The sequence below is a fragment of the Sciurus vulgaris genome, assembly GCF_902686455.1.
Source record: "Sciurus vulgaris genome assembly, chromosome: 5".
Taxonomy (NCBI): Eukaryota; Metazoa; Chordata; class Mammalia; order Rodentia; family Sciuridae; genus Sciurus; species Sciurus vulgaris.
This window is the reverse complement of record NC_136465.1, coordinates 29,289,314-29,361,402: the sequence shown is the minus strand read 5'-3', so window position 1 is coordinate 29,361,402 and position 72,089 is coordinate 29,289,314.

Below are 72,089 nucleotides of genomic sequence, written 5' to 3'. Positions count from 1 at the left end.
TATGGCACAAACATTGCTGGTACAGATAGCAAGAGGAGGCAGGGTACTTAGTTCATGAGAAAAAAAAAATCTTCTCTTTATAATGAAAATTTAATGCTGGTGGTTAAAAAAAAAAAAAAAAGGGACCTAGCAGCTAGTGTTCCCTTTAACAGGGAACAGGGACCTTTAACAGGGTCTGACACTTCCTTCAGTCAAGTCCCAGGACACTCAATTTATGTTCATTTTAGTTATACATGACATAGTTATACATTTAGTTATACATGACAGTAGAATGTATTTTGGCAGAATATGCATACATGGAGTATAGCTTATTCTATTTAGGATCCCACTCTTGTGGTTGACATGATGTGGAGTTACCCTGTTCGTTCATACAAATACAAGACTAGGAAAATTATGAACAATTGATTCCGCTGTCTTTCCTATTCCCCTCCCCATCCCTTCCCTTCATTCCCCTTTGTCTATTCCAGTGGATTTCTATTATTCCCCTACCCCACCTCCATTGTTTGGGGTTAGCATCCACAAATCAGAGGGAACATTTGGTTGTTGTTTTTTGGGGACTGGCTTATCAGAATATCCTTTTGAAAGTTCTGGTTTATTTGTCCTCAGCCTACATCAGTCCTGGAGCCTGTTCCAGGCCCAGTGTCTCAGGCCCAAGATGGCCTTCACACTGGAATTGGTGGGGAAATGGTTTAACTTCCTTGATTACAGAAATAAAATAATGGTCTCAGACTGTTGGAGGCCACTGCCCTGTAGGGCCCGCAGTGGTGGCTGGCCTCGCCCTAAGATGGCGCCGAGAAGCCCAGCTGCAAGTGCTTTCTATTGGCTGACTGATCTCCTCCTCATCCGTGCTTAGCTCGTGATCAGTACATGTCCTCATTACCCACCATTAAGTCTCCACGAGCCAAACGCCTGACCCATTAAGGTGATTGGCTGTTATATCCCATAAAGCTACGTACTTTGCGCGGCGGGGAGAGCAAGCAAGGCAAGGAGGGCAGGCAGCAGCTGCAGGATGAGAGGAGAGGAGAGGCGGCCGCGGGGCGACAAGAGAGGAAGAAGAGAGAAGTGGCAGCTGCACGAGAGAAAAGAAGGAGAGAGAAAGCTGCGTGACAAGAGAAGAAGAAGAAGAAGACGGCGGCGGTGGAGGAGGAGGAAGAACCAGGCACTCGGCTCAGAAGCTCTCCCATAAAAATAAAGACCTTAAAACTTCATTTGAGAGCCGAGTCTTCATTGTACTCGCTGGATGAGATATCAGACCTTACCATCAGATGGAATCCCAAGAATATGTGTGTTAATGTCTTTTTTTTTTTTTTTTTTGGTACAGGGTATTGAACCTAGGGAATCTTTACCACTGAGCTTTAATTTTTTATTTAGCCACAGAGTCTCACTAAGTTGCTGAGGCTGGCCTCAAACTTGTGATAGTCCCTCTTCCATCTCCTGAGTCTAGGATTACAGATGTGTAAGCCTCTGTGTGTTAAGGTCTTTTCAGAGGAAGTGGGAACAACTTCAGTTTGTAGTAATAAATTTTCTTTTTTTTTTTTTAACAATACAACATAAGTATTTATTTATAAATAGCCAAAAGCTGAAAACAATCCTGTTGTTTATCAACAGTGTGTGCTTAAACTGTGCCACTCAGTAATAAAAAAGAAGAATCTATTCATCGACATACACAACGACCTGGATAAATCTCCAAACTATGATGCTGAGTGAAAGAAACCAAGCTCAAAAAGTTACATACTGCATTATTCCAGCTATATAGCATTCTTGAGAAGATAAAATTATCAAGATAAAATGAAAAACAGATTACTGGTGACCAGGAGTGGGGGAGGGGTAAGTGGGAGAGAAGTGGGCGTGGCTATAAAAGGGCAAATTGAGAATCCTCATGAATGATGGGATACTCTGACTTAATTATATCCTGGTTATAATGCTGTACTTCAGCTTTGCCAAGTATTAACCACCAGCAGAACAGGCCAAGATAATAAATAACAAATTTTCAATGGTCAATTTAGCTATATTTAGCTAGCCTGAATTGCAGTTCTGAATCACTCAAACAGGAATCTAGGTACTGCTGCAAATGAATATTTCAGTTTGGGTTAAAATCCTTAATCAGTTGACTTTAAATGAATCAAAAGTTTGATTATCCCAGGTGGACCTGCTCTAATCAGATGAGACTTTACAGGTAGATTTAGACTTCACCAGATCAGCCCACTTGCGTTTCAGCCTGCTGTGTTCTTGACCTGGTTGCCCTTCTATTTAAGACCTCAGTTGCTCATGACTTCTTTCTGAGCACCTACCTTAGTGATTTCGGACACAATCATGTAAGTTAATTACTTGTAACAAATCCCTTGACATATACTTATCTCCTGGATCTGCTTCTCTTGTTGAATCCTTACTAAATTATTGAAGTCTTTATCTTTTACACACTCTAAATAAATTGAAATAATACATCTAAACATATGCTTTAGCTATTTAATTTTTTGACTTTGGAGGACTTTCGAAGGACTAGATACTGTTTATTTTAATTTTAGTTCTTCATAATATAGAAATTTGTGAGTCTCACAGATTTATAAAACATTGTTTCCTATATAAAATGTGAGAATTAATGGTAACAGGCAACACACACAGTGGTTTATTGGGCAGGCACATAAGCTCAATTATGTAAAGAAACTTCCATCTTCCTTAGCTCAAGGAGAAGCAGGTTTCTAGAGACTCTGTAAGCTCAAGGATTGCAAGTGTAACGAGTTAACTTTTCTATATCCATCTTTTCATGGGCAGAAAGCTAATAATTGACTTTATGTCCCTGCCTCCAATTTGCAGTAAAATGACATTTAGTCAGAGGAGTTTACAGCATGGTTCTCATGCTATAAACAAAACACCATTTGCTCAAGTGCTTTATGGAAACTGTCTCATTGCTTTGAATTTATTCCAGCAATTGCCTCTGCCTGGCTGTCACCAGCTCGCTATTCTTAGTATCAGTGACAGTGAGGACACCTTCTTGTAGCAGCTAATGAGGGGACTGCTGTAGCCTCTGGCATTGAGACCCTGTGAGTGGCCTTTGTTGGCCAGAGGCCTGAGACAGTCAGGTGGAGGCTGGTCCCTACATCAAGCTAGGGTTGTCTTTCTTCTTACCATCAACGAGAACCCCAGCAATTCATATATTTTCATCACACACCTTCAGAGGAAGCTTTGACTAAGCTAGGAGTCAGCTCCATGAATCTAAATCAGTACACCGTGTGCTTCTAAAGATGGGGAGAGAGATTGAGTAGCCAGTGTTGTTGTGATCCGACACTCCTTGCAGTGTCTGTGTGCTTGAAGGGTGCTTGTCCCCTCTCTCCTTCAAGTCTTCCTTCCCCATCATGGAAGAACAGGCATTTTGAGATGCTGTATTTCTTGTCTCCTTAATAGAAACAATGAAATAAGAAAATAAATGGATCTAAGTTAAAATAACCCAAATTACTTTGCTGTTAGGAAACTTGGGATGCTGAATTCCAGAAATCTTCCAAAGGCAAGATAAAAACAAATGTTGGAATGAATTTAGGCTGACAATCTACTTTTCTCTTCCTCAGCTCCTAGGGTACATAACTGCTTCCTATTTTAAACATAAGGTGTATGCCTTGAAGGACTATAATATTTCAACTTACGTAACCAGGAGATGGAGAAGGTAATTAGGTTCAAAACTCTTTGGTTTTCTGGGACTTCAAATCACTCATATAAATTGAGACTTTGAGACATAAAATGAGCTACTGGGTGATGAATGAACTGATGAACAAAGCAATAAACCAAAAGTGAGTGTAGAAAACAAATGAATGATTCCAGGGCCAACACACTGAAATGATTTTGCTGTTTGTGGAGAAAGTTGAAGTTTGATCCCATGTGACACGGTTTTGTGCTGAGGAGCCTCCCTCCACATTCCTCTGCAACTGTGTGTGTATTATCCAAGTAGGTTAAAGAGAACTTGACAACATAATTCACAGTCTAACACGTGAGAAGAGCAGATACTTTTCCTGAATGAACACTGTGCCTGGAGTTTTCAAATAGGAAAAGAATACCTTTGGATGAAAGAGCAGACAGGGAGTAAGAAAATTTTTATACTTTGTATAAAAATTGAGAAATACTGTTTCGTTATGAAGCAAAAATTGTGACTGTTTACTTATGGAAGTGCATTGTTATTTAAAAGCACAATGATTAAAGTACATCATTTATTTACTTATTTTAATTATTTTTTGATTTTTTAATATTTTACAGATTGCATTTTGATTCATTGTACACAAATGGAGTACATCATTTCGTTTCTATGGTTGTGCACGATGTAGATTCATACCATTCATGTAATCATACATGTACATAGGGTAATGATGTCTGTCTCATTCCACCATTTTTCATACCTCCCTCCCTCTCATTTCCTTCTACATAAAGTTCCTCCATTCTTCTCTCACTCCCCATCCCCCCCACCCCATTATATATCATCATTCACTTATCAGGGAAAACATTTGGCCTTTGGTTACATCATTTATTTTTAAAGTTCGCTTGCTCTTAATGTCTGTGTTTCTGAGTTTCCCTAGGATTTATCTTCTTTGGGGTTTTTCTTGATCCTATTTTACTCTATTTTATTCTTTAGCATTTGGTGACCACTAGATTGTTATAGTCCATTTAAAATTTCCCTGGTGTTTTATCTTAGTATCAGTTGGCATAGAATGAATGATGAGGAGAAAGGACATGAGACATTCCCATTCGTTTATTAAAAAAATAAATTAAAATAAATCAAAAATTAAAAATAAACCAGTGATTGTAACCACGGCAGCACCGTTATTGTTGAGTGTGAAATTCACTAGAAAAACTAAAAAGGCATGGATGAAGTGAATAATTTGGATTTATAGTCTTAGTTTAAAACAAATGATGATCAGTAGAGAGTACTGTCTTCCCTACAGCCTAAGCAAGGAAACTTTTAAAGGGAGTCAGATTCACCAGAGTTCTAAAACACCTTATCACTAAATACATCAGCTTTGAAAAGGAGGAAAAGATGCTAATTCTAAAAGAATAACAAGATGTTAAATTCATCATTATGTAGAGAAGTTGCTAGACAAACAGCATAAAAAAGTGAAAACAGTTGCTATCCATTACAAACATACCTTCATAATTTGGAAGTTAGAGAAAAATATTAATGGGCTTTCTTAAAGTTCATAATTATTTCATGAACAGTAATCTGGGTGATACATTACGTAAGTTTTGATATAATCAGTTTTTTGTTAAAAGCTGGTCTCCTTATTCCATTAGAACTTAGCATACACAGCATCCCCCTACATATGTATGTGTGTGTGTGTATACACATATATAGGTATATATGTATATATCTTCTTCTTGCTGACAAACAAAATAAGCAATGAAACATACTTGTAAATTCAGAGGAGACACAATAATAAGCACACTTACAATCATCTAGTAGCAAGGATAAAATTATGCATGCTCCTGTTAGGTTAAAATATAATGAGGAGTGGAAGCTAAATTCATGGTCATGTTCCCACAATCACCATCCAGAAAATGGTATCTCTTGCCAAAATAATAATAAGAGAAAAGATTCTTCTCAGTGAGATATCTTTTTAAAAAATATTAATTTCTTTCATGTTCACATAAGAGAGAGAGAATGGCTTATTTTGCTTTGATTTTCTACTTCCAAGCAATACAAATACAAATACAATTTCCCTTTCTTGTACTCAAATCTTTTAGAGTGTCTGGAAAGAGTCCAGCTTGTATAAATGTTTTTTTCCTATCCTTTTCATTTTTTTTTTCTTTCATGTCTGCATATGCACAGTGGCTGACCAGACAAGCGAGTAAATTGAAAAACAAAATGAAGAAAAGAGAACTGGTTGAATTTAGATAAAGAGTCCATTATTCTGAAAGCAAGTAAGTATAAGGATAAAAAATTACATATTGACCCTTCAATCTTTGGGCAAATTTTTAGGCTTCTTTTGTATGAAGAATGATTTTGTGCATTAGTTCACCATTGAGGCATTAAAAAGATTCCAGAAAACTCTAAAAATACCCCAAATCAGTGATTTTTGTATACAGTAAGTTGAATTTACTTAAAATAGTACAGAAAGATAAAACAAGGAAATTCTATTGTCTCTAAAAGAAATGAAACTTTTTAGTGTATCTTGAAATATTTTTAATATTTTTTCTATTTTCAGTTGGAATATGTGTTAGCCTTTCATCACTGATAAAATGCCTGAGAAAATACTACAAGGGAGGAAAGATTTATTTTGGATAACAGTTTCAAGTTCCATATCTTGCTGGTTCCATTTCTCCTAGGCCTGTAACAAGCAAGACACATCACAGTTCAAGGGTGTGGTGAAGGAAAACTGTTCATCTCATAACTTCCAGAAATTAGAGAGAGAGAGAGAACAAGGGCTGGGGTCATCCTTCCAGGGCATGTCCCCAGGGACCTACTTTCTCTGATCTGATCCCACCTCCTAAAGATTCTGCCATCTCTCAATAAGGTCATCAACAATGAACCCTTCAAATGATTATCTATTGATGTGGTCAGAGCCCTCATAAGTCAATCACTTGCCAAGAGCTCCAACTCTGAACAATGCTGCATTCAGGATCAGGACCATGCCTTCAACACATGGACCTTTGGAGAACACTCCAGATGCAAACCATAAAAGACCATGAGGAAGAGTCAACTATGAAGCAGAGCCCTGGTAATAATAGTGACCTTTATGGTTATGTTTCTTCACACTCAGCTTCTTTTACACCTTACTAAATGCTTACATCCCTCAAAATGTGCATGTTGAATTCCTAACCCCAAATGTGTTTGTATTTGAAGTTAAGGTTTGTAAGGAGTTAAGGTGAAATGTAATCATTACAGTGGGGCCCTAATTCCATAGGGCTGGTGTCCTTACAAGAAGCAGAGAGACAGTTAAGAACTCTTTTTTATATGCACAAATGTAGAGACTATTCCTCAGGCTTATCTGACAGCAGTCACAGACACTATGGTCTAAGTAAGCCAAACAGTCTGAACAGAGAAACCGAGGTAATGGTAAAGACTCGCCATGGAATGAAGGTCTTTGCAGTTGCTGAGGCTGAGTTTGAGCTGAGGGGAGGCTTTGTTCTGTCATGCATCACAAAAAGCTGTGATGTGAGCTCGCCTGCGCTGCCCTGCCTCATGCTGAGCGCAGGAGCTTGCCATTCTCCCAGTCCTTTGTCTCAGACCTGTTGCTGGGCAGAATTGCTTAGGCATACTTGGTTTGTTTACACTACCTGGACCCTCGACCTATAGTTCATCTATAGGCTGACTCTGATATACTTTAACAAGCATGTTAACCTGATTGGATAATGTGCCTATATATGTCCTGTGCAACCCTAAATAAAATTAGATCCATGCCTTCAGAGCTCGATCTCCAATGCCTGAGTAATCGTGCTGGGTTAAGGCTAGGTAGGGTAGGCATCGTTAGTCCTGACCCTCAGCAAACTTGTCTCTGAACATCTACACACCTTGATCTCAGACTTATAGCCTCCAAAACTATGAGTAAAGAAGTTTCTGTTGGTTAAAATACCCAGTTTGTGGCATTTTGTTATGGAAGCCAGAGCAGACTAGTCCAATACCTTATGCTATAACACTAATGAAGATTTTGGTATAAGTTGCACATTCTTCCATATGACAGAGCTTATTTTATTCCAGTTAGATCAAGTCGTATTTCAAATCTATAATATCATGTAAACAGTGTAATGATAGGATATTTTAGAAGATCAGTAAAATGAATGGCGATAAAGTGCTAGTGATTATGATGTAGGCTAACTGCTATTAAAATCACTCACAATAGTTCACCTCTAAAGCAAACAAGATAGCAGGTTTTCTAAGAAGTGATTATATCACTATGACCAAAGTTTAGACTATTTTACATATGATTATGGAAATTCCAGAGAGTATTATCACACATGCAAATAATAAGGTATGGTCTTACTACATATAACAAAATGCTTTTACATGTCGTATTATAATCTGCATATATTTTCAGGTCAATAATTAGATATGATCCTCAAAGTTCTGAAGAATGCCTAGAATTCCACTATATATACTGACCAATCATTTATTTAACTTTTCCTTTTTTCATGCACATTTAGATTGTATCAAATTATTGACAATATCAGTTAAAAATCTTTAATAAATGTATATTCCCATCAACCAACATTAATATTATGAGTCATTTAACTATTACCAACCGTTTAACAATAATATTATTGTTCAAATTGGAAATTTAAAGCTAGACCTTAGTTGTTGAAATAAATATGCTGGAGTTAAGCCAAATCTTGCTTCTAAGGTTTTTTCACTCATTTGCTGTAAGAAATTAGTGCAGGTCTATAATTTTTTAAATCTCATTTATTTTATCTGCAAAATGGGGATAATGATTCCTATGATATAGTGATAATCAAATGAGTTCATCCTAGAACATGCTTAGTATTTTATGTGGCACAATTATATGGCAATCTAAATATTAGCATTAGCAGTTTTATACCACTATTTAATCATTGGACTAATCTTTATTTATTCATGTAGGCTACATTTTTGTTAAAGCGCCTCTTTATATCCTTCACCTCTCTGCTATAATTGAGCATAAGTCCTTTTTTTTATTGATTTGAGATTTGCCATGGAGAAGAGCAAGGATTTTCTTTGGGGTACACAAGTCTTTGCATTATTTATTGTCTTCATAGGAGTTTTGGTCTTTTTGACTCATTTCTCTTCACAAAGTCTGGCTCAGACATTTCTTACTGCTGAAACCCTATCCAAGAGAGTCTCTCTCCTGACTATCTTAAATAGGAAGCCAGTCATCTGCTGTGGGTGTGGGTGTGGCAGCGGGCAAGCAGAGTGTACCGATTTACGATTTACAATCTTATCTGTTAGCCCAGTTGGCTACCCTTGACTCACTGCCTTCTCAGCTTCCATTGCTTCTAATCTCCAGGAATTATTATAACTCCATTGTTGCTTTCCAGGTCTTCCAGTGGTGCATCAGATTTAAATTTAAATCTATTTTAATAAATAGACTTGCAATCAAAGGAACTTTTAAAGGAGGGACTGCTAAAAACAGAGTATGCAAAATTTAATTGAAAAGAATTTAAAGATAAAACAACAACAGTAATAAAAACAAAACAAAACCCTCATAATAATCCCTAATAACTTTTAGTTTAAGACCTAAGATATTGGTTAATAGATTGATAAATGTTCAAGGAGTAAGAAAAATGATTCAAATAAGGTAGTAGCATATTTATAAGGAATTGTAATTCAGAGTCTTCACAGCCAGACTCAATCTTTTCATGAGCTTGAGGTGATGATTTTGAGGTAAATAACAGATAATGGTCTATGGTTTGGATGCTTTGAGATGCCTGGAGAAATAAACCAGGTGTGGGACACTGGAAAAGCAGCAGCTCTGCCATTTACTCATCTCCTCCCGCTTCCCCACACCACACACTTTGGACTGGTTTGAACCCTCTAGGAATAAGGAGCAGGATATGGATCAGCTGATTGAGGAATAAAGATGCAGAGGGCAATGAGAACAAAGAGAAAAGGGTGAGTTCCTGTGGCTGCCTGCTTGTGTCAATCAGTTCCTAGTGAATCTGAAGATACTTAAGTAAAAATGAAAGCTAGTATTTAACACATAAATAATTACTGCTAGTGTATATTCTTCCACTCTGAGAAAGGTATTGATTATCAAATGACTAACATGCACTTATTGAGCTATAATGATTCAGTTCACAATTTCAGTCATTTGAACAACACATGTAGATTTCTATTTTCATGAATGATTTACACGGAAGTGTGTCCAGAACATAATATACATTACTGTTTTAGTCAGCGTTTTTGCTACTGTGACTGAAGGATCGGACCAGATCAATTTTAGGAGGAAATGTTTATTTGAGGGCTCACAGTGTCAGACGTCTTAGTCCATAGAAGGGCAGCTCCATTCCTCAGGGCTTCAGATGAGGCAAAACATCATGGTGGAAGAGTGTGGCAGAGGAAAGCAGCTCATATTATCAGCAAACAGAGAGAGTGAGTCTCCACTCTCCAGATACAAAATATATACCCAAAGTCACGTCCCAATTCCACCTCTTCCAGCCACACCTACCACTTGTAATTACCACTCAGGTAATTTCTATCAGTGGATTAATTCACAGATTAGGTTAAGACTTTTATAACACAACCATTTCTCCTCGGAACCTTCTTGTATTGTCTCACACGTGAGCATTTGAGGGACACCACATCTAAACCATAACAGTCACTTACAGTGTCTTGTAAGTTGGCAAATCCCTGTCCTTTAATGATATATCTTAATTTTGAAATATAAACAAGTATAGAGTTAGGTCAGAGAACAAGGTTTTGATCCAACTCGAGTTATTAGTCTCATTTCCTCATTAGCTGTCTATGAAAACCAGTGCAAAAGAGACCTTCAGCAACAGAAAATGTACATAAGGCAAGGTGCATGGACTTCTTTCCTGTGATCTGCCTGAAGATGAATGGATATTCTATAATTATTGAATGAATAAGACAAGTGAAAGAACAAAAGAGAGAAAAAGAATAAAAGAAAATAAAGGATGTGAAGAAGAGGGTTCAGAAATGCTTTTTGCATGCTCCTATTATTTTATAAAACTTTTTACATACGTAAGAACTCTGATATTAAAGGAGTTGCACTTATGCATTGTCATTTTGCATTCATGGACAGAACACCTGTTAGTATTTTAAAGGCTTAATACAGTGCTGTACCATTACTTCATCATAACGCCATCTTTATCTAAATATCACTGTCAATCCAGACTTTGGAGAGATGTTAAGAGGTGCAAAAAGTTTTTTGAGACAATTTCAACACTAATGAATTGAGTCCTATCTGAATTTTGGTGGGATGAATTACAGAAAATATTTGCTTAGGATCTTCCCTCTATTTTCTTGAATTTTTAAATACCCTCTTGCTGTCAATTTCTCCTCTCCTAAAGGAGAAGCTGCTATTTAATGATTTTTTTAATGTTCTTCCCATGCATCCTAACTCCAAAATCCCAACCAGCACCTATCAACAATTAGGCAATTAACAAATATTTTCTTTAATTTTTTTTCAACTCTTAGCACACTAATAATAATAAATGATAGTAGTCTGCTCTGCAGTTCTTTAATGATGATGCATTGAGAAGATCATTAGGTTTCAAATGGTGATACAGTAGAAAAAGTGTTAACTTGAAAATCCTAAGAGGCTCTTTAATTGTACTGGTCTCGACTTGTAATTACCTTGGTTGTGACTTTAGGTTTATCATTTAATTTCATTGGAACTTTTAATTTAAAAAAAAAAAAAAAAAAAAAAGAATATGGAGACTGATCTTAGCTTCTTTTCTGGCTCTCCCTGACGGTAAATTTGGTCCTTGTCAATTTTCAGTCAACATAAGTTGCGCTTTCTACATCTTATGGATTTTCCCACAGGTTCAAACAGGCTCTGATATAAACTGTTGGCTATTATTCATGAGGGAAATGAACTCTCAAGTCAGTTTTATTCTAGGGTCTCTTAGAAGACTGTTAAGGAGCAGCTGGTATCCACAGCACTTCCCAACTAAACTAAGTCACCAGATACTACTGTAAAGCTCCAAAAGAAAATCAATGTAGAAGAAACAAAAAGGGCCACTTCATCTCCACTATGGGGCTGGATTTTTCTATCCAGTTTTTCTTCAGAGGGAAGAAGTTACTATGGTTACTATGTTCTGGTTCTTTAGCCAGCCATAAGGAACTCAGATGTAATAATTATTTCCTTTATATTCTATATTTGTTTCCTCTTATGAACACCCTCGTTTCAGTCTTGAACACTGAAATGGGAGAAAAGAGTTTGAAGGACTGGAGATGGTAAATCCTAAGGAAAAATTCAGCCAAAGAAAAATGGGAAGGTTTCATTCCTTAGCTGGAGTTTATGGGGCACTAGCCCACACAGGAGATGCAAAGTTCACCAGGGAGGATGAGTCTTTGAGGAAACAATACAGGAAGTGGGGTGGCAGAACGAGAAAAGAATCATGAGGAGAACCCACTGGTTCCTGTGGCTCAACATTCCCCTTGTGCCCAGTAAGAGTCCATGAGTGGTCATAAGTGACCCCTTGTTAAAATGAGGTGGTTTTAGAGTGATTCATGTAACATAAAATGAGATCAGGGAAGTAAGCAGGAGTAAAATTCCATCTGAATGCAGATCAGCTATGCCAGAGAAGTTTGTAAGAACTGTTGTCATTCATCAAAATGGATGGAGGTCACTGCCTATGTGGAGGAGTCCTACCGTAAACACAGTAGGTACTTGCTGGCATTATGACTTGGTCTCAGTGATTAACCGAGGCTGGCTCAAATATGTGTGTTAGCTATTTGATTCATCTTCTCTACTGTCTTCAGTACTACTAATAAGCACATAGGTGTATTCTTGGAATGAAGAAATGGTGTAACAGGGTGATGAATATCTGTAGGTAGAATCGCTAAATCACACTGTATCTAAAACACAAATCTTAAATTTTTCAAGAAATCAAGAGTTGCATCAAAATGTTTAAAATGTGTTTTCTGACATCTGAAAAACTGAAGCTTAAATATGAAGATAACATATTTAAGTATCCAGGAAAATAATGTATGGCTCTATTTTCACTTTTTATAATTCATGACATTAACATTTATAGTAACGAATCCTAGTAACCATAATGTCTATATTAAATGAAATATTATTATAAACATAGTCTATAAACTATGTTTCGCATTTCCATAAATTCTGTTTTCAATGCTACATGTCAATTAGGATACAAATTACTTGGCAAGAGGAATTGGATGCAGGAGGAGATGTAACTGTATGCCACAATAGCTATAATACAGGAATGCACACATAATTAGCTGGTAGATCGTGCAATGAGGAATATAAAAAGATTGTGAATATTCAAAGGGTTGGGTAGATGCTGTTTTAAGAAAGAGATGGATTAAGACACAAAGTACTTGAATATTAATTCTACAGATTGACTTGTACCACTTTCCACAATGCTTCACTGGAAAACAAACCTCTGAGGACACAGTTTGGTCTCAAGTCATCTGGCACAGCAGGGCACTTCCAGGCTCTCTCTAGGCTTCCTTACAATCCCTTAGGCTCTTGCTTCCCTCCAGAGAGGGGAGCGGTGGTAGGTGTGATGATAAAGTAGTGAGCCCCTGAGTGTTCACAGGACTCTAAAGGACTTGGGAAGATGTGAGAGCATCGTTGCCAAGGGTCAAGAATCCTCTGGACTGACTGCTATTTTTCATTCCCCCAGAATCTATTTCCATCTAAAAAGGAATGCATGTCCTATAATGCAGATGAAAATATCCACTACTAGGAAAAAAAAAAAAAAAAAAAAGATACTAAACCTGTATCTTAAAAAAATATTTTGAGAACACTGTACCTTAAAAAAATTTTGAAGACTTCCTATCTTCCTCTCTCTCCTTTCCTTCTTCCATTCCTTCCTCTGTCCCTAACATTCCTTTCTCTTTTCTTTCCTTCCTCCTCCACTTCATCCATCTTCTCTCTGCTCACCCACCCCTCAGTCCCTCTTCCTTTTTCCTTCATTCTCCCCTGCTTCCCTCTTTCCCTCTTATTTCCAACGTTTCCTCCAATGGTTCCTTTAGGCTAATTATTTTTCCTTTGCTCCTTCCAACTTCACTTTTGTTTTATTGGTATTTTCATTTTTCCATAGTCATTTTTCCTCAAAAATGTGAGGTAGAACTTTGTTTTGGTTTGTGAATTTCTCCCTTATTCTTCATAGACTGCAAATAATAAGTTGAAAATGAAAAATTCTAAGATCCCAGTTGGTTGTGATCTTGGTGCCTTGATCAACATATTTATGTGCTCATTATCTTTTTAACCAAAATAAGGAAAACAGTCTAAAATAGTGTTTGCATGTCTATGTGTGTGTGCACTCTGAAAGATTAACCTTTTTTATCCTGGTTGAATGTAAAGAAATTCTTTTTTACTTTTCATGAAGAGGAGAATTTTGTTAGTAAATATTCATGATGCCTATCATTTATTAAGTGTAATATAAATGAAATGTATTAATTTCAATAAAATGTGCTTCTTCCTTTTGTAGTAGACATAATTGTAACATCTGAATTTTCAAGTTAGTCTTCCTTTTATTATTCATCTTTTATCATTTATAATAGCTTCCTCTTTAGCAGGAGACTATCTGGATGTTGGCTTCTAGAATGTATAAAATTAAATTCACATCATTTTCCATTTAGCTTATTTAGTTCTAATAGTTTTTAATATTGCTTTATTTTTAATTTATTTTTATTATGCTAGATTGCACATAGTCTTAAACTTATCTTTTTAATCATAAAAGATGATACGTACATTTGTAATGTTGTGCAAACATTATTACCATCTATCTCCATGATTCTGTCTTATAAAACTAAAATTTTGTGCCTGCTAAAATATAACTCCCCACTGACCCCATAATTAGTCCCCGCAATGAGATAGATGGTAATAATGGTTACCCAAAATTACAAATGTATTTTCCATGATTTTTGCTAACAGAATCATATTGTGTTTGTCTGGTTTTTGACTGGTTTATTTTATTTGGAGTAATGTACTAGAAATTTCATTCACGTGGCAGTATATGTCAGAATTTTCTTCCTTTTTAAGGCTGAATATTATTACATGTATATACCATATTTTTATCCATTCATTTTTGTTTTAGTTTTGAATTTACTGTTATTTCTATTAGCCACATCAATGTTTATAGCAACACAATTCATAACGTCCAAGCTATGGAACCAACGTAGGTGCCTGTCAACAGAAGAAAGTATAAATAACATGTGGTATGTATATACTCTGGAGTATTACTCAACCTTAAAGAAGAAGAATTAAATTATGGTATTTGATGGCATTTGCTAGTAAATGGATAAAAATGGAGACCATCATGCTAAGCGAAATAAACCAGACTCAGAAAATCAAAGGTTGAATGTTTTCTCTGATATGCAAAGGGTAGACTAAAATAATGGGGTGGGGAGGAAAAAGAAAAGAGGGGATTCTATGAAGATAGAGGAGAGATCTGTGGAATAGAGGAAGGGGTTAAGGGGAAGGGAAAAGGGGTGGGAAAAGAGAAGAACAGTGGAATTAATCTGACCTAACTGCCTTCATGTATATCCACAAAGCACTAAAAAAACAAACAAACAAGCAAAACTATAAATAAATATGACTGATCAGTAGAGTAGAAGGAAGGGAACAGAGGGAGGTAGGGAGGGAGGCAAAAGGGAAGTATTGGGGACTGAATTAGTGCAAATTATATTTGTACTAATTCATTCAAGCATGTATATTTGTACATGCTTGTACAATTATGTCAAAATGAACCCTAATATTATACAAAACTAAAATGAACTAATATGAAAAGAGAAAAAAATAGCAGAAACAAAAGTTCCAATGGTTTTTATGTAGAAACAAAAAAATTAATGAATATTAATTACAAGATCAGAATTGAGTCAACATTTCAAAAGATTCAAAGAACCCAATAATCTGGCCCTTGGCACGAACAGACTTGTACTCAAGTACTCAAGCTGAGGATGTAAACTGGCATGCGTCACCGTTAAGGAACTGACAAACTAATAAAAACATAATGCCCGCATGGAATGCTTCTCAGTCTCTGAGGTCAATATCGACTTGGTTTGTAATGTTCTGCACTTCAGATATATACACACTGAAAACACTTTAGAAAAAACTTTAATAGAGTTTCATTCATTGTGTCTTTTCCCATGGCAATGCATGTTATTTATTTATTTTTTTTTTAAGGAGGCTCTGAGCGATTCTGATAAAATTCCTAGTGTTGGTTCACATGGTTACACATACATATTGCCCAAAATGAGGATTTCTATGGCTGTCCTTTATAATTATTTCCTATTTCCCCTATACATACATGTAATATAAGAGGACTTCTCACCAGTGAGGCCCTGCTCTTCCTAACTGTGGCTCAGAAGGACTTGTTATCCTTTTCAGGCTAACTCTCATTTGTGGATGATTTCTACACTCCTGTGGTCTCTGCTTCCATCCACAGACATGCATCCGTCTTCTCTGTGAGACCTACTTATCTTCATTCACATATATTGAAGCTCACCAGGGTTTCCTTCCCAAGCACCTGGACATGACCAAACCCGGGTTTGTTAAGATAACCCTGACATTTCCCTAACTTTTCACCACTTCACAAATCCTACAACCACCAATCCTACAACCACCAATCCCTGACCACTTTTCTTCCTATTTTTCTTTCACTCTATATTCCTTCCATCCCTACCTACATCATCCTCCTACTGTTAATTACTATGGTTTCTTACCAAGACTACAACTATTAACTGGTATATTCAGTCTTCTTCACAAAAACCAGTCTCTATTCTGTAACGAAAATATGCATCTATTTATTTCATTTATGCCTATAGTCTTTTATGCTTTCTTATGATCCTAAAGAGAAAGTTCCAAATTGTTGTTATAGTTTATAAGACATCACATGACTTAGTCTCTACTTGTTCCTCCAGTCTAAATTTTTATCAATTCTTCCCATCCACTCTTAGTTTTCTTTTAAAAATAAATTCCACATAAAACTATAAGATGATCTTTTCTTATTTTTTTCAAGCTGAACCATGAAAAAATTCCCTCAGAAATATAAGAAATGTTTTAAAAATGCTTATTTTGGTGTTTTGTTCCTAAACTTCTAAATTAATCTTTGTGTGTGTGGAACTAGGATTATATTTTAGCAAATAGTGGTACCAGAGAAATTTTACACATAAAATAAATTGAGAACCTTTCTTATCATGTTAATTTCATTTATACTCCATAGTGGAGGTTCTCTCCTCAATCAATAATCTCAGTTTAGATGAAATCATCTATTCCCTAATTCTGAGCACTGTCTGTATGCCAGAGGAACACACACATCTCAAGCCTCTTTTGAACTTCATTCTTAGGCATTAATTTTCCTCCTTGATATCTCCACTAGATGGCTCACCGCCATCTGGAACTAAGCAGGCAGGACCTAAATCCTTCAGGGTACCCCTGAGAGTTGTTTCTTCCTGCAGTATGCTTCATCAAATATCCCTCCACCAAGTTGCTCTTGCCCCAAACTATTCTTTCACCTCCCAACAAATCCATAACCGAACACTCTCTTTGCTTCAAAAATTCTCACTTCTGTTAACCTTTTCTGCATAAAAAGATGGCCCTCTTGGCCCAGTTACCAACACTTTTTGTTGACTATGACAATAGACTCCTACCTAAATTCTCCCTTTTCATAATTACTTCCCATGCCTGCCCAGATAATGGCAGGCATTACAACCTGAAGAAACCTTCTGCTCCACCATTTTAAGATCCTTCAGTCTTCTTATAATATCAGGAAAAACTCTGAACTCTCAGATGCAGCCAGAAAAGCTCTGCATAATTTGACCCCATAGTCTGCTCTGATCTTAACTCCTGATGGCAGATAGCTGGGCTTGCTCACTGTTCTGCAATCACAATGGCTTCTGACATTCTTTCTGACTTCTGAATAATATGAATAGGAATTTTGTGTGTGTGTGGATGGGGAGGATGTGGGAAGCTTTCCCTGACTGATTAATATAAATTTTGCCTCTTTATTTTTTTGTAATTTATTTTTCTTCTTAGAATGTATTCATCATTTTAAATTGTATGTTTGGCTTAAAGAATTGTTGGTTTAATAATATCTTTCTGATAACATGAGAACTTCAACAAAGCAGGAACATATGTCAGTATCATATCTCCGATGTTTGAGCCCAGTGATTGGCATTTAATAAACATTTCCTAAATGAGTAAATGAATATGTAAATAAAATATCTCACTATTAGATTACTGAAATGGAAAAAAAAAAAAGAATCATTTCTCACCCTATTTCCTTTGTTATTTAATTTTTTAAAAGGAGCTTTAGGGTAAGGAAGGACAACTTTTTGAATAAAAATTTCATTGCAAATTTGATTTAATTAATATTTTTGGAAAATTTGAAATATCAAAGTAATTGCATGAGAAAATATAACCATAACAGTAATGATATGGATATCAGATCTTCCCAAGCAGAATACTTCTTATGGTTCTATACCACACACAAAAAAAATAATATTAATGACCCTCCTTAGTGATTCTAGAATCCCTCTGCTGAGTTGGTCAAATTCTTATAAATATATTTTATGTTTCAACTTCCTTCTCACATTTATTGAACAACTGGGAATAAATAGAAGATTTAGTTCCAGAATAAAAATTGTCAAAGGCCACCATTAATACATTTTAAATTGATAGAAAGGCTGACTGAGTATTTATTGTACTGAGCACCATCTCAGGAAAATTGGGTTAGGGAACTTACAGAATTAAAATATAAGAAGTGCAATATAATCTTTGCTGCTTTTCCAATACAAAAATTTATTCAACATGGCTCACCTTAAAAGTGACATCCTGGAACTATGTTCAAAGAGAAATAGCTTAGGGACAGTATTCAAATATTGTGTATCTGTTAAAATTAAAAAGTACCATAGAAACATTTTCTTATTAATTTTATAAACAATTTATGAAATGCTTTTCCTCAAGGCATTTTCATTTTTTAAGTTATATTACTCAGATTGAGATAAGATGTTCAGAAAGTAATGGAATAAATAGTGTGTGAAGAGAAACAGTTTACAGATGAACAAAATTGAAGTGCTTTAGCTCATCTCATTATTTCATCTGAAAAAAGAGTAGTGATTATCTGAAATGATTTTCTGTTTAATGTGATATTTTAATTTTTTTAACTCCATTTCCTAGACCATGAACAGATACAACTATCACATTTTAAAACAATTTGTGTTTGACACTTTTCTATTATAAAATGCAAATTTCTACAGATTTATGTAGTTTTCATGTGTCAAAATGAGCATTTATGTCTTTATTCTCTTCATTTCTTGTAGGAATATCCAATAAAACCAGGATGACATTATCCCTTTGCTTATATACATACAGTTTAAAAACATTTGTGCTGTGATCTTTCATTGCATTTTTTAAAAATCAAAGTTAATATCATCAAGATGAAAAATTCTTAGCATGAGTTACTTTGAAATAGTATGATATGCTATATTCAATGTTTATGGTTTGAAGTTCATTGAAGTACATAATTAACTTAATGAAATCAAAACTAGGAAGTCAAAGGAAGAACTACAACCTTATTCTTGAAGTAATTTTTACTATGCAAACTATTCTAAAATATCTTGAGATAAGTTTAAATCATTCAAAAATTGCCACATTAATTGAAAAATTAATCATAACCTGGAAAATGTTTTAAAATAATTTTTTACATTTGTCTGTATAGTTAAATCTTAGACACAAAAGAGACAAAGCTAACATGTTCGTTATAACTTATTTTCCTATATATAGCCTTATATTTGTATCTATGACTATTCATAAATCTTACTTAAATGTGCACCAGTCAATAGATAATTAAATATCAATAATTGATATTCAGAGCATAAATTTTAAATTTCTGGCACTTAATCTTTGACTTAACAAATAAATAATTCATGGATTTAAATGTAAAAATGAAATAATTCAAATATTTTCAAAAGTCAGTATGCATTTCTTTATAACCTGTGTATAAATAAAAGTTGTCCAACTGTGATTTAAAAACCAGATGTAACAAAAAAAGTGTAATAAAAATTTGCCTTCATATTCTGGTTAAAATGGAAAAACAATTTGTATGTGAAACAAAAAGTTTTAAGCAATACTAAGAGGTTACTGACCAGAGATAATATTGGGGCAATATGTGGGAGACAATACTTGCAATACCTATCACAGATAAAGAGGTAAGATCCCAAACAAATGACTCTAGTGCAGTGAGAACAAGATCAAGCCAGATAGAAAATGGGAAACAACCAAATGAAAAAACAAAGCTACTTGTGTTTTACATTGGAATAACACACACATGAGCATAAACCAGAGACCAATGAGATTATTTATTTATAAATAGAGAGTGGTATCAACATGACTATTGTATATAGAGAGATGAATTTGTAAGTAAAAGATTTATTTGGGAATAGTAGCATACAAGAATTGCAATTTGGAGCTGAGACACACATAACACAGATTAGAGTAGCCTCTGGGAATATCTGAAGAATATAGAAATAAAATAATCTAACAGCATTTCAAATGAACAACAAACACATTGAAGGGAAGAAACAAAATAGTGACTTTTTCCTTTATACTAAGGCCTTCAGAGATATGAAATCAAATATATATTTTGTTCCCTGGCTAAATTCTGAATGTAACTAAGAGGAAATGTTTGCTTTGAAATGAGAGCAATGTGATCATTTCATGGCATTTGTTTCTAGGATATTATTAACACAGCAACATCAAAGTGGGAAAATAAGAGAAATGCTAAAAGGCAATTAGAACACTCTTCATACTTGCTATTTCCTTAAAATGATGGCAGATGAGATATGGTTTCCCAAACTCTTGCAGCAAGGTATAGCCAGGTTACCCTTCCAGACCCCAGGCATAATGGAAAATCTTACTTTCCTGCTAAAGACAGATGCAGCTGGCACCACCACTTCCTACAAAGTGATACCAGAAGCACTCCCAACTTATTCCTCATTCTAGATGATAAAAAGCATAAGCCTATTTGTTTACACTACCCTTAGATATTCTGCTGGATGGAAATACAAAATCCCTCACTTATATACGGACTATCTGCATGTTCAAAGCATCCTCCTAAACAAGGATTACACAAACAAAATGCTTTGGGGTGTCAAAAATCAATTAGTTTTATCCCGGCAACTTGGGAGGCTGAGACAGGAGGTTCCCACATCAAAGCCAGCTTCAGCAAAAGCAAGGTGCTAAGCAACTCAGGGAGAACCTGTCTCTAAATAAAATACAAAATAGGACTGGGGATGTGGCTTAGTGGTTGAGTGCCCCCGAGTTCAATTCCTGGTAACAACAACAACAACAACAAAATCAATTAGTTTTTATTCATATGAAGATGTTATGTGCATAATAGTTTCACCTGAATTATCTTATTTAATCCTTAATATTCTTAAGAACAAGGATTGTGCCATCCATTTTACATAGACCAAATTGAAATTCAGAGACCTTGATTATAAAACTCAAGAAGAGCATGTAATCAAAAGAGAAATCAAGATTCAACATCAGGACCTTCTTAACTGATTTTCCCTGTGCTATGCAGCCTAATAGAACAGATAAAAGAACTTCAAACAAATCAAAATTATGATACCACTTGGAAGACAGAATCCAGATAATTATAATTAATAAAAACTTTGGTAGCTTCTATCTCTTCTGGCTTTTTACATTTACCACTAATTTCTCAATAACTTAGAGTTATACCTGTGATTATGGGCTTCAAAATTTTAATATCCAATACAAGATCAAATTATTCAATGTCTGTTGTGCTAATAAAACTCTTTTAGGGTATTGTGAATTTGCAATGTTTCTTTGCAGACTAATGATTTTCCAATTATTGAAAGAAAAATCTTTAACCAGTTTATTTATTCTACTTGATTATGAGAATATTATTTTTTTCTGAGTCATGAAAAAAACCTAAATATTATAGTTTCTCAAATTATACATGGGAACTGAGGCATTGGAATATGGCAAACACTCACATATGATTGTCACCATTAGGAACAAAAAACCGAATTCAGCAAAGAATAAAACCATGATTATGCTATGAAGCTATAATAACTAACACAAAAAAGAAAGGGTACAAGGACATGTGATGCAATGGAATAGAATAGAGAGCCCAGAAATAAATCCATATGCCAACATCCAACTTATCTTTGGCAAAAGTGACGAGAATGCACATTTGGGAAAGGACTTTCTTTTCAGTAAATGGTTCTGGGAAAATAAGGTCCACGTCTAGAAGAATGAGACTATTTCTCATCATCCACAAAAATCAATTCAAAATGGAGAAAGACTCAAATGTAAAGACTGAAACTAAAGAACTATTAGACGAAATCATCAAGGAAAGATTGTATGTCTCTATGACATTGGTCTGAGCAAGGATTTATTACCTCAAACTGGAAAACATTTTGCATAGCAAAGGAAAACAACAAAATATAGAGCTAACCATAGAAAGGGAGAAAATATTTACAAAGTACATATTTGAAAAGGAGTTAATGTCCAGAATATTACCAGGAATTTGAACAATTCAGTAATAAAGTGATAATAATGATAATAATAATAATAATAATAATAATAATAATTTGATTTTAAACATAGGCAAAAGAACTGAATAGAAACCTCTCAAAAGAAGACATACAAATAGTCAACATGTATATGAAAAAGCGCTAGACAACACTCATCATCAGGGAGGTGAAAATCCAAACTGCAGTAAGATAGCTTCTCATCCCAGTTACCATGGCTATTATCAAAAAGAAAAAGATAATAAATGTCATCAAGAATATAAAAAAAGGGGAATTCTTTATACTATTTGTAGGAATGTAAGTTGACACAACCACCAAGGAAAAGAGAAGAGTATAGAGGTGATTAAAGACAACTTAAAAAAAGAAACAATCCAGCAAATGTTGATCCAGCAATTCCACTAGGGAGTATACACACAGAGGAAATGAAATGATTATGTTGAAAAAATATCTGCACCATTTAGTGCAACAAAATCATCAATGGCCAAGATACAGAATCAACCTAGGCGTTCATTTACATGTAAATGAAATACCAAAAAATGTGGTGCAGACATACACAAGGGAGTTATATTCACTAACAAAAAGAGAATGAATTATAGCATGGATGGATCTGGAGGACATAATGTTAAATGAAATAAGAGGTATTATGTGATTCACTCACAAGCTCAGCTCATAGAAGTAAGAAGTAGAATAGATCCCACCAGAGGCTAGGGAAGGTAAGGAGGATGTATACAGAGATTGTTTAGTAGGTGCAAACTCACAGCTAAGTAAGAAGGAATAAATTCAGTGTCCTGTTACACAAAAGGGTGATTTAATCAGAAATATTGCAATACATATTTCAAAACAGGTACAAATGTGGATTTTTTTTCTCTGTATTGACTTTTTTTAAAATTTATTTTTATTGTAAACAAATGAGATACATGTTGTTTCTGTTTGTACATGGAGTAAGAGCATACCATTTGCATATTCATACATTTACATAGAGTAATGATGTTTGATTCATTCCGTTATTTTTTCCCTGCTCCCCACCCCTCCCGCCTCTCTTTTCCCTCTATAAAGTCCCTCCTTCCTCCATTCTTACCCCCCTCCCACCCCCTATTACGTGTCATCATCCACTTATCAGTGAGATCATTCGTCTTTTGGATTTTTGAGACTGGCTTATCTCACTTAACATGATATTCTCCAATTTCATCCATTTGTCTGCAAATGTCATAATTTTATTATTCTTTATAGCTGAGTAATATTCCATTGTATATATATATATATATATATATATATATACCACATTTTCTTTATCCATTCATCAATTGAAGGGCATCTAGGTTGGTTCCATAGTCTGGCTATTGTGAATTGAGCTGCTATGAACATTGATGTGGCTGTATCTCTGTAGTATGCTGATTTTAAGTCCTTTGGGTATAGGACAAAGGACTTAAAATGAGTGGGATAGCTGGGTCAAATGGTAGGTCCATTCCAAGTTTTCTGAGGAATCTGTACTGCTTTCCAGAGTGGCTGCACTAATTTGCAGTCCCACCAGCAATGTATGAGTGTATGTTTTTCCCCACATCCTCTCCAACATCTATTGTTGCTTGTATTCTTGATAATCGCCATTCTAATTGGGGCGAGATGGAATCTTAGTGTAGTTTTGATTTGCATTTCTCTTATTACTAAAATGGTGAACATTTTTTCATATGTTTGTTGATTGCTTGTAGATCTTCTTCTGTGAAGTGTCTGTTCACATCCTTAGCCCATTTATTGATTGGGTTATTTGTATTCTTGGTGTAGAGTTTTTTGTGTTCTTATATATTCTGGAAATTAGTGCTCTATCTGAAGTATGATTGGCAAAGATTTTCTCCCATTCTGTAGGCTCTCTCTTTGCATTGCTGATAGTTTCCTTTGCTGAAAGTTATTTAGTTTGAATCTATCCCAGTTATTGATTCTTGCTTTTATTTCTTTTGCTATGGGAGTCCTGTTAAGGAAGTCTGAGCCTAAGCCAACAAGGTGAAGATTTGGACCTACTTTTTCTTCTATAAGATGCAGGGTCTCTGGTCTGATGGTCCTTGATTCATTGTGAGTTGAGTTTTGTGCAGGGTGAGAGATAGGGGTTTAGTTTCATTCTGTTGCATATGGATTTCCAGTTTTCCCAGCACCATTTGTTGAAGAGGCTATCTTTTCTCCATTGAATATTTTTGGCCCCTTTGTCTAGTATGAGAAAATTGTATTTATTTGGGTTTGTGTCCATGTCCTCTACTCTATACCATTGATCTACCTGTCTATTTTGGTGCCAATACCATGCTCTTTTTGTTACTATTCCTTTGTAGTTTAGTTGAAGTTCTGGTAATGCGATACCCCCTGTTTCATTCTTCCTGCTAAGGATTGCTTTAGCTATTCTGGGTTTCTTATTCTTCCAGATGAATTTCATGATTGCTTGCTCTATTTCTGTAAGGTATGTCATTGGGATTTTAATTGGAATTGCATTGAATCTGTATAGCACTTTAGGTAGTATGGCCATTTTGACAATATTAATTCTGCCTATCCAAGAACATGGGAGATCTTTCCATCTTCTAAGGTCTTCCTCAACTTCTTTATTCAATGGTTTGTAGTTTTCATTGTAGAGATCTTTTACCTCTTTGGTTAGATTGATGCCCAAGTATTTTATTTTTTTGAGGGTATTGCAAATGGAGTTGTTTTCCTCATTTCCCTTTCAGCTGTTTCGTCGCTTGCGTATAAAAATGATTTAGATTTATGCGTGTTGATTTTATAGCCTGCTATTTTGCTGAATTCATTGATGAGGTCTAGAAGTTTTCGGGAGGAGGTTTTTGGATCCTCTAAATACAGAATCATGTCATCTGCAAATAGTGACAGCTTAAGTTCCTCTTTTCCTATTCGTATCCCTTTAATTTCTTTAGTCTGGCTAGAGCTTTGAGGACAATGTTGAATACAAGTGGTGAAAGAGGACATCCCTGTCTTGTTCCCGTTTTTAAAGGGAATGGTTTCAGTTTTTCTCCATTAAGAATGATGTTGGCCATGGGCTTAGCATAAATAGCCTTTACAATGTTCAGGTATGTTCCTACTATCCCTATATTTTCTAGTGTTTTGAGCATGAAGGTTTGTTGTATTTTGTCAAATGCTTTTTCTGTGTCAATTGAAATAACCATATGATTCTTATCCTTAAGTCTATTGACATGATGGATTACTTTTATTGATTTACGAATATTGAACCATCTTTGCATTCCAGGAATGAACCCCACTTGATCACGGTGCACAAGTTTCTTAGTATGTTTTTGGATACGGTTTGCCAATATTTTGTTAAGGATCTTTGCATCTATATTCATCAAGGATATTGGTCTAAAATTTTCTTTCCTTAATGTGTCTTTGCCTGGTTTGGGTATGAGGGTGATATTAGCTTCATAGAATGAGTTTGGTAGGGTACCCTCCTTTTCTATTTCCTGGAATACTTTGAGAAGTATTGGAATGAGTTCTTCTTTGAAGGTCTTGTAGAACTTGGCTGAGAATCCGTCTGGTCCTGGGCTTTTCTTGGATGGTAGATTTTTAATGGCTTCTTCTATTTCATTGCTTGATATTGATCTGTTTAAATCGTGTATGTCCTCCTGGTTCAGTTTGGGAGGAGCATGTGTCTCTAGAAATTTGTCAAATCTTCGGTAGTTTCTATTTTGTTGGAATACAGATTTTCAAAGTAGCTTCTCATTATGTTCTGTATCTCAGTGGTGTCTGTCGTGATATTTCCTTTTGCATCATGTATTTTAGTAATTTGAGTCTTCTCTCTCCTTCTCTTTGTTAGTGTGGCTAAGGGTTTGTCTATTTTGTTTACTTTCTCAAAGAATCAACTTTTTGTTTTGTCAATTTTTTGAATAGTTTCTTTTGTTTCAATTTCATTGATTTCAGCTCTGATTTTAATTATTTCCTGTCTTCTACTACTTTTGCTGTTATTCTGTTCTTCTTTTTCTAGGGCTTTGAGCTGTAATGTTAGGTCATTTAGTTGTTGACTTTTCATTCTTTTCTGGAATGCGCTCCATGCAATGAATTTTCCTCTTAGTACCACTTTCATAGTGTCCCAGAGATTTTGATATGTTGTATCATCGTTCTCATTGACCTCTAATAATTTTTTAATCTCCTCCCTGATGTTTTTTGTTATCCATGTTTCATTCAATAGCATATTATTTAGTCTCCAGGTGTTGGAGTAATTTCCCTTTTTTATTTTGACATTGATTTCTATTCTCAGTCCATTATGATCTGATGGAACACAAGGCAGTATCTCTATTTTTTTTTTTTTTTTCATTTCCTAAGGGCTGCTTTGTGGCATAGCACATGGTCTATTTTCGAGAAGGTTCCATGTGCTGCTGAGAAGAAAGTGTATCCACTCATTGATGGATGGAATATTCTATATATGTCTATTAAGTCTAGGTTATTGATTGTGTTATTGAGTTCTTTGGTTGGATTTTGTTTGGAAGATCTATCTACTGGTGACAGCAGTGCAAAGTTGCCCAGAATTATTGTGTTGTGGTCTATGTGATTCTTAAAATTGAGAAGGATTTGTTTGATGTACAGGGATGCACCATTGTTTGAGGCATAAATATTTAGAATCATTATGTCTTCCTGATTTATGGTTCCCTTAAGCAGTATGAAATGTCCTTCTTTATCCTTTCTGACTAACTTTGGCTTGAAGTCCACTTTACCTGATTGAAGGATGGAAACCCCCGCTTTTTTACTGAGTCCATGTGTGTGGTAGGTTTTTTCCCATCCTTTCACCTTTAGTCTGTGGATGTCTTTTTGTATGAGATGAGTCTCTTGCAGGCAGCATATTATTGGGTCTTTCTTTTTAATCCATTCTGCCAGTCTATGTCTTTTGATTGATGAGTTTAGGTCATTAACGTTCAGGGTTATTGTTGAGAAATGATTTGTATTCCCAGTCATTTGGCTTATTTTTGGTTTTTAAGTTGGCTTGGTTTCTCCTTTGAGTGGTTTTTCTCTAAGGTAGTTCCTCCCTTTGCTGACCTACATTGTTGTTTTTCATTTCCACCGCATGGAATATTTTGTTGAGAACATTCTGCAGTGCAGGCTCTCTATTTGTAAATTCTTTTAACTATTGTTTATCATGGAAAGATTTTATTTCATCTTCAAATAGGAAGGTTAGTTTTGCTGGGTATAGGATTGTGGGTTGGCAACCATGTTCTTTCAGAGCTTGAAATATGTTGGTCCAGGCCTTCTAGCTTTTAGAGTCTGGGTTGAGAATTCGGCTGCTATCAGTATGGGTCTCCCCCTATATGTAATTTGATGCTTTTCTCTCATGGCCTTCAAAATCCTATCTTTATTTTGAATGTTAGGCATTTTCATTATAATGTGCCTTGATGTGGATCTGTTGTGATTCTTTGCATTGGTGTTCTGTAAGCCTCTTGTATTTGATTTTCCATTTCATTCTTCAGGTTTGGGAAATTTTCTGATATTATTTCATTGAATAGGTAGTTCATTCCTTTGGTTTGTATCTCTGTGCCTTCCTCAATCCCAATAATTCTTAAATTTGGTCTTTTCATGATGTCCCATAATTCTTGGAGATTCTGTTCATGATTTCTTACCATCTTCTGTGTTTGGGCAACTTTATTTTCAAGATTAAATATTTTGTCTTCATTGTCTGAGGTTCTGTCTTCCAAGTGGTCTATTCTTTTGGTGATGCTTTCCATTGAGTTTTTTATTTGGTTTATTGTCTCCTTCATTTCAAGGATTTCCATTAGTTTTTTTTTTTTTTTTTTTTTTTTTTTTTGAGAATCTCTATCTCTTTGTTGAAATGATCTTTTGCTTCCTGCAGGTGCTCTTTCAGCTTATTGGTATTATCATTTATTGCCTGCATTTTCTCTCTTATCTCATCCTTTGCTTCACAAATCATCTTAATCATGTATAATCTGAAGTCCTTTTCTGACATTTCTTTAACATACTGTTGTTGGATTCTATTACTATAGAATCTAGATTTGTTTGGATCATTTTCTTCCCTTGTTTTTTCATGTTGTTCATGTATCTCCCTCTAGCAGTGCAGATCTGGGTATTGCAGATTTCCCCCTATGGGCTTATAGTGGCCCTATAGGTTTCCAAAACCCTTTTTTTAAGGGGATATCAATGTTAGCAGTGCCCAAATCAGACACTATGCAATCCTAGACCAAATAGCCCCTATGGGGACAATAACAAATTGTCATAATAAACAAATGAGTTCAAATATTATCTTTGGTAAAACAAACAGGTTTACAATAAGGTCTGCAGATTCTAATGGAGGACAAAGAGGATGCAGAGGGATGTAGAATGTGGCTGTTAATGGGATTACAAAAGAATATACATAAGTTCTAGAAAACAGAAAGGGTGAGAGTGTAATCAAAAGAAATCAGATGTTAGCATGCAAAAAAGGGAGAAAGAGACTCTGAGGATACAGGTAAACAAAAGGAAAAGAAAACAAGAAAAGTAAAGAAATAAAAACTTAAATTTTTTTGAAAAGGAGAAAAAAGAAAATCTACTGTATAACAGTCATATACTAATGAAACCTCTCAGTGTTCAGTAGCCTGATGTATGAGAGGTACCTGAAAATGAGCTTCAAGCCTCCAGCAGGCGTTGCAGGATGGGATTTGCCCCGCCCAAAGATCAGAGCTATGACTTCCAGGATTATCCGAGATGTCTGCTCTGGCTTTGAAATGTTTTGGCAAATGGGGAGCTGCAGCTCAGGGGTGGACGTGGTCAGCTGGAAGTCCTGGAGACCGGATGCAGTTGGTCGGGCAGGGGTCCTGAAGGTTCGGTGTGTTTGGTGTGGTTGTGGAATCCTGGAGGACGGGTGCAATCAGTCAGTCTGGGGTCCCGGTGGTAGGTCGAGTCAGTTGGTCTGGGGGTCCTGGTGGCAGGGAGCAGTCAGTCGATGTGAGGGCCCCAGAGGTAGGGAGTGATCAGTCAGGCTGAGGGATCCTGGAGACAGGGCTCAGTCAGTCCAGCCAGGGGTCCTACGGGGCCTGGCTGTTGTCTCAAAATGGTGGCAGCCATGTATAATCAAACCTGCAGGTACTGTAACAGTGAACTTCCAGGCAGCAACAGGCAGCTGGTGCTCCACCGGCGGTTGGCAATCAGTTTTCCAAATGTGGATTTTTGAATGTGTTATCAAAAAAGAAATGATAAATGTTTGACATTAGGGATAAGTTAAATATCCCAATTTGATCATTAAGTAAGAACTATGTTTTGAAAAACATTATGCTGCACCCATAAATATATAGAATTATTATGTGTTTAAACAAATATAAATAAATATAAACTGTATTTGGGATTCAGAGACTATGTATCCCAAATTTTCATTTTATCAGTTTGGTAAAATTATTATATGCTACTATGGACAAACTAGTTTGTTAATCACTGAAAATACAAAAATAATACATATAAACCCTGAATAAGTTCATCATTTGATAGGGCAGTTTTTGAAGCAATTATTGAAGAAATCCATTATAATGGAGGGGTAAATAAATGTGGACATTGTATTCAAAAAGTGGTGAGATTTAAAAAAAAAAAAAAGAAGCCTTTACCTCTGCAGTACCATGAAATGTCGTCTGAGATGATGTGCTATTTGCTGTGGAACTGACATTTTTTTTCTGGTGAGAGAGGTATAGGGATTTCTGGTGAGAGAAAGAACAGCTGATAAAACAAGAAAAAGTGACAAATGAATACAGTATATTTTGGGAAGACAAGAGAGGCATACTGAAGTCAGTTTGTGAAAAATTTGTGAGAGTTCTGTTAGAAGTGAAATCCTGTGAGACATTTCAAGGAGAAGAAACTTGTGACCTTTTGTGTGTCAGATGGGTTTTGACTTTTTGTTTGAATTTTATCCTGGAGTAAAATGGAATAGATCTTCTGGTTTTCTGTATTTCTGTTCTATTTCACTTTGTATTATGTTCCTTTAATTTAAGAATGAGAATCTTTTGGAGAATTTCAAACCTTGCTTAACTAAGTCAAGGGAAAATAGAATTTATATATGCCTAATCAAAAAGATAGCCCTCATGGCAATAAAAATGTACAGCCACTATAGAAAAGTGTCTGCATATTCTTCAAAAACTGAAAACAGGAATATCACATGATCCAGCTCTACCAATCCTTGGTATACACCCTGTTATGGTTTAGATGAGATGTCTCCGAAAAGCTTATTGTGAGACAACACAAGAAAGTTTAGAGGTGAAATGACTGGGTTATAAGAGCATTAATCTAATCAGTGCATTAATCCCCTGATAGAGATTAACTAGTAACTGTAGGCAGGTAGGGTCTGGCCTAGAACTTGTGATCCTCCTTCCTCAGCCTCTGGAGTTGCTGGGATTACAGGCATGTGCCACCATAGCCATCCAAAAATTCCTAAGAGCCAGCCTCTGGGTTGCTTATCCTAAATTTGTTTTTTTTCTTGTGTGGTATTTGATATCTAAGAGATATAACTGAATTAACCCTAACCTATTTGGATTTCTGAGCTCAATCAATTAACTTAGGCCAAATAATTTTGGAAAGAAGAATTGCCCAATGGATAGATGAAATTAATAAAATAAATTCTGACTGGGTAGTATTTTCTGTTTTGATTCTTAAGAAGGTTGAACTTATTTACTTTATCATTTGTGTATTTCCTGGTGCAATAGAATACTAAAATAAACATATCACTATCTTGTTTTATATACCAGCAATATATGATTAATGTAAATTATTTATGAATTAACCGTATCAATGAAAAAGAAAGCATGTATGATTAAATTAGATTGTGTGTTGAGGGACATAAAGAGCTGATGTCCTGTTGCATCCAAAATTACCAACGAAATGGGAAAGTCAAAAATATCCTTCTGTTAAAATTTTTAAAAAGTCATGTTAAGTTTTTTCTTCCAAAGACACAACATGCAGGCAACCTATGCCTCATAGGGGAATTGATAAATTGGTTCCAAGTTTTGCTATAAAGAAGGGGTCAAAGAAGATTAGTTAGATGATACTTAATGTCCAGAAGAGACGTAACAGGGGAGCTTGTTCTGTATACATTAGCCTACTCTGACTATGTTAACCATATCAGTCACACACAATGTTCCCTAAACACTCATAGAATAAACTCCCAAGATTGTCAGAAAGCAAAATGTATAAAATAACAAAGAGAAATTATCTAATTCCCCAAAGAAAAAGCATATGAAAAGGGGCAAATGGTTATAAACTGTTTCTTAACATTTCATGTTTTAGAAAGTAAGTTTGGCAGTATTTATGCATTAAACTGTGTTTCAGTAATGGACATAAATGAATTATACTGCCAGAAATGTACACATACAAGTTTAATATCCATTTATTAATTTACATTGAAGTAGATAGCTGCTAAAATGAGTTCATAATTTTCTATAAGAAAGTCACATTAATCGACTGACAATTTCCCTTGTCTTATTAGCTAACACTTATTTTTCAAGCTCAGTCTTTCATTGAACAAATATTTTTTGAACATTTTCTATATTCCAGTTTCCAGAATAGGCCCTTAAAGAGCGACAATGGGCAAAAAAGTCCATGGACCAAGAAGCTTGTGGTATAATGGAGAGACTGACAACTGTGGATGAATAATTTAATCAAAGATTCATTTCTGATCTCTGGTCACTCCTATAGAATGTTCAGAAAAAGAGCCAAATTATGAAAAATTATTCACTCAATTTCTTCTTATCACCATCCATCCTAACAATAAGAGCATAATGGAACTCAAATTTGAGTCAAGAAATTGTTTTTTTTCATTTGCCTGTAGTGGAGAACTAATGGAACTTTAAAATCACATGGGATAACTCATTAAGTTGATGACATTAGGTTGCTGATGATGGAATGGAGTTGGAATCAATTTATGTCTTTATGGCTCAGGAATCAACAAATATCTTCAAAGGCAAATTTGCATATCTCTCCTCCTTAGGATTTGTAGAAATGGTAGATCCAAAATAAAGATAGTACAATCTATAGTAAGCTATAAATTATAGATATATTATCTATAAATGATAGATAAGAAAGATATATATTTTATAATATAGATATATAATAGATCCCAGTAGTGGCATCAGCCTGCACCTCACTTCTGTTCAGATCCAAGACTGCTGGATGGTGTGTACCTGTGAAACAAGCAGGCATTCTGCACTGGGAAGTTGGGAAAGAGCCTTTGGTACTGTTTTGGTTGATGTGGATTCAAGCACACATTTAAATAGTGAGGATAGTGGGCATGAGATGATGAGTAACACAGTTCAGAAATGACCATTGTTATGGTTCGCATGTGAGGTGTTCCCCAAAATCTTGTGCGAGACAATGCAAGAATATTCAGAGGTAAAATGTTTGGATTATGAGAGTCTTAACCCAATCAGTGCATTAATCCCCTGATAGGGATTAACTGAGTAGAAACTGAGATGTGGCTGGAAGAGGTGGGTCATGGGGGGCATGCCTTTGGGTTATATATTGGTGGACTGAGCTTGGTCCCTGTCTCTCAGCTGTCTGATCATCATGTGAGCCGCTTTCCTCCACCACACTCTTCTCCATGATGTTTAACAACCATTTTTTAAACTAAAGATTAGAGGACAAATGGCTGTACTTTCTGAAAAAACAATTAAGTCACTTAGAATCATTTTACCACAGTAAGAATAGGAATGTACCTAACAAAAACATTTTAGGAAAAAAAATTTAACAACTCATCCTGTTGAGGGCCAAGTTAAGTCTTTAACATTTGGAAGAATAAAGAACAAAATGTCCTCTAATTATGTACTTGAACTAATTCAAATCCAGTACACAAGTGAACAGGAAATTACATCACAGTGAGAAGTGCTACAGTCCAGGAACCTATAAAATTACATAGGAGAGTCATCCAAGCTGTTCTCAAACAATGACTAATACTGCCAGACAACAGGATTAGAGAACAAATGTACTAGTCTTTGCTCAAACTGGAAAAAATAGTGCAAGTTCACAGTGAGTATTCATAAAGCTCAGTATACTGAACTTAAATGATTAATTCTGAGTTTATGTTCTCTATTGCTTTGGAACTAAAATATTTCTTATTTTATAGAATTTTGGTGACATTAATTTTGAGTCTTAAAAAAATAACATTCCAAAGCAAAATAAATAGAACTTAAAAATAAAATGCTATGCTTTTTCCACAATGCTTTCTGAAATATCTTGGTTTATGAAATTTCCAAACTGGCAGAAAAAAATGAAGCAATACAAACTTATCCAATATTATTGCATATGGATGTTCCAAAAATTCTTCTCACATCTTCTCTTCAAAAAGGAAGCCATAAGGGAAGCTTTACTTTCATGATAAAAAGCACAGAAGTGACATGGATTTATAACAAACAGAGTTAGTTACAGGATTTGAATATTTAATGTATTGGGCTAGGATAGACAGAAATATCCATTTTGATCAATGTTAACATTTTATAAATGTCACGGAAACTAAGCTTTTTCTGTCACCAAGTCAGCAAACCCTGCCCCATGGACAGCATTTATATGAGCATGGACAAATTTTCACCTTGTAATTCTCATATCTGTATGCTTTTGTGACTAACCAAACTTACCTTTTCTTCTGATTGACACATTTGTTCTTTAGAAATGTTAATGTATTGTACAAATTAAATCTTCCTAGCTCAGGAATCAATAAACATCTTTAACAGTAATTTTGCATATCTCTCCTCCAAAAATTAGGTTGGGATTTTTTTTTTTTAATTTTTTTTTTCTTCTTTTAAAAGAAAACTTCAATTCTTTACACTACTTCCCAAATACGAATGCACTGGCTGAGTAAAGAGCACAGAGCACGTGTGTCTCTGTTGCAAGCCTCCTGACCATCAACTGTGTTCTTCCACGGTGACTTCCTAATGAACTCTGCTACTTCTGAATGATACACTCTTGTGCCCAGCGGCTCGAGACCCCACAAAGACCACCAGAGACCACGATCAATGCAAGCAACAAAAAGTCATTTATTAGCAAGCTCGAGCCTGGTCCTCCGCACACTCGGTAACTGGTGACGCTAAGAGGCCCTGAGCCCTTGTTCAGCAGGGTTTTTATAATGAAAGGCAAGCAGTTTTACAGTGTTCTTTTTAATTGGTTAACGTATAAAATTGTATACAATGTTATTTTAAGTTCTGGGTCACCCTGACCTCCGAGAGGAGGGTTATCATTATCTTTAAGTTTGCTTTTGTGCCAGTAAGGTTTGCTTTTGGGTCAGTCACCTGGCCTTTACAGATAAGTTAAGAGACGAAAATTCTTTGCGGCTTTTATGAGGGGTTGAGGGCAGTTTGGGAAGAGCCTCGTATTTGTATTTACACAGGTGTGGGCTCTTTCTATCTTTACAACACCATTACTTGTGGAGACCTCAATGACTCTAGAGTTAATACTCCAAATGCATTCATTTATATATTTATGAAGTATGTATTGATAACCAAGTATTCACCAAAATGTTTTAGCTACTGAATTAAATGGGCAAAACATGTACCTTCATGAAACTTAGGTTTTAGAGTGATGATATACCATTAAAAGTTATCATGTAATATTTAATATGTTAGATGGTAATGTGTATTTCAAAGAAAATAAAGGAGGATACATAGGATTAAACTAAAGGCACAAGTCATGTTTATGCACCTCCCCAGATTTGCTGTCATAGTTTTCTGCTCAGGGCATCTGATGACCCACTAAAAAGATTGCCTGGTATCAATCATATTATTGTAAACAGTATAGATGAGATCTTGGTTTTTATTGAAACCACTGAACACCATCATTGTCTTCATGGTTGACCCTGGGGTATAAGGACTGCATATAGCCCTATCTGATGCCACACAGAAGGAATGTTCTATTGACTAGGTATTCAATTAAACTTTGCTTCAGACAGATGACCAATCTCATGGCAAGAAAAACAAAATGATATGTTTATAATCACAGGATTCATGGTCATACCATGTACCTTATGACCAGGAGCTAGTTCACTTAATAGAAGAGTGGGCAAACATGTCAAAAGCTTGTTTAAAATGCTACCTTAGGCTGAGGATTCTATCCTCCAAGATGCAATTTCTGCTTTGAACCAATGACCTGTATATGGTACTGTATTCTTAAAAAATGGCATATATGAACCCAGGAATAAAAAAGTGAAGATAGAATTGGTTCTTCTAATATCATTCTGGTGACCATTTATGGAATTGAAATTGCAGGTTTTGCAACTATAAGTTTTGTCAGAGGTCATATTTTTCTGTGTCTATCAGGAGACCTAATATGCACTGCACTAAACTAGAACAGCTAATACCACTTATTTAGATGTTTTAAACCAACAGAACAACAGAAAAAAAGAAAAGAAAAGGAATAGCCATACTTAAAATAATTTACTCTGACATATCCAAATTTTGTTTGGTCTGAACTTATAAAATGGGGACATGCTTTTTAAAAAAGAAAATAAAAATTGCTATTAAAAATCAGTTTCAGAGTTTTAGCAGGGGCCCATGAAGGCTAGCGGTATTGGATCTAAGATTAACTAGCTTCACAGTAAATGCACTTTTGGGAGCTGAAATTGCTATTACACAATGAAGCATCGAGGAATATATCTGAAGCCCACAGGATTTTCTGAGGCACCTTTTGAGACATGTATGTTCCATAATAACAAGATGGGAATTATAACAACCATGCTCTGTGAAGAACAAGGCCAAAAAAAATTCTGATCTCTCATGTTTGGGGACACTTTCCAGGCAAGCAAAATCAGTATGCCAAATTTCTGGCAGCAAATAAAGGAAATCTGGAATAAGAAGTTGAGGAAGGTTGAAAAAGATCGGCTATGGCTCCAGGACTAGTTGTAGTCCCAGGAGTTGCAGTTTTGGATCTCTGGGTAACTGGTTCATCTCTCTCAACTTGTACTCCCTCTCTAGATAGAAATGCTGAGACTAACTTTGAGTAGGTGTTGAATGTGTACAAGGGATGGGCTGTGCCAGATTCAGTGCAGACGCTGATCCAAATCATTCAGTTATGCTTTTTTTGCTTTTCAGTGTTACTGGAAGTATGTGGGAGTTGAATTTCTATAGGTTGAATATTAAGCAATGGGAGATAAAAAGAAGGTTGGAACTAAATTATTCTCCCTCATTCCTTTCAAATATCCCTCCTAAGAAAGAATATATCCATGCAACTCTCCAGAGTAACGAACTGCCCCAGGAGGAACCAGCTATATTTTTCAGTAAGTCAGTCACCAGCTCAGGCACACACAACCCTCTATTTGCCCTTATCCCTCCTTGACCTACTTCTCTCTTTCCCATGCTCTTGTTTTCCTGCTATTACAACAACCAACAAAAGATGAGCCCTAAAATGTTTACATAGGCTCTGTTACCTAGACAACTCATAAGAAGATTGCTCAAAGTAGTGAGAGCAGCAAGTGCAAAAGCCCTGAGTCAAGAGAATGTTCAACACACAGCAAGGAGTCTTGTGTGGCTGGACATTAATTAATAAGTGAATAACGTTTAGGGACTAATGGTGAGTTTAGCAAGAACTTGATTATATGTGACCTATTTTGTGTTTGTAAGGATAATGTTCTGTTGTTGTTTGCTTGTTTGTTTCTTGGTGCTGGGGATCAAACCCAGAGCCTTGCACAATGCAATCCACCACTTTATCACCCCTGAGTTATAATTCTAGTCTTTATTTATTTTTCTCTTAAGTAATCTGAAAACTACTAGAGAATTTTGGGATATTAAAGTTTCTTCTTACGTTGGAATAAGCTGTCTCTGGAAATTGTATGCAGCATGGACTGGGAGAAGACAAGGTAAAAATGAAAATGAAGAATTTTCAATTAAAAAGTACTATTTAACAAAATGAAATGATAGTGGTTAAGTAAAGGTGGTACCTGTTGAGGTATGGAGAATTGATCAAATTCTGAATATATTTTGAAGACAAAACTGACAGAATTTACTACAGATTGGATTTGAGGTGTGAGGGGAAGAAAGGTGGTCTAAGACATAATAATAGCATTTAAGTCAGTTTTTGCATTGCTGTGACCAAAATACCCAAAAAGAACAACTTAGTGAAGGGAAACCTTATTTGGATTCATGATTTCTTTCAGAGGTCTCAGTTCATATATGGGCAACTTCCTTGGTCTGAGCCCAAAGTGAGACAGCACATCAAGGGGTAAGGTCCCAGAGAAGGAAAGCTGCTCAGCTCAAGACAGGGACATGGATCAGAGGCAGAGAGACAGACAGGAAGGGATAAAGGGGCCACAGGGTAGATGCACCCTTCCAGGGTACACCCCCAAAGATGCACCTCCCCTAGCCACAGCCCATTTGCCTACAGTTACCACCCAGTCAGTCCATTCCAACTGGTATGGACACCTCAGATTCAAATCATAAAAAATATGAAGGTTGGAATTACCCATATTGAGATGGGAAGATGTTTTAGGAAAAGTGAGTCTGTTTTTGAATATATCATATTTAAGATGTCATACAGATGACATATGACATATTAATGCATTACATATTAGATATATGTATGAGAAAATGAGTAAATCCTCAAATCTCCTAATTAAAAGTAAAAAATTGGCAATAATTAGAGAGTTTAGATTATTCAAAGCCACAAGATTACAAAGGATTACTGTGGTTGATTACAAAAATGTTCTACAGATTGAGGTTAAGGTGTCCCAATTTTAAAAGATAAAGAAGTGAAGGACACTGAGAGGAAGCAACTGGGGAGGTAGTAGGAAAGTCGAGGTATGGTGTTCTCAAAACTAAGTAAAGAAAGTGAAGAAAGCAGCCATCAGCTGTGCAGAACTGCAGTGAGAGTCCACTGCGCAGAACAAAGATTGTCCGTTATGGATCAGCCACTGCCATGAGGAATGAAGGGGGACGTCTTAGTCCCCTCAGAGCAAATGCGACCCCCTCCTGACCTTGGTCTAACTTGACTGCTCCCCCCACTTATACTAGTATAGGAGTCCAGTTTAGCAGTTGAAATACTAAAAGATTATTTGATCCTTCCCAAAACCTCTCCTCTGATTCCCTATGCTCAGGACTTTCTCCACATCCTCTGCCATCCAAGCTATTTCTGTAGCACTGTCCTAAGAGGAAGGCAATATATGGAGATAAAGGAGTAGCATCTTTATATTCCAGAATAAGTCCTTTAAAGCTTCTGGCGAGACCTTGAAGAGAAAAGAGTCTTTGAAATCACTTTAAAGATAAAGAACAAAAGCTTGGTGGACTAAGAGCTTTAAGTTTAAGCTATAATCCACAGAATAGGGAAGACTTCATGGTGCTGAGGGAAGTTATTTCTGCTCTAAAAGACATAAATTCAACAGGTTTATGGCAAGAAAAAGAGAACTGGAGGGATCTGATAAGATCTTAAATGCTGGTTTCCTGAGTAGTGTGTTTCTGGCAAACACTCCTCCCTTCTTTCTGCCCCAGATACTGCTTTTCATGGAAACCATAAGAAAGTAATAGAAATCACAGTAATTCAGGGAGTTTCAAAGAAAACAAAAACAAAACAAAACAAACAAACAAACAAAAAACCACTGTGCTAAGTTCTGTAACTAAGGCAGTGCTTGATTAGTAGGTTAGCATATAGAAAGGATGTATCTCAACCACATCAAGCTAACTAAAAGAGTTTCAGACATTGGGAAAGGCAACATAGCTTTATATTACTTAGTTCCTATAGGAATGCTGAAGGAATCCACAAACTGGAGGAGGTCCATGGTCATAAGGAAAAGGATGCCAAAAGTATAGCCCTTGGGACAGGAGGTCATAGGGGACCATAGCAACTACCCTCAGTCTGCTCTCCTCCACTTATGGCAGATGTCAATAAATAACTATCACCAGAATCAGGTAGAAGCAGCATCTCTGGTTACATCACCTGCAGTACCCTGGGGGTCAGTGAAAATAATGAAGTAGCATGGAACAGGTACACTGCATTGCTCCCAGTTATAGTATAGTATAACTATGCAATATTAGTATAGTTCACAAAAGTTTAGAACACTTTAGAGGAAGGGAATGGGGAGGATGCAATTAACTGCATTTTAAATCCAAAACAGAGCAGTATTATTGTTGAATGCAAGTGTATATTGTGCAGTCAGGACACACATGAAGAGAGAGTGCTCTCAATTGTACAACTGACTTTTATAAATGAAAAGTTTAAACCTACATAATTAAAAAGATTCCAGTCCCTAAGGAAATACCCCCACTGTTCACTTAATGGGTTGAGACAACTTTTGTCAAAACTATTGGTTCACAATTTCAATATGTGACATATTAGGAAAAAAGTAGTTGACTCTACAGAGTAATTAAAACATGTTTGTGAACATATTTGAGATTTTGGGGTCACATATTCCCATTTCCTGAACAGTAGGGAGTGAAATAGCACCCTTTTTACTCTTAATTCTATACAATTTTTATTAAAAAGAATAATGCATAAACAGTGGATAATACATAAACAACAATTGCCAAAAAAAATGATAACTTATCAAACCACCAATCTATGGAATTCACCTTTTTTAATGGTTACCTATTTCTTCCACTCAATAATATTTTAACATATAATTTTTCAAAATTAAATTGGATTATGCAGACCTGTTTTTTTCTTTTTTTAATTATAGCTAAAAATTTTAAGGCTCAAGTACTTAATTTTCTCATTTTAAAAATGTGACCAAAGAAGACATATTTACTCTAAGAAGTATTTTCTGAAAAAGTGGCATGTTAGTATGAAACACATATACACACACAAAGCCTTGACATAATAACTTCTATGCAAACAAACTTGAGTTAAGCTGAGACTTAACTATCGACACAGAAAAAAATTGATGGGAACTAACATCAGCAAGAACTATATATGTTCAGAATGAGCTCTGTGACAATTACTTCATATCTTTGAGCTTTAATTTCTCCACCTCTAAAAAGGGATAAGAGAAATTGCACTACGTTATAAAATGTATTACATTCATGAAGCTTTTTATTGTACACAGTTAATATTGGTATTTCCTTACTCAGAGACAAAGGTTTTAACTTTTAAACTGTCTGGATTTTTCTAGTTGAAATAGGCATTGCCTGTGGCTGGTGAGAACCGGGGCCCAGGGTTACGCCACATGCATCCAAAGATAGCGACTGGCAGAGAGCCAAACAGCGTGCTGAATGTGCCTTGAGAAAAACAGGAAGCGTTTACAATTGGCTGTATGATAATTAGTTCAGCCGCCTAGCACGTGGACAGATAGATCTTACATGTATGCTTGAGCTCGTGATCAGTTGACCTTTAAAAGGATTGGATGGACATATCTGGTTACAATTGCATATGTATAAGACTGCTTATATATTGAGGGTGTTATCCGAATAAAGCGGAAGCTGCTTCATGAAATTCTGAAGTGCATGTGTCGGTTGTCACACTGGTCGGCGGCAAGCGGCAACTGCCACTCATGCAAGTATAAGTTTAAAATTTAGAGTGTTATCAAATATAAGTAAATGTAAAAAGTAAAGAAACAAAAATGATGATAGAAGACTTTGTTCCAGTTCTTCAGTTTTCCACTTAGCATCACAGTCTTTTATAAATTACAGAAAGTCTTTCATAAGATTTTGCACATAAATATCCTTATAAGAAAGTACAATGAGGCAAAAGAAGTTGTAACTCATGTTGTGAATAGAAAAAGCAAATAGTTTGTAGAGAGAATTTACAGACTAATTTCCAAAAATGAGACTAAACTAATTGGAAAGATGCCAAGGAGATGCATTTTAAATTTATAGTAAATCAAATTCACATAGGCAAAAAAAAAAAAATACAAGAAAGATTAAACATGTTATTTTTCTTATGCAGAAGGAGCAAAGTATAGACATTTGTTAATTGTCTTGTGAGAATTTGAGTACTTTTAAGATTAGCCACTGTGGAGTAAAAAATGCCATGCTGGTCCACAAGGTCCTCTTATTAGCCACTTTGGACTTAAGAACTGGTGCAACCATGTTGGAAAATTAATAGCCAGTATTAAGTAGAAGTTAATGTGCATGTCCTCATTAACCAGAGATTCAGTTAGAAATTCACCCCATGCTTATTCTCTCAAATCTTCCAAGATACATAACCAAGGATGCTTTGTTCAACTTAGAAATAGCATAAGAGTGGATATGAACTAAAAATTATGAATATAGGATTGGTTACACAAAATAATTTACGTGCCCAGAATGCAGTTATTAAATACAAGGAAGAGCATCTACATGTCCTGGTGTTGGAAGACCTCCAAGATGCATTATTAAGTGAATAAAACAATACACAAAAGAGCATATCTAGGATAATTATAATTATTTGCATAATTATTATTATTTATATACACTGGACTTAGGAAACTTTTTGACAGAAATATAAAAAATTAATTATAAAATTAGCTCCTTGAAAAGGGATAGTGACAAGGGTAAAACTTTAATTTTCCCCAGTCTTTTAGTCTTTTACTTTATTCTCAGGTTTATTTTAAAAATGCATTCATAAGCTTTGGGATAATTGAGGTAGTTCTTAATATAGGGCACTTTTTAAAACAAACATCACTATTTTAAAGTATTTAATTGTTTTATTTTATTTCTCAGTGTGCTTCAGTAAACTTTAAATAGTTCCAGTGAAATTTCCATTTGGAAACAGTACAGAATTTTTAAAGGCAATACAGTCACATAACAATGGGGATGCTTTCTGAGAAATGTGTCCTGTGTGATTTTGTCACTGTGTGGACATCATACAAACTCTTCAGGGGTTTTAATTGAGGAACACAAAAGGATTATCCACACTGAGTCAAGTTGTAATCACAATTAAAGTGTTATGATTGTTCTAAATATGGACTAACACTTATTACAAACATTTCTGATATTTTAATTTATCCTTTGGTTGCAAATGTTGGCTACACTCAGGCCTGATTTGGAGTAACAACAATTTTCTTTGACTACCCGAGTGACTACAGGTAACTGACTTCTCTGTAACTTGTTTGTGTGTTTGTGTATGTGTGTATTTAATAATGAAGAACCCTAAATATGCCAAAATGAACATACAGAATCGATGTACTGTGGGATGCCATCCTTATTTAGCAGGATCAGACTAAGTTGAGCCATGGGATGCAGAGGCCTGGCTTCTAGGAACTGCCAGGAAGTATGTGGTACTGCGGGGGAGTGGTTTCCTGTCTCCTTCTGGAATTTTTCCCTAAAAGAATGACTTCCCTAACTCCACCCTATCCTGTCCATCACAGAAGAAGCTCCTTCAGGACCTTGACCCCTTTACCTGTATATTATAATTAAAGGAGAGGTGGGTGACTCCATATTGTTGTAAGAGGCCAAAGTTGGTATGGCCAGACCTGTCACAACTCCTCTCATATAAAAAGAGCATTGGCTCTTGTGTGTTCATTGATCAGATACATATTAGAAAAACCGCCAACATCCTCCTCTGGCAGTTAACCCTTTTCTCCTCCATATGGGAGGTGGCAGAGAAGACCCCCACACCAGGGCATAGTGTAACATGATCTATGGTTTCATTGTCTTCAGGGAATGTCAGAGAATGGGCAGACCATCAGTTTCATGAGCATACATAAAAAAGTATTTATAACATAGTAACATATTCCTGTTATATTGAAGACTATGTGATTCTAGATCATATCCCTCCTAGCCTGGATGATTTTGTGTTGTACATTTTTATAATAGTAATAAAACCAATACATAGTTTTGTTTGTAAGTTTTTAAGTTTTGTGTTTGTGAGACTCTCACTGTGTGTCCTGGTGGAACTGTTACCCTTCCATAACAGTTTGTATCTCCTAAGTTGTCAGGATCTCTGGACCCTCAGGGCCTGGAGCTATGGGGCTGAACATCACAAATTCCTCAAGCAATGGTCAGTGGATCCATGCCTACTTTTAAATCTTTCCTATCAACCCATGTGTTGTATATATGGGGACACAACACCATGTGATTTTCATTGCTTGTGGATGTATATTGGTGCTTGGTAGAGTATCGTTCTGTTCATATTGTATTATTTTAAAGTCTATATTTCAGCTACACCTTTCAAAAGCTATAACTTTTTTTTCATAGACATAAGGTACTATCATCTCATAAGTCCAAACTAAAGATACCCATGAAAGAACGATAGATGACATTGGAGTCTAAGCCACCTGTTGCTGAACTAAAATTAACAGTTACAACCTAATAGAATTTAGGCTGTCCATTGTTTTGCAGCTTCTTTACCCTTATTTTTTTATTGGAGACAGACTCTTCATTTCTAAGCAGGTCTAACTTTTATTAATCCATTTATGTTGCATCTTGGCACTGCTATTATCCTGGTAGCAAGGGGTGAAAGTAAGGAAAATTCTGAGGGAGATGATATTTATTTCAAAAGTCAGAGTCCTCAGTGTCATTTTTAAGCAAGAAAAGGACATAAAATCTTATGTGGCAGAAGAGGGCCACTTGTGCAGACCCGAATGTTCCAAGGGCATTCCTCCAGATATCCCACCTCAGATCTAAGAGCCCCACTTCTTGGGTTCTTGGAATAGCAGACTTCCTGGATATGAAAAGTAAACCCTCTCTGGAGTGCGCTATTCTTCTAAGTAGGCCCTGGGCTTAATCTTCAACTGCAATAGCTGAAAATCTGTTATATGAGTCCATGGAGGCCCTCTGACTTTCACACCTCTCATTAAGTTGGTGACTTATCACTCTTAGTCTTTGACCATATTTCTACAATGCACCATTAGTGCTCAGATTGAGAGCAATTGAATTCTATGCTCTTTCTAGCTACTAGTGAATCCCCTGGATGTCACAAATGCCTAAGCAATTGCACCATCTGTGGCCCCATTCAAGTTTGCTCCTGGTGCAAGTTTAACAATTCTACCGGCACAGAATGTCCTGCCTGTCAGTGTACCACCTGACATCAGTAATTAGTTCTTCCTGTCATCCCATTGAGATCAGTGGGCTATTCAGCTCCACAATCACATACTAGAAAATGCTTCACAAGCTACTCTTAGAAACTAAGAGTGAATGTGGGTTTAAGGAAGAAACTCTGAAATAGAGTTTGATCTGCAGGGTGTTTATGTGAGAAGGATCTTAGAAACACTGCCTGTAAAAGAAGAGAAGTAGAAGTGGAAAGAGGAAAAGTTAACTTGTGATGTAGTTACAAAGAGGCCTTTGCTGACTGCATAGGGAGCACCGACATTTCAGTGGCCCTTCAGCAATGTCCCACATTGAGGCAAAGGACTGAGCCTCTCTACCAACACATTGACTGTATTTGATGTGGGTTTCCCAACTGAAAGCAGGCCTTAACCTTGAGCATAATGCTTCTCTGACTGAAGGCAATTCTCATGGAGAAAGTCAGTCTTCAACAGCTATATTCCCAGGATCTAAGAGCATGACTATATCTGTTCTTAAGGTCTGTGCTAAATTTTACAATATGAGTTCACATCATCTTTGTAAGGATCCTTGTGGGTAGGCATGATCATTGGTAAGGAATGTACAGAGGATTTAGATAATTTGTTCAGGTAGATATGACTAGAAGTGTGGAAACCAGGAATGAAACCATGCCATATGGCTCCACGTTCTTCTAGTTACTATGACCACATTTCTGCTAATCACTGTCTTAAATTATTATGCTACATTGTGAGGATTAATTGGGAAAATATACGTAGATTATGTTATCCTGTGTGTCAATATTCTGGAGGGCAAATAACTAGTAAATGTAACTATTTGTTTCAGTGTTCCAAATTAACTTATTTATCTTGGAATAATGTGAGCAGTGGGCAGAAACATTACTAAGGTGTGGTGGGTGTGAAAAAGCATTAGGGTGTGGGCAGAAATATCATTAAGAGACTTTGAAAGTCAAAGTCTACAAATTCAGTTTCATCTAGGTTTCTCCTTGCATACTTGATTGGAAAGATACAGAATTTCCCACTTATAGCAACCTGAAATGAAGACAGAAGCAAAAGAACTATTTAAAATTCAGTGTATGCTTTTATAAACTGCTAGTAATTCACATTCTTACCCTAGTCTACATAAAGAGAAAACATTCTAAGGAAAAGCAATTATACCTTCCTTTTTAATACTTTTCACAGTTTATGGTATTTCACATATGCCAGTACTTGACTGATAAAACTAATGCTGGCAGGGAAAAACAATTACTGTATGCATACCATTTAGAAGAGATGTAGAAAGCAGTAGTGATGAAAAATTGGAGCTATAGCATTCTGTTGTTATTTTAAGAGGGACTTATAGATTGTGTGTGAGTAAACAGATAAAAAGAATTCTAATTGGAAACTGTATTTTGGAATGGTCCACTGGAACTGGTACTGGCTATGAAATTTTAACAGTTCAATGTGTATCTAAGAATAACTCTTCCATGTTTCACTTATAACTCATATAAAATCAGTGGTAGAACTGGTAGCAGTGTGTGAAAATACAAGGCATACAAGGCATTTTGTGCCCACAAATATATGCCTTTAATATATAAAAAATAGAACTTCATTTGTCCTGCATATGTCCACCACTCTCACGTTGGCCGGATAGCATTATTTTTGACAAAGGTATATGCCCACTACAACTTTCTGCAGTGATGGAAATATTCTATAATATACACTTATTTTTATTATAACACCATGTCTAAGGACAATCTTTTATTTATAACCAAAAAACCATACCTAGGCATCTCTATGGAATAGGTGTGCATAGAGAAGCATAAACTATTGGAAATGGAAAAATTGTGAAGTACAAACATGATTTTGGTTATGCCAAATCATAACTAAGTTCTTAACACCTTAAAGTTTATTTATATGGGGATTTTGTTGTTGTTACTTAAGTTATCATGAAAAGCTTTGAAATTCAAGTTTCACTCTATTTTGGGGTCTGCTTGTCCAATCTGATAGACACTATCCATTGATGTCTATTTAAATTGAAGTCAAAAATTAAACAAAATTAAATAATATTGGATGATCAGTTCCTCAGTTTCACCAATTACATTTCAAATACTAAGTAGTTAGAAAATAGAGTTGTTTTTTGACTAGGATGATTAAATAGTGGAAAGAAGTAAATGTGTAGGGGAAGTGAGGCTATTTAGTTATCAGTTTCTTAGCAGGAGGGAGAAATTTGAGGCTATTTAAAGTTTAATGTGAATCAGAGCAGAATGTAAGAGGTTTGTCAATTCAGAAAACTGAGAAAAAAATCATATAATAAAGTCTTTGAGAAGGTATGAAATAATGAATGGAGTACATGTACAAGATAGTAGACTGCTCTCAACGAGAGAAGAAGAAAGGATGAGCTTGTTAGGATTGTTAAAAGGAAATTGATGACATTTTTGTTCTATCATTTCTATTTCATCTTATCAGATATGAATAAAAGAATCTCCTAGGACCCCCAGGGGAAACAAAGATGTCAGCAGTCAGATATGAAGGTACTGGGCAATTCAACAGACCAAACTACATTGCATATACAAATATATCACAATAAATCCCACTATTTTGTGTAATTATAATGCACCAATATTTTTTTCTTAAAAAGAAGCCAAATATGGTGGAAAATGTAAATCAGGTCATGAGCAGTTGGTGAACTACCAGGGCTCAGGAAGAAGCAGTAGAATGGCTACCAGTGTTGAGGGCCCAGATAAGATTGGTCACTATCAAATTACAGCTGTAAAGTTTTAGATGGTGGTGAGATTTTCCTGCAGCCTTGAGCTCAGGGAATGAAGAGAGGCAGGTTTCATCAGGATTCTTTTTATAAACAGTCCCCCCCACCCTACTTTTTCTCCCTGATGCTTCAAAATACAAAATAACATTAGGGAAGATTTGCAAAAGAGTGGGAACATGGAGCTATCATGAGCCCTGCTGAGCTGCAGAGAGAGCTGAGGAACCAGAATTGCACCTAAAAAAACAGTAAGCAGAAAATGAAAGTACCAGCCAAGCTTTCAATCATTCCTGCTATCATATAAGCGAGAGGCTAAACCAGAGTAAGTTCTGACACTGGACTCCCCATGGTTGAAGGTCAGGTACATCAGCACAAAAAATGTAGGTCATCTTTTTTGCTGAGGGAGCCCCCAAACCAAAAAAAAAGTCTACTGCAGTATTATAGCAGAGGGAAGAGAGAGGGAAAGGTGAAAGAATTTCTAGTGGAAAAATACTGTGTACTGAGCCAAAGCAGAAAAATGTGTATTCAGGTTTCCCCACCTTTTCCCATATGACTGTTTTCCCAGAAAAGAAGGCCTCTAAGGAAGACCCCAGATAAAGAGGTACTGGACTAGGAATTCAGATACATAGAAGGGCTAATGGTCAGGGTTCCTTGGTGCATTTGCTGTGTGCCAACCCTGGTGTGGGGAAGGCAAATTTTCCCCAGAGACCTCCGAGGCAATGCCCTGTAGTTGCCTATGATCAAGCATGAAATGAATATCATACAAAGGTATTTTGGCCTCAGAAGATAGGTAAATGGGCCAGGAGCTGTCTATGTACTCCTCAGAAGACAAATAAATGATCAGGGAGCTGTCTATGTACTAGAATTTCCAACAAAGGTGAAAAATTAATACATTGAGTTGTGTATCCTGGAGATTAATGCTCCATCTGAGGTGCAGTGGTAAAGATTTTTTTCCCATTTGGTGGGCTCTCTTCACGTTCTTGATTGTTTCCTTTGCTGTGGAGAAGCTTTTTAGTTTGATACCATACCAATTATAGATTGTTGCACTTTAAGAGTCTTATCGAGGAAGTTGGTTCCTAAGCTGATGCGATGGAGAGTCAGACCTACTGTTTTCTTCTGGGAAACACAGGGTCTCAAGATGGTCTAATGCTTAGAGGCTTGATCCACTTTGCGGAAAACTGCTGTTGTTTGCGGAAGGGCTGCTTCAAGTGGCTCCTGCCGCTCTTACGAAAGACCGCGGCTTCTTTGCCCGGCGGCTCTAAGCGGCTCCGCTTATGGAAAGCCGCTTCTCCTGCTTTCGGCCCGACCAGCGGGACCAAAAGACACATACTCTTTAGAAGTTCATGAAGCAGCTTCCCGTTTATTCCAACAACACCCTCACTATATAAGCAGTCTCATGCATAAGCTATTGTAACCAGATATGTCCATCCAATCCTGTTAAAGGTCAAGCAGTCACTCGCTGGAGCATACATACAAAGTATATCTGTCCACGTGCTAGGCAGCTGAACTGATTATCATACAGCCAACTGTAAACGCATTCTGGCTTTCTCCATGCATATTCAGAACGCCGTTTGCTCTCTGCCAGTCACCATCTTTGGATGCACGTGGCGTAACCCTGGGCCCCGGGTTCCGCCTGCCACACCACTTTGAGTTGAGTTTTGTGCAGGGTGACAGATAGAGGCTTAATTTCATTTTGCTATGTATGGATTTCCAGTTTTCCCAGCACCATTTGTTGAAGAGGCTATCTTTTCTCCAATGAATGTTTATGGCACTTTGTCTAGTATGAGATAACTGTATTTATGTGGTTTTGTCTCTGTGTCTTCTGTTAACATCAAAAAAACTCAAATAACCCAATCAATAAATGGTCAAAAAATACAGGAAAAAAATGTTCAACATCTCTAGCAATTAGAGAAATGCAAATTAAAGCTACATTGAGTTTCTATCTCACTCCAGTAAGAATGGCAATTAAAAAGACTACAAGTAACAATAAATGTTAGTGAGGATGTGGAGAAAAAGGTACACTTATATGTCTTGTCCAGCGAGTACAATGAAGACTCGGCTCTCAAATGAAGTTTTAAGGTATTTATTTTTATGGGAGAGCTTCTGAGCCGAGTGCCTGGTTCTTCCTCCTCCGCCACCACCACCGTCTTCTTCTTCTCTTGTCGCGCAGCTTTCTCTCTCCTTCTTTTCTCTCATGCAGCTGCCACTTCTCTCTTCTTACTCTCTCATCGTGCTGGGGCCGCCTCTCCTCTTCTCTTGTCCCTCAGCTGCTGCCTGCCCTCCTTGCCTTGCTTGCTCTGCCTTGCTTGCTCCCGCTGCCGCGCAAAGTACGCAGCTTTATGGGATATAACAGCCAATCACCTTGACGGGTCAGGCGTTTGGCCTGTGGAGACTTAATGGTGGGTAATGAGGACATGTACTGATCACGAGCTAAGCACGGACGCGGAGGAGATCAGTCAGCCAATAGAAAGCACTTGCAGCTGGGCTTCTCGGTGCCATAGGGCGAGGCCAGCCACCACTGCGGGCCCTACAGGGCAGCGGCCCCCAACACTTATACATTGCTGGTGGAACTACAAATTGGTGCAACCACTATAGAAAGCATTTATATACTCTGTGTATGAAGATTCCTTAGAAAACTTGAAGTGGAATCCCCATTATTCCACTCTTTCGTTTGTACCCAAAGGACTTAAAATCAGCATACTACGGTGATGTGGCCACAACCTAGGTATCCATCAACAGATAAATTGATAAAGAAAATGTGGAATATTACTGAGCTATAAAAAAGAATGAAATTATGACATTTGCTGCTAAGTGGATGGAACTGGAGAATATCATGCTAAATGAAATAAGCCAATCCCCCCAAACTGAAGCTGGAATGCTTTCTCTGATATGTGAATGCTAACCCACAAGAGAGGGTGAGAGGGAAAGAATAGAAGTCCATTGGATTAGAAAAAGGAGAATGAAGGGAAGGGAGTGGATAGGGGAATAGGAAAGAAAGAAGAATTGATCCAATATAACTTTCCTACCTTTGTGTATGAATACATGACCAGGGTAACTCCACATCATGTACAACCACAGGAATAGGATGCTAATTAGAATAAATTCTACTCTGAATATGTACAATATGCCAAAATGCACTCTACTGTCATATATATCTAAACAAAACAAATAATAAAAAATAAATAAAAACTGCATATGATTTTTTAAAAAATTAATACACTGCAAGTATCTATTTTGAAAGAAGAGGTAACTGCAGTCGGTCAGTTGTGGTTTCCAAAGTGCAGTTAAAAATCATCCAAGGATTTGTTGTGAAAATATTTTTCTAATTTTCACTCTCAGATATTTAGGTTCAGTCATTGCAGGGTGGGCACAAAAATGCCCACAAGAAGCAGGCATCCAGGAGATTCTGCTGCCAACAATTTAAGAAAAGCTGTCAGTTCTAAGCATAGGGGGTTAAAGAGGAGTGAAAAGAAGAATCGTTCCACATGAGATCACCACATGTTGGAGAGAGACAAACAGTTTTAGTCAATTATTTTGCTGTTGTGACTTAAGAATCTGATCAGAACAATTTGAGGAAGAAAGGTTTATTTAGAGGGTTTATGGTTTCAAAGGGCTTCGTCCATGGAAGACTGGCTCCTTTCTTCAGAGGATTGAGGTGAGGCAGAACATCATGGTGGAACAGTGTGGAAGAGGGAAGCAGCTCACATGGTGACCAGGGAGCAGAGAGAGAGTCTCTACTGGCCTGATACAAACATGTACCCCAAAGTGCCCCAATTTTACCTCCTCCAGCCACACCCTACCACTTCAATTGCCACTCATTAATCCCTATCAGGGGATTAATTCACTGATTGGGTTAAGATTCTTATAATCCAATCATTTCTCCTCTGAACCTTCTTGCATTTTTTCACACATGAGCTTTTGCGGGACGCCACATCTAAATCATAACACAAACCAAAGGAAATGAAAGAAGCTCCTCATCAACTAGGAGAAAAGCTTGGAGGACTGGGTAGTTTGCAGAGGAGGTTAATAAGAGTAAGTAGCATTTGCTAGCTGTTTTTCCTACTTTATAATTAGATCCTAATAACAATACTAATGGCATCCTCTGAATGACTATTCTTATAACCATTTTACAAAATAGACCATTAAGGCTGAAAGTTTTAGTAACTGGTCCAGGATTGCTGCAGCCATTACGTTATATCAGAAGCCCTGCACTTTGCCTGACGTGCTTCTTATTACATTCAACCTCCTGTCTGGATTGCCACTCAGTGTTTATAGCTTCCTTCACTGCGACTCCTGATACAAGGATTCCCATAGAAACTTAGAGGTTTATTTGAATCATTCGTACTGATTTCGCCTTCCTTTTTCTCCTTTAAGTTCTGTATGCTGAAATACCCCTATTTTAGCTTCCATTCGGTGTCTCACGTTTGCTTGTACTAACTTTCTTATTTGACTTCTCCTACCTGCCGGTTTCAATTGTCCACATAAAACAAGCAAGCAAGCAAACACTGTACTAAAATGCTAAAGTCAATCACTGAATACAATTTAGCATCTCATTTTGATTTCTCACTTTAAATAAGAATTGTTCATTGATAATGAAAAAAACGAAACAAAAATGAGAATTTTGTTAGCATCTAGTCACTTCTGGTTTCAGAATAACATAGTTATACATTTTTTGAACTTTTATAACTTCAATATTTGGTTTGAGTAAAGTTGCATTTTTAACAAATGTGTTAAATTTCACAAAAGATGAATCAAATGATAAATGAACATTTATCAATGATCAATGAACCTGTTTTAGTGCACAGACTTGTAAAGGTTTTAACAAGAAAAAGTAGGCCATTTATTTTCAGGCCAATGTAGTCAACTCACTCCCTGTATAAACACTAGAATTTGCGTCTGAGTTATTCTCACAATATCAGTCTTAAACTGAAATTTGTCAAGGGAAAGAAAGTGAATTAGCTGGATGCACAAGATGCACACTGAAATAAATCTTCATGCTAGCCTAAAGGTGTTTCCTATATGCTCCTAAAGTAGATCCATAGCCGACAAATTAAATTTTGGATTGCTTTAACTTCAGCAAATACACATTCAATTCTCTGCCCCAATAGAGAGGAAATGTTTTCAAAATATTATTCATTTGTAAGCCTTCTCAAATAAAAGTGGTATTACTGTCCCACTTCTGTTAATATTATTTGCCCTTAGCTATTTTTTGAAGTGTGGGAAGAATTTGTACCATTTCAGAAACTGGCTCTCACTAAATCCCTCTTTATCAACAGAAGTTAGTAATTGTGAAGATCAAGAAGTTTGGCAAGAAACCAAGTATAGCCAAATTGGTTTTTGGAAACTGAACGTTTGACTTTTATTTAACCAGACCATTAAGAAGCCCTGTTCAGCTTTCAGAAGGCAATCCATGCTTTGGAGGCCTTTTTTCTAAATGCATTCTATGATACTCTAAAGTTATTAAATTCATTATTCTCAAGCTGGAATTTTATTTCATATCTTGAAATTGGACAATAACAAAGTACAGAATACTTTAAGGCTTTGTTCGGATTATTTTTCAGAAGTTCATAGAAAGGTGTGGAAAATGAAATGACTTAATAATATAAGGAGGTCTGGGACTTTCAAGTGAGATCCTAAGACTGAAAATTTGTCACTAAATATTTAGCCCTTTTCCTATTTTATTGCATTAATTTGCCTTTTAAAAATTGCAATCATCTTCCACAACCCCACACCTTTAGAAATAGGAGTGCAAAGGAATCTTTAAAACATAAGATTCATGAATGCAAGTATGTGATGAAATGCACTCTGATGGGGAACTAAAAAGCACTGACTTAGGACTTTACAAATGATTAATGCTGTCAGTCACATTGAACTTTTAAAGAAATGCAAAAACTTTCTTCTTAGAGTTTAAGATTATGTGATTGCCTCTTACATTCCAAAGTCAGTCTATTCCATCAAAGACATCTTCCCTACACATTTTCCTCATTCCATCAGCTGCTTAGACAATGCAGACATAGAGAACACAGGGAGTCCAACCATATTGTCACCTCTTTGGGGGAATACTTGACCATATATAGATAGTAACCTCCAGAAGTGAAGCATTCTTCAGGCTGAAAATGATTCTATAGAATGGATTTAGTTATTTTATATGCAATAACTAAGAAGTTCAATGAAATTCACTTTCTATATTGATCTCTTATAGCATCTTTGATCATAGACAATTATTGGAAAAGTTTTAAAAACAATCATCAATTGCTTTCCTTGTGTAAAATAATCTCTTATTCTTGTCTACATATAGGTATGTTTCCTCATTTGAAAGAGGATGAAAACAGAGATCAGATCATGTCTAATGATGAATGTGGTTTATAATGTGATTGGCGGATTGAAATGATGTATCTTTTTGAAGACAGAAAAACAGAGAAGATCAATACTACAATTATTGTTCAGGTTATCCCATTTATATGTAATCTAAAATTAGAAAACTCTGGGATCAGGGTTTTTTTGTATTGTTTATTTGTGGGCTCTTTTTTTGTGTGTATTTTTTTTGTTTGTTTTAATAAAATTACTCATAATATAAGAAATGTCAAATTACATCCTTGGCTTACTTGATTAGTGACCTCAAGAGTTTAATAGAACTTCCACAGTTTAGAGTCTGAATAAATGATTTTGACAAAAAAAAACCATAGTCAGTTAAATAATTAAGATACAGTTAACCAAACACAATTTATATTGAGGTGGGTTTGAGATCATTGTTATGAAATGTGTGTAAAAATGTTTCTTTACTCTAAACCTGAAAGTAAACTCTAATTCTAGATTTGTTAACTTAATTAGTAATATGGACTTTGGTAACTTATTTCAACTTGCTGACTCTCAGCTTACTTATCTATTCTAGGGAGAATATAATATTATATTTCACATACTTATTTTTTAAAATATATCAAATTGTATAAAAACATATCAACTCTATTACACTATATCCATAAGATGGCAATTTTATCAATTACAGATAGATATATATTATTTTTAAAATATATATCATTATTATTTACCAGGTGAGAATAATTTTCCTATTGATAATATTGAAATAAATCTGACATAACTTTCCTATGTACAGTAAATCTCACCATCATGTACGTCCACATGAAATTAACTATAAAAAACCTATGTGAAAATGGCAGAAATATGAACCAAATTTTCTTTCATTCTGTTCCAGAATAGGTTGAAGAAAGGGAACAGGTCAGAACTTTCTCTCCTGAGCTGACTTCTTCACACAATCCTAGAGATAGCTGAGGAACAGGGAAAAGCAATACTTTGGAAGAATATCACATCAGGATATAAATATAATTTGTATGTATACCACTTTCATATATTAAGATGATTTTTAGAAATAATATTACTGTTCCAAATTTAATTGCCTCTAGTATCTTGATAAATTTTGCTCTATTGTCCTCTATAGAGGTTTTAATAATTTATATTCTTTCTAGTCATATATGAGGATGTCTTTTAAAAGCCAGTGTACTATTAAACTGGACAATCTTTCTGAATCTACTAAGTGGAAAATGGTTATAAATATAGTTTTAGCTTATCTTTTTATGAGTATTTTAATATATGAAAAAAAGACTATATGCATTCCCATTTTTTGTGAACCACGTTTTATAAATTGCTCCCTCTATCTTTATTTGCCATTTGTCTTTTGATTCTTTTAAAATTTTGTTTAAATAGAATATATATTTTGTACTTAGATTTATCAGTCTTTTCTAATATGACCTCTACTTTGTGTCACTTTTAGAAAATCTTTCCTAATTTTAGATAAAGTTAACTTTCTTTTAGTGTGTCTGTTTTCATATGTTATATTAAATCTGCAAGCAAACTGGGATTTATTCTGGTATAAGTTATAAGACATAAATATAAATTTGTTTTCCAGATATTTAGCCAGTTGTTTGCAATACTTTATTGGAAAACACAATTTCTTTTATCAATTTTAAATGATAACTTTATTATCTCCTATGTTCCTACACATTTGTACCTTTTCTGAAAATTACCCTTAAGATCAATTAATTTGACTCTTTATTCATATGACTGATATACTGTGTAAATCATTAAAAAATTATATTTTAACATATCTAATAAGACTGGACTATTGTAATGGCATAAGCTTCCGATATTAATTTACAGGTAATTACTCTCTTTCTGAACTATGATTTCATTTTAATGAGGACATGATACATCTGTCCATTTGTTATGTTTTCTTATACATTTAGAATTTCTTTTAAAATTACTTTCTGTAAAACTTGTATATTTCTGTTGAGTTAAAATTTCTGTCAGATGATCAGAATGCATGAACCTAAAGTGTATGATTTGATGATTTAATCAATGCATTCATCTGCATAGCCACCACCCAATCAACACAGATTTTTCTATTATTCCAGAAAATTCCTAATGTTCACTTCCAATCAAGACCCACCAGCCAGAGCCAACCACTATTTAATTTGCATCATAATAGATTAATTTACCTGTTACTTAAAATTTCTTTCAAGATTCACCCATCCTCTCATGTACCCCAGTCTTCTTTCTGCTGAATAATATTCCATTTTATGCATGCACTACAATTTTGTATTCATTCTCCAGTTTATGGACATTTTAACTAGTTTGAACCTTTAAAATTTGCCAGTATTTTCAAGGTCATAGTTTTTATATTTCTTCTAAAAATATATAAGAGTAAAATGGCCAAATCACAGGTTAGTTTTATACTAACATGATAAGAAAATTACTAAAAGTGTTTGTGAACTTATATAACCTTGGCATCATCTGAAAGCTTCAGTTGCTCTGCTCACCAGTACTTACTGTTGTCAGATGTAACCCATTTGTGTAGGTGTGTAGAGGTATCTTTAGGTTTAATTTGCCTTTACCATTTTCTCATGATTAATGAAATTGAGCAATTTTTTTTGTAATTATTCGCCACTTGAATACTTTCTTTACTGAAAAGTCTGTGTGTCTTATTAAAATATCATTTATATCAACACATGATTAATATAAAATGCCCCCTTTTAAAAGTGTACAATTTGAGCGAGTCATGAAAAATTCATATTTTAACCACAGCTAAAATTAAAACACACATTTCCTTCAAGTTGTCTCTTCCCTCTTTGTATCACCCACTTGCCCCCAACTTGACTAGCTTCAGATGATTATTGATGTACTTTCTGTAACCACTGATCAGTTTATTCCAGAATTTAATACAAATGAATCCTGCCACATGTGCTTTTGAATGTGCTTTCAGTCATAGTGTGAGAGATTATCAGTCATGTCTTATTTATTTTTGAGCAGTATTCCATTATGTGTTTGCATCATCACCATTTCTATTCTTTCACTTATTGATGGATTTTCTGTGACGTTGGTTTCTGGGTAACAAGTATAATTCTTTTGAACATGTTTGTACAATCATCTGTATTGGCATATAATTTTCACTATTTTTGTTTATGGGAAACATGTAGTTTATAATAAACTGCCAAACCCTTTTACATTTGCACAGCAATGTATGAATGTTCCCAGTTGCTTCAAAACTTCACAAACACTTAGTACATTCAGTCAGCTTAACTTTTGGCCATTCTCATGGGTGTTTAGTGGTTTTCTCATCGACTGAATTTATACTTCATTGATGACTAAAGGTGCTGAGCATCTTTTCATGTATTTATTGGTAATTCTCATATTGTGTTTTGTGAGGTGTTAGTTCAAATATTTTGTACTTTTAAATGTTTTTGCTTCTAATATTCAGATAGAAGAATTATTTACATATTATGAATACTTATTCCTTGCCAGATGCAATATCAAAACGTTCTCTTCTCAGTTGAATTTAGCCAGGAAATGTAAATATATAGATAACTTAGAAAGTATTTTTAAAGCATAGCAAGTTTGAAAAGTCTATTGACATGGTGTGCTGTTATAACAAAACATCATTTAGTTTAGTCCCACTTGAAAACTTCTTCTCTGATTCTTTCCTGTCTCTGTCAAAAGCGGGAAGATTAGGACCACATATAAAATTATTTCTGCCTTGCTAAGGTGATATGTCCAAGTAGACCTCCTGGTCAAATCAGAGCATAATTCTTGGCTTATCACCAACAAAGACTTTTACCCTTGTGCTTTTAGTCCAGTTGTTCATTGAATAACTCCTCTCCCATTTTGTAATTTCTGCCTAAATTTAAAAAAATCTATTCATCTTAAGGAAACTAATGTTTTATTAAAATTAAGTGTGTTGAATCTGTAAATAACAACTAAATTGTTAAGTACAGGACTTTTATATACACATCATCTCTCCTAGGGCAGAAAAAATAAGCTACTAATTTCAAAATCTCTTTTTTTTATGATAATTTCACATTAATGCTCAGTACCCTAGGTCATTTTAGGGGCCACTGTAAGTCTGTAACTTTAAAATAAAAAAAAATAGCCATAGTAATATTTATTTATAACTTTGTGTTCATATATATATATATATATATAGTATCCTTTTAAAATGAATAATCAATGAACATATGAATGAATAAACTAGACTATTAATTTCCCACTATTGTATGCTAGGTGATATTCTGGACACAGTAAAGAAAGTAAAGAAAGCATTTGACCAGAGATTCCCCAATTCAAGTTAGTTATTTTCAATTTTGGTCACATTACTTTTCTACCTCTGTATAAAGAGTTTTACTTTCTGAAAGTAAACAAAGTATCTCAGGAATAAATGACATTTACTAGTATTTTCTTTATGTTGCAAGAACAGCTATAATTATTTATTCTCTGGTAGTTCAAAACCTTGTCACCGGTTGACTGAAAAAAAAATAAATAAATAAATCACATCTTGATTTGGGCTTTTTATCTTTGGTATTTATTTATAGATTACATGTCAGAAGAATGTGCTTATGATGATGAAAAACCATACCAGTCTCTAGATTTACTTTCAGTTGATGTTTAATTGAATAAAATACAGACAACATTTGTATACTTTCATTGGTAAAGACAATAATATAATCAGATAGTAGCCTGATGGGTTAGGGGGCCTGATCCACATGCAAGCTCAGTGTCTGCTCTGCACAGCTTAGCTGCTTCATGTCCAGTAAACAGACACTTCTGCTTCTTAGTTTTGTTTATAAAGAAAGTTAGGGTGGGGTACATGATATCAAAGCAGACTTCTGGTCTAATAGCCTATGTATTTTAAATCAGAAAATTGAAGAGGATAAACTCAATATGAACACTCTGAAAATGTGCCTTATGAAATGAGCCAGAATATCCTATCCACTGTGAATGATTCAATTTACATAAGGTGGGAAGAAAATGTCTCAGTTACTGCAGGCATGGCCATGCATTGTTTATTTACATACAGACAAGGGATTTGTGTTTCACTTATAAGAAATGAAAGGAGGATAACTATTATGGAATTCTAGAAGAATCTTTGATACATTTTTTCTGACTCGCTTGATATGTCATGTTGTACACAGCTAATATATAATAAATTCATGCCTGCAATGTAGAATGCACGTTTACCAATGTCTGTCTAGGTAACATTTGTATCTGGGCTCTTGGAGTACACATATCCAACTGTAATATGTTGCTACTGATTTCTTGATCTCAGATAAAACATTAGAGCTTTTATTTTCTTTTTAAATTATAGTGTCCTGAGATAAGGACACTATATTACATAATGTTATTCTGTACAGCTCTGATCTTCCACCAAGATTTTGTAATGCAAAATCAAAATAAATAATTTTGGGATTTTACTGTCAGCCAGCTATCCACTAAAATCTTACTTGCCTTTCATAGTGTGGAAATGTGACTACAAAGTGGTTGCTTAGCTCCTCTTGCTAGGGAATCATATGGGGTCCATACAAATATTCCAGGCAGTGAACTGTGAATGGGAGGCACTTCCAGACTGACATGGTTAAGAAGTGAGTTTGCCTTATTCGTCCTCTTTTTCTGTTTGCCAGCTGGAAATAGAGGACTCCCAGGAGATAGCAAGATCACAAGAAGAAAAGAACCTGGATTTCTGAGTCATGGGTTGAAGGAGAGAATTTTTACATCCTAGTGGACTGTCACAGGAATGGGAAAATAAGTGTGCCTGGCCATGGGAATGCTGCAGCCCCCCGCCCCCACTGTGTTTACAGTTCAAATACAGTAAGCAGAAGCACTTGAAGGGATACGTTTCATATTGATGTGAGCTATTAAAAGAAATCTCAATTGCATCAACATGTTTTTTTTTTTCCCCCTTTGACAGATAGACTATTCTAGACAGACTTTCTTTCCAACATTACTTAAATAATTTTTGGGGAAAAATTCCTCTACCTTATCTTGATACTTACTTACTCAGTATTATAACTTTGTTTATCTGCATTATATTTGTTATGCTCAGTGGTAAACCATGATACATTGGACAATGATTACAAATAACTGGAAAACTCATTCTTTCATTCTTTATTCCTGTTAAGTCTACTCCTGAAGTGGCCAGTTTTCTCCCTCTTTTCAAATTAATTACTTCCGTGATTCTCAGAGCACAGTGGGAACAGTTGCTGAAGCAGTCCTACAGCATCTCCAGGGAGACTTTTGGTGGGGAATGTAAAAATCAGTATTGATCAAAATGTGTGCTTCTTTAAAAAACTTATTCTGACATCTCAAAAAATAATACAAATATTAGTGGATAAGCATTTCAAAAGTGTTTTGTCTAAATTTTAGTGTATAGTTAAGAAACTTGAGGGGACACTTTCTAAGTCATTACAACAACAGCAACAATCTCCATTTTAAAATGACTCCCTTCAGTTACATCTCCTTAATTCCTACCACTTAAGATAGGTAGTTAAGTTTTTCACTTGCAAAGTGCTAGCATTATACAGATGTTCCTTTCAGATGGAAAGTACAGCTTTCCATTATCCATTTCATCCAAATGCACTAAAATATAAGTTAAAGAAAAGTCTTTACAAAACCAAAGCTTTTTCTTTTTTCAAATTCTAGGATATATGGTCTTTCAATCTTAGGGCATTCAAAACAACGATGACTTTAGAATTGTTACAATTTTCTTGGAACCCGGGGAGAATAAAATATTAATGGTGTATTACATACACCATTCTCTGTAGCAATACTTTAAGAATTGTATTGAATATATGTTTAGTGACATCATTTATCAAGATTAAAATTTCCACATAGAAGGCATAAATTCAGAAGCATAAATTAAATTGCAATTTTCTGTATTTTGGCATTGTCAAAAAAATACTATCTTTAATGAATTTGCGAAAGCAATTAAATTGAGTGGGTCAACTTTTTAAACATTTTCTAAATACTGTTATATGTAATTACCATGTAAAGGACCATGGAATCCTCCTCAAAATGTGTTGCAATGTTTAAATGGTATATTAGAAGAAATATATTTATGCTCAATGGGATACTAGATTTAGTATATTTATTAAATCTGTATCCTGTGAATTCTACCCCCTTAACTCAAAATGTGTTTCCTTTATTTTCTGTTTTATCAGTGTTAAATTTTTGCACCAAAGTGTCTTATATCCATTTGTAAATTAGTGTTTGGACTAATTTAGTTCCTACTATGGCAGTATTTTAATTCCCATAATTTGTATTCACTTGTACACTTGACTTCATATCATATTCTGGGAAAAACCTCATGGCTAGTCTAGGAAATGTTAAAGGAAGTACAGTCTTAAAATTAACTCTACCTTCAGCCTTGTTAGATTTGTTTCATATAACATTGGCTTCTTTATTGTTCTAGGTACACAAACACCACTTTTTATGCCAGATCTCATGAAAGAATCTTAGATTTGTCCCTGTTGCATGAATCCCATCTTTTATAGTAGAGACCCAATCTGAGCTCAGGGCCTTAAAATTTGAACTCCAGTTTTTACCTGTGGGATTTTGTGACATAATACCAACATTTCTCAAACATGGCTAGGGTCTCACACATGATCTCTCTGTGAGTTAGGTGGCTGAAGTTCTGCAATCTATTCTGGAACTCCAGACAAAAACCAGGAGAATGGCAGAAAGCTGCACCCTGCCTGACATTCCTGCCCCAGTAAACAAACACCACAACTGCCTGTCCTTGAACATCTCATTGTATGTGAGAAGAACCCCTGATGTGTTGAGTTGCCTTTCTACGGTGTCTGTTATGAATTGCCAGACACTATTGCTAGCCAGTCTAGTCCTAGAACATCCTGCGTTCCTTTGAGAGCTGACATATATTCCCCCTTTGATAATGAAAGCCAAATTCTTAACCTCTGGCTCTGGTGCCAAAAATCATAGAGCCAGCTTTTATACTTAATTACAATTTGCTGGTGACCTTTATCATGGTTTATATGTTCTCTTATGCACACTTTACTGTTTTTCTCATTCTACTTTCATTCCTACAGTGTCCTCTGAAAACTCCCTACAAGCTAATTTGAAAAGGAATGGGCAGGTGAATTTCATTTTGAAGTGTGCTAATTTGCAGTTCTTCTTAAGAATTATATAAAACTATATAAAATTAGATACATAATGATCATCTTATGATCAATTCTCTATTGCATAGCAGATGTCATTAATCATTAAAGGACTAACTTGAGCATGTATGCTTCACCAGGACCTAAGCTGGTGTCAGAGAGAGTGAGGAAATCAAGACAGTCATGAACTTAATGCAGATACAATTTATAGGATTGAGTACAACTTATAAATAATTTTAGGGACTTTACTTTTATTTTCTAGAACAAATAAGTGAGTATTAAAATCTAGATCCAAGGCAAGGTTATTTTAAATTGATGCTGACTATCAAATACCTGAAAAATTAAAACGAAAGCTTTTTTTTTTTTTTTTTTTTGCTGAAAACATCAGAAGACATAACATCCACTTTTATCATGAATTCTTCTTTTATCTTAATTTCATTTTTGTCTCATGAATGCTAATGATTTGGGCTGTAGCTCCGGTGAACTCATATCTTTGTTAATACTCAATACCATGTTATTCCAAACAAACAAACAAACTGGAAATTGTACTTATTAAGTGCATTTTAAGAAGAATATCTGAGCTGGTAGTCTGCATAAGGTCAGCATTCCCCATGTATCTTGTTATTTGAAATGTTCCCTGAAGTCAGGAGAATATACCTAGCTGGGCTAATTTGTTCTCCAGAGTAATAAAATGTTATAGTTTGAAAATAGGGCAGAGACTTGATAGCTTCCCAGTAAATATAAACTGAATGAATGCACAAATAAAAAATGCAGCATGTTATAGAAAATTGCAGTTAAACCATAACCCAAATAAGCAGGTATACTACAAAGAGTCAGAAGTTGCCCCATAGTATTATGATTCTACTGCTATGAATGTTGTCTGTATACTGAAGAATCCTCAAGTTTCTTGGGGTTTGTGAAACCAAGATTAAATTGGGCTCACTAGAAAATAGTAATAAGTGGTTTTTGTTTTGTTTTGGCAGTAGTAAGAATTGAACCCAGGGGTGCTCTACCATTGAATTATATTCCCAGCCCTTTTTAGCTTTTATTTTGACACAGTCTCTTACTAAACTACCCATATTGATCTAGAATTTGTGATTTTCCCACCTTAGTCTCCCAAATTGCTAGAATATTTGGCTTGGGCCACTTTGAGAGTGGTTTTTGTTTTTGTTTTATTTTTAGGAAGTTTCCCGAGTCTGTTTACTTAAAGTTGGTAATTCATGTTGTAAATATTTTGCTATAAATCAGGGTTTTAAATCTGTAGACTTAGGACAGCTTAATTCTTAGGCTATCAGGGTATTAATTCTGTAGGTTATTTTCTGTTGTACAAAATAATTACGTGAACTTCAAAAATACTTACCTGAACCAGCTCAAGATTTACCAACATGTTTTTGTATGTGTGTTGGGGGGGTGGCATTTGTTTTTAATACCAAGCTTTTTTCTTTCTTTTTTTTTTTTTTCTTTCTTTCTTTTTTTTTTTAAATCACAGTGAACTACTGTTACTAAACAGAGAAGGGAAATTACTTGAGTCGACCCTGTCCTTTCTGGGGAGAGTTGGCAAATGTTCCACCACACTTCATAGAAAGCAGTACACTGTCTGTCCTTTTGCTACCTCTGCATTCTGCTCAGAGGAAATTGCATCTACTCAGTGCTCAGTTGTTTCTAGACTGCTGAGGTTGGAGACTAGCAAAGCATGCGAGGCACTCTCAATTAAACCTCCAGCAGCCTGTGTAGTCTCTGCATTTGATACTCAAGTAAGAGGCTGTAGTGCATATTGAACTGGGGACAAGGGAACCATCTTATTCCTAGATGAGGACAGACTGGGAAACATCCTGTTTGTACAGTGTGGCTAAAAAAGCACAGAGCCTCAGAGATAGCTGACCTTGTTTTTAGGCCCTGTTCTATCACACAAAATTGTGTGGTCATCTGTTAAATAGGATGTCTTGCCTACAACAGGAAACTCACAGAAAAATGAGATGTAACTAAAGACACAAGGAAGATTTCTAAGATGCAAATTACCAGCTGTGCACCACAGGGACCCTCCAAGGAACTTCATCTTCACACAAGGATGGCTTAGAAAGTCCACACTTTCTAATGGTTTTCCTTCTTCCATCTGACATTCCCCTTGATACATCTTCAAATAAAATTGCCTGAAAGCTTTGAACACTTCCAATCATCTGACCCTTTGCTCTCTGTTTTTAAGTCTCCCTGTCGTTTCTCCTGACACTACTCAATTGCAGATACTATAAAGGCCCCAAACATGCCCATTTAGTCAGAACATTGCAGATGTTGACCTTAATTCAGTTCCAATGTTTTACAATAGTTATAATCATTCTCTTTTGTCTATGTAACAATTCTTTAAAGTATAAGGATATTTAGCTTCCAGATACTTACTGCCCTTTTATGCCTAAATAAATGGTTGTCAAGTAAATTCTCTCTCTTAGTGACAGTTAAAGTTTTATAAGACAGATGGTCTCATTAGCCTGAGATACCTGAAGACATCTATCTTTTCCCTAATTGGCAGTTCATCATTTTTTTAAAACAATATCATAAAAGAGACAGGCAAAGATATTTGATGTAGAAACTTCCTCTGAGTTAATACTAATTGGTTTTCATGTTTGAATACTCAAGAACAGAGTTTTTTGGATTGCATTTGAACAAAAGTAGGCTAATAAATAATTGGTACTTACATTTCTGCATTTAAACAATTTTGTCCATTTCTAATTTTTCATTTAAAGTAAATATCTTGAATATATACAAGAGTATCAGATTCTCACTAAGAAGAGTAGGCGAAATATTGTACACAGATATCCAAAGGGCATTTGAGATATTTATGACCTTGGAGGAAACCTACCTTGTGGCTTCTTGAGGAATTGGGATCACCTTTTCCTCTGTCAGGGTCTCAGTTGAAAGGCAGACTGCCTGGCTCCTGAAGGAGAACCTCCACTCTTTGGATTTCTTTCTGTCACTGCTTCCTACACAAAAAAACATGCACCGTCCTCCTGTATTGTTATCACTGAAGGCTACACAGGTATCAGTATAGAACCAATATATCCTGGAAGAATTTCTCTGATAGGTACCATGGTGGGGCAAGAGGTAAGAAAAAGGTAAAGAAAAGGAAACGATACATAAAACATGGTCCTTTTAGGAGGAGATCAAATTCATATATAACTTGGAAGATGGAGATTTTAGTTAATTCAAATCGACAACACCTACAGCAACATTTTTAGTAAGCTAATGACTGACCAAATTATTTTCATGAAAAACTAAAGAGCATTTCCACTTAGATAAGTCAAATCTGCTATGTTTGTAGCATTTCCAGATAGTTAATCATGCCTAGATTTAGCAATGCTGTTTTAAATATTGTATGCACAATAACATGAAATCAGCAGAAAGTAACTAATCCAGCCAGCCAATTAACTCTACACAGATGATGCACTTTTGCATCTGATATCACTTTGAAGAAAAAAAGTAAGAAAAAAGAATTTGACCAGAGAATAATATTTTTTGTAGAATATTATGCATAAAATAAAATATAAGTTGATTAGGTATGAGTATACTCAAATTACTTGCATTAATACATTATTTAATATTCATTCAGGCAAAATATTTTTTTTTGTCTAAACTGTCCGTTACATTGCACTGAAGTGTGGCAAATAACAAACCATTATTTGAGCTTCCAAATATTATTTCTCTCTGCTTCATCATGTTATGAATTGCAACCTTATCATCTGTGTACGTACTTCAACATTTCTCCTTCCCAAATGATCAATTTGTCCCATCAAACCAAACTGTGTCTGACATCACATTTTCAAATAAAATGTATTTTTGTAATTTAAATTCTTATATAATTTTACATTAATACACATGCAAAAAAATGATGTCTTTTCAGATGTCTTATAGTCATGAAAACATGCCCTTTTTATGTCCTGAGAAGCATACATATAGAGTCTGCACCCAACTTCAGAACCTTGCAGCATCATTGGTGAATAACCTTAGGCCTTTCTTCAGAGTGTGTGAGAACCTGTGAGAAGGATGTGGTTCTCTGAAGAGCAAAGAGCATTAGCTATCTAAAAAGAGAATATGAGTCTAACAATTATTAAGAAAAGTAGAGGAAGGCCAGATGTGGTGGTGCATGCCTATAATCCCAGCAGCTCAGGATGCTGAGGCAGGAGGATCATAAGTTCAAAGCCAGCCTCAGCAAATTATCCAGGCCCAGAGCAACTTAGGGAGACCCTGTCTCGAAATTAAAAAAAAAAAAAAAAAAGAGAGAGAAAAAAAAATAGGCTGGGAATGTGGCTCAGTGGTTAAGTACCCCTGGGCTCAATCCCTGGTACAGAGAGAAAAAATATATATATATATAATAGAAAAAAATAAAGGAAATAGGTTATGCAGAAGGCAAGAATGAAATACATGAAATATTCAGCTATGAATTAATCAATAATAAATGATCACAACAGGTTAAGGAAAGTAAAGCCACATGCAAACTGATAGTCAAATGCTGGTCAGCTGAGTCCACAATTTAAGTTGTTGAACAAGCTAACATTCACTGTTTTACTACTTTCATGGTTTCCTATCATCTATTATCATAGAATTACCATATTTATCAGTGTTAATACAAATTATAGACCCAAAAGAATTTTTAAAAACAATATTCTTAAATAGAGTTAGGGGAAATGAAGGAGATTGATGATAAAAATGGCACATGTTCTGTAAAAGTTGCTGGGTAATATTTTTCCATTAATTTGAGGACAAAGGTTGTACTGAGAAAATTATATTCCAAAATTTCAATCTACTATGGCAAATGCCATTTGAAAAATATTGGATAAGATTATTATTATTTTTTAATGTTGCATTTTACAAGAAAAAATAAAGGACAGAAGAAAAGGAAAAGGAAAGGTAGGCAGACATTTTTTGCTTCTGAAAATAGTTACTGTTTATTTTAAGTTAATATCTATTTGTGACTACTCTATTCATTATTCTATGCATATTTCAGTAAGCAATACATTTATATTTAAACACATAATATGCTTTCTTCCCGTGAGATACTTTAAACCACACTCATTTAACCATACTTCCTTAAATTTAATTTGTGTAGTAGACACTGTTTCCATTTTCTGTTTGAAGAAGCACATTATCTTTGTGGAAATTTTGAAAAATATATAGTATCATGAAGAAGAGTAAATAAAAATCACCTTTAATGCTATCCCCAGGTTAAATGGAGTATATAGAAATACTGAATTTTGTTCTTTAGAAAGTTTTTAAAGATGGTAAAAATGGAAAGAGAAAAACATACCAATATCAGGAATATATGAAGGAATAAATAGCATTATATATCTAAAAAAATTTAAAAAGAATTTTTTGAATATTCTAATGTTCTTGCTCTAAGGCAAGAGGATTGTGAGTTCAAAGCCAACCTTAGCAACCGTGAGAGCTGCTAAGCAACTCAGTGAGACCCTGTCTCTCAATAAAATATAAAACAGGGCCAGGAATGTGGCTCAGTGGTTGAGTGCCCTTGAGTTCAATCTCCAGTACCAAAAAAAATTAAAGGCATATATATTGGAAAGGAAAAACAAAGCTGCAATTATTTATAAAAGACATGATAATAAGAATTTTAAAATTCAAACAAATCTACAAAAAGATTATTGGAAAAAATAAGTGAATGTAACAAAACTGAAGATTATAAAGTAAATATAAAAAGTCATTTTTATTTTTATATAATTAGTGGAAATGATAATAAACACTATCATTTTCAAGTCTTGAAATATTTTGAAGCAAATTTCAAAAAATAGTTATAAGATATTCACATCATCTCAAGCAATTAAAGAAAAGAAAATTAAAACTGCACTGAGATTCCATCACTGCAGTCAGAATGGCAATTATTAAGAATAAAAGTAACAACAAATATTGTTGAGGATGTGAGGAGAAGGGAATGCTCATACATTGTTTGTAGGACTACAAATGGGTGCAACCTCTCTGGAAAGCAGTATGAAGATTCTTCAAAAAGCTAGGAATGGAACCACCATTTGACCCAGTTATTCCATTCCTTGGTATATATCCAAAGAATTTAAAATCTGCATATTACAGTGACACAACCACATTCAATGTTTATAGCAGCACAATTTACAATAGTTAAGCTATGGAACCAACCTAGATACCCATCAACAGATGAATAGATAATGAAATTGTGGTATATATACACAATGGGATATTACTCAGCCTTAAAGAAAAAATTACTTTGTGACATTTGCCAGTAAATGGATAGATCTGGAGAACATCATGCTAAGTGAAATAACCCAATCCCCCCAAACCCAAAGGTTGTATGTGTTTGCTGAAATGGAGAAGCTAAACCACAATAAACAGGGAAGAGAAAGAAAAGAAGTTTAGTAGATTAGACATACAGGGAATGAAAGAAAAGGAAGGTGGATAGGAATGGGAAAGACAGTAAAATATATAACATAATTTTCCTATGTACACATATGAAAATACCTAAGTGAATCCTACCATTTTGCCCACGAACAAGAATGGAGTCCTAATTAGAATAAAATATATCCCATGCTTGTATATTTTTACAAAATGGATACTAATGTCATGTATAACTAAGAAGAACGAATAAAATAAAAGAAATATTTTTTTTAAAACCAAAAACCGACATTTTAAAAATGTGGTGAAATATTGCAAATGCGTTACTGTTATTAGCACACACAAAAAAACAACCCTGAAAATATGAACCAGGCACAGTTGTATGTGCCTGTAATCCTAGAGACTCAGGAGGTTAAGGCAGGGGAATCTCAAGTTTAAGACCACCCTTAGCAACTTAGCAAGAATTTGTCTCAAAATTTAAAAAGAAAAAAATAAAAAATTAAAAGGTCTAGTGATGTAACTCAGTGGTAAAGCACCCTGGGTTCAATCCCCAGTACCAAAACAAAACAAGAAACTGCAAATATGGCCAAGAGAAATTGAGACTATTTAAATAAGTAAGAAAAGATTATATTTACAGATTAAAGAGTCAAAATTATTTGTTGCCAATTCTTAGTATATGTATTAGTCAATAAATTTAAGGAGACCTAAATCAGTAACCAATTAGCTTTTATTTTCAGAAAGGTTTATTAATAATACAACTTATTAAAAATCAGTTGAATATTACTTGGAAATGTAACGGATCCATAGTAGACAACATGATTTTTTTAAAAGAATAAGAGTAAGGTAATTAATACTATCTGATTTCATATATTATAATAAAATTATAGTAATCAAGACAGGTGTTATAGGGAAAAATATATCCAAAGAGGTCAGTGGAAGTGTATGAGGGTTCCAGAAGTAGACTTATACATGTATAGTAAATAACTTTTTGAAAAAAAATGTCAAAATTTTTCAATAAAGAAAGGATGGGGGCTGGGCATGTGACTCTGGTGGAGTGCTTGCCTAGCATGCACAAGGCCCGACCCAATTCCCAGCACTGGAAAGAAAGAAGGAAGGAAGGAAGGAAGGAAAGAAGGAAGGAAGGAAGCAAGGAGGATAAAGAGGGAGAGAGAAAAAAGAGAACGAAAGAAAGAAAAAAGAAAGAAAGAGAGAGAGAAAAGAAAGAAAGAAATTTCTAAAGAAGCTCTTTTGTACCAACTGGATATTTATTTCAATAAAACGACAGCACTAATTATCATCACCACCTAAACTCCTGCCTCAGATCATGTTGAAAACTTAAGTGGATTGTGTATTTAAATGTAAAAAAGGAAATATTTAACTTTTAAAAACACGGGATAACTTTACAAACTTTGAGAAAGAAAAAATGCTAGGATGAAAAACAAAAATCACAAGCTATAATAAAAACCTAATAAATATACTTCAAGACACTATTAAGAAAATGAAAAGGAGATCCAAAACTGGAAAATACATTCATAATGCCCACATGTATTTTGGAACTATAGAGTCTGTTGAAGCCTTGTAATTTAAAAAGGAAGGCATAGAAAGTAAACAGTAGTTAATTTGGATGTCTCTTTGAACTCTTGGCTTTGCAGCAGTGGTCAGTCTCCCTCCTCAGCCCATAGCAGGAGGGCAGGAGTCACAGGAGCAGCCTATATGCAAATCATGTTGATAGGGAATAGGAAATAATTCCATAAAAGGGGCCCATTGTGCTGATCCCCACATGCTTTCTTTTCTAAAAAGCATGCTACCTGCTGCCCTGCCTGGCTTAAGTCAACAGTGTCTGTATTACAGTTCTCAGTGTAATGGTTAATTTGAATTGTCCACTTGGCTGGATTAAGAGATGCTGATGAATTAAGAGGCCTCTGGGTGTGTCAAAGAGGTTATGTCTAGGAATGATTAGAATGTGGGATAGGAAACTGAAGTGGAAACCCTCCCTAAGCGTGGGCAGCATCGCCCAATAGAATGGTGGGGGTTGGATAAACAAGGAAGCAGATGCAGATGAAAGTTGGACTCTTCTGGAATTGCTGCTTCCATTGTCTGAGGATATCCAACTCTTGCTTCTTCACTCTTCCAAAGCAGACTCTACCAGTGATACTCTAGGGAGATTCCAGAAGCCTTGGTCTCAGACTAGAGAAGCACTGTTGATCCCTCTTGTTCTGGGGCTTCTGCCTCTTGGACTGCACAGCTATTGATTCTTCCAGTTCTTCAGCCTGCCGATGGCCGTTGTGGACTATCCAACTTCTGGTTGTGTAAGCCAATCTAATAAATCCCCTTTTTAATAATCATACTTCCTTTTGATCCTGTTCCTCTAGAGAACTCTGACTAAAACACTCAGCAAAGGACTTGTTGTTATGAGCAGGGCAAATGTAAGCCCAAAATGCAATAGGAAGGACCCACGTTACTCCGAAGGAGGAAACTTTTGTGAATCTTACACTTACAGATCCCAGAACTCATGGAGATAAGAAGAATTCCCCCTAACCAGAAAATCTGTCAGAACAAGGTCTGGTTAAAACTGGCTAGCATGAGCCAAAGTGACATAGAATTGTCATGGCAGTGGGGACTTGAAAGTCTGATGTCATCCTGCTGTCAGTCAAAAAAGGAGGAAGGAGCAGGACTCTCTAGAAACGTCCCTGGTACTCTCAATAAAACTGGGGTGCAGGAAAGGCATACTGTCTCTCTCCTCTCTGAGAGGACTCACTTTCTTCCTGGAGAGTGTACCCTTTCTCCCTTTCCTGAGGCTTCTAATAAACTCATGCCTGTTATCTTGAGCTGCATGTCTGAAATCTTTCTGTCTTGATCCTAAGAACTGGGTTTGAAGGGGTACCTTCACACTATCTCAATTTCCCAGAAGGCCCAAGGTTCAAACAATGGTGAGTTATAGCAGGGGAGTGGAGAAAGGAGAGTAAGCAGGGTTTTTATTCCACCATCTACTCCCTGTGTGGTAATGAAGAACAGGAAGATCTCTCCATACCATACTCTCTCCAACATAAAGATGTCCAGTTCTTGCTCAATCAGGACTCAGCCTCAGGTTTTGCACTACTCCCTCTGCTTCCTACTACTTTGTAAATACCCGCCCCCCCCCCCGCATTAGTTCAAATGATCCAACTGGAGCATGCCTTCTATTTCCTGAGAGAACTGATACATTCCCTTTTTTATTATTCAGAAGCTGTATTACATGGCATTAGCACTATTCATACATAATTTAATCGGCTACATAATATTTCATGGAATTTACCTTTTCCTCATATTTCTCCTTTGGGACATTTGAGTAGTTTCCATTTTTTTCAAATCATAAATGATTTAATGAACAACATATTTGTGCCTAGAGCTTAGATTAATTTCCTTCAACTTAATTCTCACATTAAAATTGCCAGGTAAAATGTATAAATAATTTAAAGATACTTAGTTCATAATGCCAAATTGCTTCTCCAAAGTATAATGATAATTTATACTTTCAACAAACACTACTCAAACTCTGCCTTTCCAGGATAATTGACAGTTTCCAGCATTATTTTAAATAATGACTAATTTTATACCATTCTCATTCTTTGTATCTGCTAGTAATGAAAAATACAGTACTCATAGCACCTTATCTAATCTATAAATGACAACTGTCCTCCATGGCATAGGTAAATAAATAAACTTCTTGAAGTTTTATATAGATAATTAGTTTTTTTCCTAATAGAGAGGCCATGAGATGGCTGGGCATGCAACTTGCTCCAATCATGTGAGGGGAAGAGATATCCACCTGTATGATGTCATCAAACTAACAAGAAATGCTTTGAGAAGTTTGAAGTCCAAACCAGGTGGACAGTCCCAGCACTGATTTAGAATGCATGGAAGAAGGCCAAGAACAAGATGAGCAAATATTGTAGTTGTCAAGTCCATACAACTAAAAAGTTAAGAATAAAAGAGTCCAATGTAAAACTAAATAGATAAGGAATCCTGGGAAAGGAGGAGCATCAATTAATGAAATAAATAAGCAATGAGATTCAGTGATAGAAAGGGAAAAACCAAGTGATTCCTGGAGTAATTTGGTAGTTATTAAGATTTAATATTGGTGTTTTAAAGTGCTTAGAATAGTTGCTAGTGCTTATTAAGTATTTTACAAGCATTTGTTAAGTAAATAAATAGGAATATATTGCTCCATTTATATCGTCAACATATACAGAGGTCAAAACAATAAAAACAGCAAAATTAGCATAAAATCCTAGTTTTTAAATGCTTAAAATACAGTATACTTTTGGAACTTATTAGTTGATTTATTCTTTTAACCATTCACAAATATTTATTCAAGGTTTATTATGTGCCTAGTTCTTTCTTGTCACCAGGGATATGGCAGGCAATAAAAAAGAAAATCTGGTTAGCAAGAGAGAGATAATAAAATATATGAGTATTTTAATAATGTGAAAATATACCCTAGCAAGTTGATTTACATTCATATATATATACATGTGT